This window comes from Apodemus sylvaticus, chromosome 11 (assembly GCF_947179515.1).
Source record: "Apodemus sylvaticus chromosome 11, mApoSyl1.1, whole genome shotgun sequence".
Classification (NCBI taxonomy): Eukaryota; Metazoa; Chordata; class Mammalia; order Rodentia; family Muridae; genus Apodemus; species Apodemus sylvaticus.
Genome location: NC_067482.1, coordinates 78,771,692 through 78,843,780, shown reverse-complemented (window position 1 = coordinate 78,843,780; position 72,089 = coordinate 78,771,692). Strand labels below are relative to the sequence as shown.

Sequence of the window (72,089 nt, the reverse complement as noted above, 5' to 3'; positions counted from 1 at the left end):
CCTGTTCCCAGGCAACTCAGATCACTGGCTTCTGAGCCATGGAGCAGAGAGGCTGGAGGCTGGAGGCTGGCTCTACCTCCACTGCCAAACCTCCAGGGCAGGGGGGTGGTGGTGGGTACCACAGCTACCAGAGCCAGGACTCGCCATCTGCCCTTGTAGCCCAGCACCGTGGGCTCCGACTTGACCCCACAAAACACCATCCGGCCTTTCCACCTACCTGGGTAGGTTGCCACTGTGTGGGGAGGGGGGGCAACCCTGGGATGGACCTGACTCAGAAGGGGGGGGGAGGGAAGGGGGGGACCCATATTGGACAAAGGCCTTCACATTGAAGCCAAGAGGGATCCAGAGAGTCAGGAATGGACCAGCAGAACTCTGAACAGGTAGCAGTAGCAACACCATGTTCTAGAATGTAGGCTGCCCTACACTCTGGCTCCCTGTGTGAAAGCCCCTCTCTAAGGAAGGAAAAGGCAGGGCTCATGTGATAGCTGAATGGGCGGAGTCTCAGCAGCGGGCAGATTCACTCTCCCAGTCACAACCTGAAATCTCTGAACCACATGTGATAGTAAACGCAAAACAAGGGGCCTGGGGTGACATGCAAGCCTGAGGACTGGAGCTTGCTCCAGGCAAGGGTGGCAGCCACATGCAGTCAGGAGACAGACAGGTGCAGGGGCCTGAGAAGGGCCAGCAAGCTGGCTAGCAGGACTAGCCGATGGCGTGGGTTCAGATCAAGCGGACTGTGCATAAGGGTGACTCAGCATTAGTGTGGGGCCTCTAAGGTATGCGCGTGCATTTCACATACAGCAAACACGCACCACAGGCAAGTGGGCTGGGCGAGATGACAGATTGAAGCGGCACAAGAGTCAGCACAAAGCACACACTTGTAGCACAGGGACACAGAAAGGAAGCATGTCAGAGACCCACAGGCTGACAGGGTAGGAGAGAGAGTGGTGGAGAAGTCTGTCCGCATCTGTAGAGGCACAGCAGCCCAAGGGGAGGGGAGACAGAGCAACTCAGGTGACTCAAAAGAGGGCCACCCAGGCACCCAAGTGGAAGAGTCAGGCTGCCAGTTCAAACGAACAGGCTAGATGCAGTTACACTCTCTTCCCCTCTGATCTTTCCCCCCCCCCCAAAAGGTTTATTTATTATTATAAACACACTGTAGCTGTCTTCAGACACTCCAGAAGAGGGTGTCTGATCCATTACAGATGGTTGTAAACTACCGTGTGGTTCCTCAGATTTGAACTCAGGACTTCAGAAGAGCAGTGAGTGCTCTTAACCACTGAGCCATCCAGGACCAGCAGGGCTACACAGAAATCATGTATTGGGGGTGGGGGAAGAACATGCAAGAACCAATGCAAAACCACAAGTGACAAAAACAAAAAAATAAAACCAGGCGACAACGCCCCTAAATTCCTAATCCTACCGCAGTGGCCTCCACCAAGAATGACTTGATGAAATCCAAGACAACTCAAAAAGAGACTGTGAGGGGGGTGAGGGGGGTGGGGGGATGGGAGGGAGGTGGGGTACGTGGGAGGAAGAAAGCATGTGAAACTCGTGATAAAGACGCCCCTGAACAGTGACAAGCAAGCTTCTGTCACCCGGGAGGTACACCTGTGGCAGATTGACGGTCCATCTTGGTGTACCGATGAATTTATTAGGTTGCCATACAGAGTGTGTGTGAGCAATCAGCTTCCGTAGCTAGGATACAGCCGACCTGCTAAAGCGCACATAGCCCCACCCCATCATGGATGACAACCTCAGCAGCAGCACCACAGATTGGCTTTAGTACCTTTCCACTCCCTGCTTTGGCATCTCCCAAGGTCACTTACATTGAGAAGTAATAACTGATAACCTAGGTGAGGATCTTGTGACCCAGGCAGCCACCATCTACTAGGGAGTGTCAGTAGCTCCATTACCATTTCCCATAGCCCTGGGCACTATATTGTCTTGTCTTGGCTACTGGAGGCCAAGTCTGAGATGGCAGCAGGTTAAGCCCAGAGAAGAAAATGGCCGTACAACCAACACTGGGTATAAAGGTAGACCCATGAGATTTCTTGACACACTTTACACACTTTAAAGGCAAGGCTTTGTACAGCAGTTTTCTCCAAAGTAAATCACTCCCCCCAGGAGGGAGATTAACTCCAGAGAAAAACTATACATTCCCTCTCTAGGGAAGTTGAATGTTTCTTAAAGGCCCCACCAAGCATTTTATGAGTAAACAGTGATTAGGGAGGAGACTGATTAACCAAGCAGGAGAAAGATTCCTGGGCCTATTGAGCTGTCTATAATTTATACTGAGAGCTCTGGGGTTGAGTCCATACCTATACTGCTGAGCTTTTTAGTAATGCATCAGCTATTGAATACTCTGTTCCTGTAACTAACTACTCATCTATACCCATTGGCTTACCAAGTCATTCTTTGGTGTCATCAATACTCTGGTCTGCCAATGGGCTCCCCTTTTGTAGTGAATAGATTTGTGTGTGTTGCACCTCTCCAGGAAAAGTCTCCCACACACTACCAGGAGAGCTTGGAATGAAAGACAACCATCAAACAAGACTACTATACCCAGCAAAGCTATCTGTCTTAATTGAAAGATAACTTTCCACAATAAGAACAGTATAAAGGAACTCATGACCAGCAAGTCATCTCTACAGAAGATACTGGAAGAAGTCCTTCAGACTGAACAGGAAGACAAGTATGTGAGGTCACAAAAAATTTGGCAACATTTGAATTAGCAAGAAAGAAAAGGCAAACAACAAATACTACAGAACTAACAAAAGGACAGGACTTTTGCTAATACACACCTTTCAATAAAAACAATTATTAATGATCTTAATTCCCCAATCAAAAGACACAGACTAGTGGATTAAAAATCAGGATACAACTATTTGTTGCCTTCAAAAAGCATATCTCACCATAAAAGGCAGATGCTATCTTGGTGTGAAAGGAATGGAACAAGGAAGCAAGCTTTAATGTTTTAATACCTGACAAAGTAGACGTCATGTCTAATAAGAGATGAGGTTACTCTCTACTGACCAAAGGAACAATCCACAAAGGGACATTGAAATTCTTTTGTTTTTTGTTTTTTTGTTTTTTGTTTTGTTTTTTTGGTTTTTCGAGACAGGGTTTCTCTGTGTAGCCCTGGCTGTCCTAGAACTCACTCTGTAGACCAGGCTGGCCTTGGACTCAGATATCTGCCTGCCTCTGCCTCCCAAGTGCAGGGATTAAAGTCATGTGCCACCACTGCCCAGCGGCAATTTTTTTTTATGACTAATTTACTTATTTTTTTGAGTACACTACACTGTCGCTGTCTTCAGACACCAGAAGAAAGTATCAGATCCTATTACAGATGGTTATGAGTCACCACATGGTTGCTGGGAATTGAACTCAGGACCTCTGGAAGAGCAGTCAGTGCTCTTAACCACTGAGCCATCTCTCCAGCCCTGGGACATTGCAATTCTAAGCATAAGCACCAAACACAGGAGCATCTGGCCTCATTAAACAAATATAGCTAGACAAAGTCACTGGTTAACTCCAGCACAAGAATAGTGAATTACTTCAAAAAGCACACTCTCACAACAGGTGATCCTTGCAAAAACCAAAGAACCATCTGAAGTGACAACCCAGATCAAATGGACTTAACATACATCTACAGACCATTCTATCAATACACTTCAAAATATATATTCTTAGCAGCCCATGGAACTTTCTCTAAAATCAGTTATGTGTTGGAATACAAAGCAAGTCTTACATATAGCAAAACAAACAATCCATTGTATTCTATCTGATCACAATGAAATAAAACAAGAGAAACTGCAGACAATGCACTAAATGGAGGAGTTACATACTATTGAATAGTGAATAGGTCATTGAAGAAATAAAGGAATGCAAAACATACCTAACCTCTGATGAAAATGAAAAGACAACATACTGAAGTCTCTAGGATATAATGAAAGCTGTCTTAAGAAGGGAGTGTATTGGCTCTATGTGCCTATGTTAAGAAATCAGAAAGCGGAGTCTTCATTTAAACTGAATATGAAAGTCAGCTCTGTCAACGCCTTGGGTGGCACCATTTTTGAACTGTGCTGTTTGAGCTAACTGGATGTTTTCCTGGGTGTCACTGGGATTGCAGAACTCAATGATTGTCCCCTCTGCAGAGGAGTGGGACTCTATCAAATACAATGAAAGACCTGCAGTATTTAGCCAAAAGTCTGGGCCTCTGGGCTAGCTTGGGTGAGGCACATTGTTAAGAGTCTTGAAAGTCCACCTGAGCCCAAAATCAGAAGGAAAATAAAAGCCATTCTCCTGTGATAAAACTGAGATACAGATTAACAGTGAGGAGCAAGTTGAGAGGGAACCAGCTGGTGATGTCACCAAAACTAGGAGGAAGACCAAGAGAGTTCACAGAATTCCTAACTTCCAGGATTGTTCTGAGATAAAAAGAAATGATCCTACATCATTTCAGAATCAGGAAAATCAGGAAAATCAACACCTCAGAATGACTACAAAGGTTTCTTCTCTGCCAGAGCAGAGCCAAGAAGACAGAATTGCATCTTCCTCAGGAAAAATGAAATGCAGGACACTGAAAAGATCTCTCTACACAGGCTGGTTTCCCAGACAGGGTAATAAAAGGACTGCAGCCACTAACTTAAGCGTCCTAAGACTCAATGGAGCCCTGGTGGTGGAAAGGTGGCTCAGTGGTTAAAGGCACTGGCTGCCTCTACAGGATGTAGAGGTCCTCAGTTCAATTCCCAGCAACCATATAGTGACTTATAGCTTCTATAATGTGATCTGACACACACAGGAATACATGCAGAGCATTCTACATGAAGTAAATCTTTTTTATAAAACAGGAAAAAGGAATCCAAAGAAACATTTAGCACAATTCACTCAGTGAGCTAAAGCAGCTTGACAACAGAGACTGACCGCAGTTCCATGGAGGAAGACTCTACTCTGTACCCGGCCATCTCTCTCAAGACCAGCCCCGTGGCCCTGAAAGTCATGGAATGATGGCCCTGTGCTGTCTGCAACTAAAGTGAGTGTCACATTTCCAGCTGCTTCTAAGGATAATGAACCTAAGTGTTCACTGGCCAAGCCAGCTAGAAAGTCTCCACAGGTGATCCTACCTGGGATGTCTTCAAAGGGCCAAGTTGTGTTTAGAACACACAAGTTAAAGTCCGCTGAGAGGACTATCCACTGCAGTTGTCAGCCTGCTCAAGCTGAAAACTAAACATAGACTCCAGGCACTGGTAAGAAACCAGTACTTGTCCCCTCAGCTATAAGCCACACCGCTGAACCCTTGGTGGTGATCTAAACAGAACAATTCTCTGAAGGAATGTGTAAGCAGAGTTAGAGTCCACAGGAAAACTTACAAACCCTCAGCTCTAGACCAGGGAGGGAACGTGTGCAAGAACTGAAGGAGAGGAATGGAAAGGGTCTGGGAGCTCAAAGCAGCCTGGCTATGGTCAAAGCCGGGAACACGGATTCATTTAGTCCCGTCTAACTAGTTTTCCTACTATAATTTTCCGATACTCTTCCTCTTCTTCAGTCAAAAGCTTTTTCCTACATTGTCACCTTAAAGTTCATAGCTAAAGTGGTTTTCACCTCATCTCCTGTTTAAAAGAACTTTTTAAAGGAACTGTTCTCCCTGGGATTCCTTTTTTGGTCTTTTAAGACACGGTTTCTCTGTGTAGCCTTGGAGCTTGATCTATAGACCGAGCTGGCCTTGAACTCACAGAGATCCTCCTGCTGGAGCAAGGCGTGCACCACCAAGGACACAATCTCAGCTTGTCCTTGGGATTCTTCATGTCTGAGGTCCTGCTAGTTCTAAAAAGATGACCTTCACCCTTTTCTGAACGAGAGCATTTCCCTCACTGCAGCAAGCCATAGCAGAAGCCTGGCAAGAGAAAGTGAGATAAAATTCACAGGAAGAAAGACTGGAGAGGCCACTTCTTTGTTCAGTAGTCTGGAAAATCTAATCGTCTTATTGACTTGGGTATGGATCAATATTTTATGAAGGAAGAAAGTGCTTCAGCTTATAAGAAAAAGTCTTATTCAGATCACTTCATGTCATTGCTAACTGCCATTCATAATCTTAAAATAGAATTCAGTTCTCCCTTTTTGTTAAATAAAAGGCCACAGGCAGAGGGTGCGTGTCAGTCGTACAGCACGTGTCAATCACACACCAGACCCTGAATTTGACCCGGGTACCACCAGAAACAACTTACGAGTTATCATCTTTGTCAGACTTAAATCTCACTAGTTGTAAGGGAGAGAGGAGAGCTACTGGCTTATCTTCTTGTTCTTTGCTCTGCCATGTGGGGATTCTGAGTTGTGTATAATGCCTACAATTTTCATGAGCATTTTTGCATTGTGGAGTGGGGGCAGGGACAAATTGGGAAGAGGAGACTGCCACAGTTAGAACTTTCTGCTCTTGCCGTGGACCTGAATTCCGTCCCCAGCACCCATGTCAGGCAGCTCACCACTGCCTATAACTGCAGCTTCAGGTGATCTACAAGTGGAACATAGTACCTATCAGAACTCTAATTATTTTTTAAAACTGACCAAGTGATTGCGAGATGACTGCTCTCCAAAAAGGTATAAACTTTTTTCAACAAACTGATGGAGCATGGGAAGGGAAAATAAAGAATCAACAGTGGCACACACCTTTAATCTTGGTATTCTAGAGGAGAAGGCAGATGGATCTCTGTGAATTTAAAGCCAGCCTGGTCTACAGAGTGAGTTCCAGGACAGCCAGGGCTACACAGAGAAACCCTGTCTTGAAAAACAAAAACAACAAAAAAATGATCAACAGATACACAAGCTACAAATCGTCACAGCAGTCATGATTTCCCTCACCTACCATATTTGTGGGCTGTGCTTGTCTCCTGCCTGCAGTGTGGCAGGGAGCTTCCTAAGGGCGTCTATCATATACGCTGTAGCATCCCTACTATCTTTCACAGGACGTTACCCTATATGTGGTTGCTGTTTTAATGAATACCAAGCCAGAGAGACCAGCCAGAGCGGAGAGGAAATGTGGGCAGCACCTGGGCAGCATTGCTGCTATGCCAGCTTCAGATGGGGTCCTAGAGGTGAGCTGGGGAAGAGCTGCCCGAGATGACCAGGAACTCCTGACGGATTGGGATAGGTGTCTAAAAGAACCCGTGTATGAAATTTTTGCTGCATGTGTGTCTGTGCATTACATGCATTCAGTGCCCACAGAGGCCAGAAGAGGGTGTTTGATTCTCTGGAACTGGAGTTAGTTATGAGCTGCCATGTAGGTGCTAGATACCAAACCTGGGTCTTCTACAAAACACCCAGTGATCTTAATCACTGAGACATCTCTCCAGCCCTGGAATAACTTTTTATTTTATCTGTTTATTTAGTTGTCTATGTATTTTAACTCCCTTTTATTCTTTTTATTACTAGCATGTATGTCAATGAAATCCAATAAAAAGACAAAGCTAAAATGTAACATATTCAGCCAAGTGTTTGTAACATATTCAGCCCAGTGTTACATTAAAAAGAATTCTCCAGAAAGGGGTGGGGTGGGTGGAGAGATGGCTCAAGGGTTAAGAGCACTAACTGCTTTTCCAGAGGTCTTAAGTTCAATTCCCAACAACAACATGGTGGCTCACAACCATCTGTAATAGGAATTGATGCCCTCCTCTGGTGTGTCTGAAGACAGCTACAGTGTACTCACATACATAAAGTAAATCTTAAAAAAAAAAAAAGAATTCTCAGGCATGAAAGGTAGCCCAGTAGAGCTCTTGCTAACATATGTAAGGTCCTCTGTTCCATCCTCATCACCAGAATTTTTTCTTTTTTTCTAAAGATTTGTTTATTATATGTAAATACACTGTATTATACACTGTATAATTCAGATACCCCAGAAGAGGGTGTTAGACCTCATTATGGATGGTTGTGAGCCACCATGTGGTTGCTGGGATTTGAACTCAGGACCTTTGGAAGAACAGTCAGTGCTCTTAACCGCTGAGCCATCTCTCCAGCCCCGAATTTTTTCACAAATACAAATAAAACCATATCAAATAGAATGTAGCCACTTTTAAAAGATATACAACTAAGTGGTAAATTCATGCCCAATTGGGTTTAAAAATGCATACATTCATTAAAAAGATGAAAAACTAGACATTTTAAAATATTTTCCTAAATTTATATTGATGTGTATGAATGCTTGCTTGAATGTATGTATATGCACATCTATGCCTGGTGCCCATGGAGGTCAGAGAGCACCAGATCTGCAGGAACTGGAGTTACTGACAATTGTAAGCTGCCATGTGGGTGCTGGGACTCACAGGTCTTCTGAGAGAACTGCCATATTTTTAGCCACTAAGCCATCTCTCCAGCCCCCAAATTTTAAATCTTAAACACAATCATGAGCTGGAAAGGATATAAGGAATAGAATATATTCACAGACATATTACTGAGTCAGGGAGCCTAATAAAAAAAGTTTTTAATATCTCAAAAGACCTTTCTAGCCTCGGCACAGGCTGCTATGGAATTTCCATCAACAATCTTACTCAGCTGTGGACCCTGTATGCAACACTACTGACCAGCTGAGCAAGACATGCACATGGGTGCGATAGTGGCAGGTCTACTATGGGGATACCAATATGGGGACCTCTGATCGGATATGAAGCTCATCCCACAAAAGAGAATTTATATCTGGTACTGTAAACCAGTCAAAAGTCTGTAGTCCTAAAAGTCATAGGCTCTAGTGCAGAAGCAATTGTTGTTTTGCTAAATGGACATGATGTGACTATCTAGCTGCCTTTAAGTTAACCAGCTATGATCAGAGAAGATTCTTTTCGTAGTAGTAAGCAATAATGATCCCTAAAGCAGAGACTTAACTGATCAAAGTAATAAGAATAAATGACTGCTGAACTCCCAGATATAAATGAGACATCTGATAGAATTTTAGAGCCAGGAAGGGGGCATTCATGAAAGGACATTACATGGCTGTTGCAATAGCTGTAATGACCTGCACATAATCTCCACAACACTGAGACTATCAATACCTTCTCCTGGAAACAGAAGGATAGCATATGGGGGTCCACTGCTCTCTGAAGATTTATAGGAAATTAATGGCTGGTGGGGAGAGATTTTCTTCAGTGTTATAACCACTGGTAAAGCTACCCATAGCCCCATAAACAACCCTAATGAAAGAAACACACACACACACACACACATGCACACTCCATATAGAAGTAGAAGTAGGTCTAGTTGGGAAGAAGTCCAAGCCTGTAATCCTAGATACGGCAGAGGCAGAGGGCAGAGGGCAGAGGGCAGAGGGCAGAGGCAGAGAGGCAGAGGCAGAGAGGCAGAGGCAGAGGCAGAGGCAGAGGCAAAGAGGCTCTCAAATTCAAAGCCTGCTTTGGACGAATGAATAAAAGGACAGCTTGGCAACCTAGACGGTTTCCAAACAAAAAGTGTTTGGGGAGCAGTCAGGGGAGCTGATGGCTGAGGGTAGAGTTTTGTGTTAGAGTGCTTGAGCAAGGACCTTAAAAACAAGCTTTCACAACTATCAGTTCATAAAATAGAAATATGTTACATGTATTACTGGCTTTTCTTCATAATAGCCAGTAAGTACTAGATATAGGGAAAGGTATCCCATTGGAATAGTGACAAAAGCATTAAGTAGGAAATAACTTTAGTCAGAAGCCTATTAAAGCTGTGTGAAGAAATGATAAAGGTGTATTTAGTCAGAAAGGTGTAAATCCCTTGCAAGGAAATTATAAAAATCCTACTGGATAATCTAAAACATCTTTTCACCAGATTTTTAAAAAATTATGTGCATGGCCCTTAGGCTAGAAGAGGGGGGCATCAGATCCCCTGGAGTTAGTACCAGGCAACTGTCAGCCACCTGACTTGAGTGCTGGGAACCCAGCTCTGGAAAAGAACTGCTCTTAACCAATGAGCCATCTGCAAACCCCTAAAAAAATTATGAACACATGGAAAACCATTTGTATCCTTCTGGGAGCTTACTAATGTAAAAATGTCGACAATCTCAAAACATTTAAATATAATGCAATTATATTTTCAAACATAATTATAACCTATTCCTCCTAGGAGAAAAACCTTGAGGTAACATTTACTGTTTATACTAAAATAGTTCCACGGAGGCTGACTTAAGTAAAAATAATCATTGCAATAAAATGGGTGTTTGTGGTGGAGGCAAGGTTGGGAAGAATGTGATCTTTCTCAGTAGGTTAGAAAACCCCCAAACCTAAAAATATTTAGTTTTAGTCAGATATGGTAGTACGTGCCTTTAATTCTAGTACCCTTGAAGCAGAGGCATGAGGATCTCTTGTTAGAGGCCAGCCTGGTCAGCTTAGGGAGTTCTAGAACAGCCATGGCTACAGAGAACAAAACCAACAACAAAAAGTTTACCTTCCAAAGTCACCACAAATGGAGCTAAGAGCAGACCCATATGTTGTCAACACAGAAATCTCAGATATTGGCTCTGCACACAGGCTGGTAAGCCTGCACACAGGCTGGCCCTTCAAGGCAAACTGAGTACATGCTGGCCTTTCTCATGTCCTCTACCTCACAGAAACAAGGGCTCCTGGAGAGAAGGGTGTCTGTGCAAAGGATCACCTGGAGTGACCCTAACAAGTTGAAAAAACTGGAGGCCAGAGCCGTGGCTCCACAGTTAAGAGCTCCTGCTTTTCTTGGACAGGGCTCTGGCTTCTGTTTTCAGTACCCACAGAAGGCTCACAAACATCTCAGGTTCTTCTGGCTTCTGAGGGCACCACACACTTAAGTTATGCACAAGCATTCAGGAATGTAAAACATTCATATACATAAAAATAAATCTTTGACCTTTGCTCGCTTCTAAGACAACCCCAGGTTTTGATGAGTCCTCAGGGCAACCTTTCTGCATGATGTCATCTGTGCAACTTTGAGCAAGTGCTGTCTGGGTTAGGTGCAGTGCACTCTTCATACTACTGTTGGCCAGTTGGAAGGCCAGTGCCCTACAGAACTGAATATTAGCTACCTCTAGAGACTGCCAGGCTGCTCTCCAGTGTCAACCAAAGCACCCCGTCTCACAATTGGTGAGACATCTGGGAGGGGCATTGAGAGCCTAGAGCTTAAGGAGGGCAGGAAGGACAGCAAGTCACAGTAGCAGAGTAGAGCTGGCCAAGGCTTTAAAAGAAATGGGGGCTGCAAGGGACCCTGAGAATCCTAGTAGCATTCCAGGAAGGTCCAAAGGACCTGAGTTTACAGTATTATTGCTCTCAAGGGCAGATGCCCCAACTCCTTTTCCAGGTATTGGCTGGAAACTGCTGAGGGTGAGAGCCCTAAGAAAGTCTGGCAGAAGCTGAATGGAAGCCCAGCTCTACCTTTGGGACATGGATGAAGATGGGTAAATAGCCATGATGGCAGTCCTAGGAAAAGCATACCCCTATATGGCCCACTCAGTAAACTCATCTCCAGCTACCAGCTTTTTAGAAGCACTGTCTAAATTTCATGTGGGAACCTGCCTTTGTGGCTGACTAAACTAGAAGATCTGCCAGAGTAGTGACTTGTTTGCCTTCCAAGCAAGAACCAAGTTTCTACAGTGGCCCTGGGTGGGCCTGGCACCTGGAAGATTACTGAAAATGGCAAGACTGTAAGCATGGCAACACCTTGTCTTACCATCCCTGTTTACCGTGGAGACGGTCCCTCAAGCTGTGGATGGAAACTGGCAGTCCTTTTGGAGCCCTGCCTCCTGGGTCAAGCTGGCTCTACAGCTGCTCTGAGAAGCAAGTACCATGTAGCTGCTGAACGGGAGTCCCCGTGGTTTCATCTTCAGTCCAGAACCTTGCAGAAGAATTCTTAAAATGTTTTAGGCTCACCTTACCCTGTTTGATGATTTTCTCAATAGGGTCTAGTAGTCAATGTGGGCACAAAACCTGAGTTCTGTGTAAACAGCAAATTTGTAATTTTATCAGGCTTAACATACTACTGAACCCTAAAGGTAAAAACTATCAGGCAGCCACTGTATCTGAACATCATGAAGACCTGGGAAACAAGAGCCTGTAAGATAACAAGCAGTGTCTCTCAGATGAAAAGAAGAAAGCAGAAGTTTCATCAGCCTGTAATAATCCTTGTCTGATGGTAGACAGCATTGTTCTCCCTAATGAAGTTAGAAACCCTAAATCCTACTTATTTTCCTGAGGATTTTACAAACTCATACAAAAAGATCCCTAGTTCTAGACTCAGAACTACATATACCTCTCTGCCAACAAAACCATAAACCTAGGTAAGCCAATGAAAATGCTCAGTTACATGGAAACTAAATCCCTTTTACTAATAGTAAAAAGTTAGGATTGGAGTTACCTACAGTTAATAAGTTGAAATTGGAAGCTGCTGGGAGCAGGATGAGACTGTATCTGATAGTCCTTTCTGGAACTTACCCTTTATACAAACGGACTGGATAAAGGCACACACATACCACACATGTTAGAATTGTTAAGTATATTGTTTCATGTCAACACATCCAAGATAATGAAATGCCCTGTGACGGCTCAGAACAAAGCAGACCCATACTGGCCGTTCTGAAACAATGTTGTTCTTGGCAAATAATGTGAGGAAACCGAAGAGGGCAGATGTGTAGCTGGGTGCCCAAGATGATTTCCAGGGAAAAGCAATCAGGTAGAAGAGAGCCTTATTTTTCATATTCAGCCTTTGTAGTATTTGAATTCTTACCATGTCCACAGTTACTTAGAATCTTAAACACCACCTTTCTCCCTTAGAGCCTTATCAAGAAGTTCCAGGTCAGCTATTCCATGGTGCTCCCAGGAAAGACCCAACACTCAGAGAAGTTGAAGCTGGATTTAGCACATCCAGAAAAGCTAAAGCTAAGACAGTGGAGATATAACAGAATGAAGAGAAAGGTCTTGTGTTTTACATAAGAATACTGAACGCAGGAATCTCACCAGTAGAAATTTATAGTAACACATTTTGATTACATGTGTGAGTAAAAAAAAAAAAAATCAAAATGAGTATTTCCTGCCAATAAAAATGCAGGGCCAATTTCCTTTTAAACAGTGGGTTTACAGACAAAAATGGACCACACCCTGCCTGGACAGGGTCAACAGAAAGTTGGATGGGGGGCAGTGGTAGGGGTAAGTGCACCACCTCAGAAAACCCATCTATTGGAGAATATTCCAGAGAACTACTTCAGAATGCTATTCCCCCTCAACAATCTGATGGCAGAACTCAAGCAGGCACTTCCAGCCATATGTGCACAGTTCCCTCACCACCATTTCCCCGTCGTCTGCAGAGACTACCGGACACAAGGTGGCAGCCTTGCCTTGATGGATACAAATCCCAAGGTGGTTTGGATCAAGAGTACAAAATCAGTCTTGAATAGGAGTGTGAAGAGTTGGAACTGGAACCAGAATTCTTCCAACAGCCATCAAATGAAGCTCTTGCCTTTCTGGCTCTGAGTAGTTGTCTGAAGCAAATGGTCCCTCTTCCTCACTTCCAGAGCGTGGGAGGTGCAGGGCTCTCTGGAGCCCAGAGAGTACATAGTAGAAAAGCAGCAGCAAAGGCTCTCCAGGAACTAGCACCACTGAGGAAGCCTTCTCCAGAGAGCTCCTTCATACCTGCACACCCTGAGAATCTTTGGAGTTCAACATTCAGAGTGCTATCCAGCCCAGTCAGAGCTGTCTATGCTTGAGCTTGGATAGTGTGGTTGACTCAGGAAATGGCTCCTCCAGTAACAAAGTAGGTGGTGTATTGGGAAATCTGAGCATTAAGAATTATCTCCAAGCTGTCTGGATACTGTCACATCCAGGATGACTGACAGCTGTTCAGGTAGCCAACAGACTTTCACAGCCAACAGACTTTCCTGCCTGGACACCAGGAGATCTGTTACAGGGAGAGTCTTTCTGATACTGGGCCTGTTTTGATCACCCCTTGAGGGTCTTGCCGAGCTGAGTCCCTGGGGCCATATATCTTTCATATCCCATTGTTGATGCCCTTGGCGCCTCTCCAACTTCAGGATGGTGCTTTCTTCATCCTATCTTGAGGTACCAGGAGCTGAATGGCTCAGACTCTGTGCCCTTTCAAGAGTCACACAAAAAAAGTACGGTCTCACAGCAGGCATTAACATCTTCTCTTTTAAAAAATAAATATTTATGTAAACTTAGGGAAGAAGATTCAAAGAATCTCCTTCCCAAAGCACAAATGTCTCACATGACTCAAACCAAAATTAAGTCCACCAACTCACAAATGAAATGCCCCTCCCCAGAAGCTGCTGTGTTGAGGGGCAGGTGTGCGGAGGAGTTGACCTTACTCCCAGCTCCTCAATCCCCTTTGGTGATGAGGTCCTCAATGTAGGCATCTAGCTCATCGTCTGTGTTGATGTCTATGTCCTGGAAGAGAGTAGGTAGGAGTCAGATAGGGTAGGAAAACAGGCTGGAGAATGGGGCTGAACCAGAATCCTGTGATCTCCCCACTGTCAGCTTCTGTTTCTTGCTCCTGCCCTACTTCCAAATCTGTTAAATCTGCATACCCAAAAAAGTATGGAAGCTTTCTCATCAGGTTTCCTGGTTCTAACCTGCACACCTTCAAACTAATTAGTGTCTTATATTAAAAATTGGACTATGTCACATTCAAACCACATACTTAAGAGGTCTCCAACCTCTTCTACTGTCACAAGTTCTTACAGCTTAGTGAGCTCCCAGCCTCACTGCAAGTATCTCTATCCTGAGAACCCTAGTCAAGTGGCTTCCCCCAGGATTCAGTCTCTCATTATTTATTTCACAGAACTACCCCATTAATAGCTCCAGCTCCTTCACCAGCCTGTCCCCAGAGATCAATCAGGTTCTCAGTGTCTACTGTGTAGAAAAAATATCTACCACCTCCCTAAGGGCAACGGCCCATGTCTCCTCAAGCCACATCTGGGATATCATTTAGATGAGAATTTTGCTTATGGCTTAAAGTTGGGACAAGACCCAGGCAGCTTTATCAAGTCTTCTCTGGTCAGGATCCTGAGCAGCCAGGGTTAGAAACAAAGATTTCTATGAGTAGTTGAGTTCTGTGAGAAGTCCAGTCCCCTCCCTGAGACCAGTTGGTCTAGCTCCTGAGAGGGCTCCGGGCTCACCTCCTGCACTTTTTGCAGGAGAGCTACAATGTTGGTTCTCAACTTCTGTAACTTCTCCTCTGTTTCACGAAGCTTTTTCTCTGATGTGCGTAAGCTTTCCTCTGAGGCTTTCGCCCGTGAATCAGCACGGCTTTGGTAGGAATGGCACAGATTCTGCAGCCCCACCTCATACTGTTTGAAGTATTCTTTCTGTGGAAGGAAACATAACATGGAGTAGGAGGAGCAATGACTTCACAGGATGCTTGGCTTTATTTCACCACAAGGGGAAAGCAGCCTTCTAGAACCAAGGTAGAGAGAACTTAGTGGCAGTCCTTTGGGGATACCATGAGGATGAAGACACACGTATTCAGCAAAGTGCTTAATAACGTGGAAGGAAGGAAGTCCTAACTTTTACACATGTCAAAAAAAAAAAAAAAAAAAAAAGACTGTGGGATCTTTCTTCCAGTTCAAACACACCTTTCTAACTCCAAAATAGGAAGGACTGCCATATCTAAAAGGGTTAGGACCAAAGAGCTACCGAGCACCTACCAACAGCAAATATTCCCAGATTTATATAGTAAATAGTTGTACAGCAGCAGAGCCTTTTCCTACAAAGTAGTTAAACAATTTGCATAGTAACCCTGTATGGTCTGCTCGGAAACAACCATAGGTAAAAAGGAATCATCTGCATGGACCACAAGCCCTGCTGCCTACTGAAGTCTAAACTCCAGTACTCATCTGCTTCTATGAAGGTTGCATAAAACTGCCGCACTGAGGGGCTTCTGACTGCTATGTTTGTGTCTAGACTACCACCTCACACCATGATAGCAAAAGAAACTTCATTCTACATAAAAAAAAATACCTTGGGGCTGGTGAGATGGCTCAGTGGTTAAGAGCACTGACTGCTTTTCTGAAGGTCCTGAGTTCAAATCCCAGCAACCACATGGTGGCTCACAAGCATCTGTAATGAAATCTGATGCCCTTTTCTGGAGTGTCTGAAGACAGCTACAGTGTACTTACATATAATAATAAATAAATCTTTAAAGAAAAATACCTTGGTTGCACAAAATAAATTTTAAGTCAAAATCAAATGAATATCTTGAAGTCAATCATATTAAACTTTTAATTGTGCAAATACTAGTGAACACCATTTACACACAATAAGGACAAAAAATAACATAATTGAAACATTGGTTTTAGCAATCACAACTAAAAGACAAAGTTGTGCCCTAGTACTGGTAAGCACTTTTGCAAAAACAAGCTAAATATTATTTTTAGCCTTGGACAAGTCACAAAACAGACTGTTTTGGGCTGAGTAACAGTGCCTACTCCTGAGGTTCTGCTGTGTCCTAGCTTTTGCTTTGAATTTCATGATTCAATGCCAAAAGTAACAAATCAAACTGCAAGAAAATGTCTGTTCTTTTAGAGTCTCTAAAGAGCCTGATCTAAACAAGGTAAAAGCCAAAGCCTGGGCTGGGCTTCCTGTAACAAGAATGTGGTGGGTCCCCCTAATGGCAAGGGCAGCAGACAAAATCAGCTTATTGCATGTTTCTGTAAATAAAGCTATTCCTTGATGGCAGGGCTATGTAGTTATCAGACACTATACAGACTACAAACCCATTCTCTGCTATCTGGCCCTCAGCATAGTTCAGATTAATCAACATGAGGCTAAGACTGATGCTCCAGATGTGCTGCCATTTTCTCCAAACTTTTCAGCCCATCGTGCTCACAACAGCCTCCTGCCCCACTTCAGAGTCCCCTGCACTTGAAGCCCTAGTTGAGTTTTATTTGATTGTTTGGTTAGGTTTTTAGATAAGGGTTTTCCTTCTCTATCCAAGCTGCCAAGACTCTCTGGGCACTGCGTCTCAGCAACCTTTCTCTCAGCCTCGTGGCCAGCTACCTAGAAGCAGCTACTCAGCTCAGAAAGCCCACTGAGCTACCTGGCTCTCATGCTCCCCTCTACACGCCATTAGTCTCTCTCTCCATACCCCTCTCTCTCTAAGTCTCACGGTTTAGGTGTAGTGAGTCTAATCTCATCAATGTTACCTACGACAGGTTTGAGGAAGAAGGGGGCTGGGGAGGTGGGTTCACATGTCATAAATCTGTCCAGGAGTCTCAAGGGTGAAGCTGTCGTTTGTGCACCTCAGTCCTCTTGACTCAGAGCTCCTCTCAGTGAGAAGGGAAGCTGATGAGACAGTGATAATAAGCATGGACAGGCACCTGGGTGTAAAAAGCAAAAGTTAGGCCGGACTCACCAGAGGAAAAGATATTAGTTCTTCTGAATTCATAACACTCAGCTCCTTCTTGGAGATGGGGAAACTTGGAGGCAAGAAATACCGCAAGCAGTTCCTAAGTAGGAAGAGAGGGATTGGAACTCAGAATAGCATGGAAAGAGTAAAGAATTATTGTCAGCCCTAAGGAAAAGGATAAAGAAACACAAACCGAAGAATCTGGACCAGGAGATCAATAGTCTCATGGCTGGTACTGGTGGCAGTGGTGTCAGGCTCAATGGGAAGACCATCAGAGGTGGAAGGCTCAGGCAAGGCCACAGCCTGCTGGGCCACCATAGCCTCCTCCTCCTCTCCACCTTCTTGCTGTGTGTCAGGGCTCTGATGCTCTGGGGAAGGTGGCTTCATCAGTCTTACATCTTCACTGCCTTTCTCCACCCTACAGGGGACACAGAGCTTATCGTGTCTGTCCTAGGTTTCTAACAGGCTTCTAGGAGGGAACATAGAGTTCCTCTCTTTGCCCTAGCTAACTTCTGCTATTCTGATCTCCCAGAAGAGGGCATTACCAGCGGTCTCTTGGTGTTGTGTCTGTGGGCACATAGTCAAACTTCACTTTCCATCGAACCACATTCTTGCCTATCTCCACAGCTGTGACGCGGCCTGTGTACCACTCCCGGTTCACACGGACCTCTACGTGTAGTCCTTTATCTGAGAATTCAGACACAAGTGAGAATCAGAGAACTGTATCAGTGTTTCCACCTCAGCCAGGGCTGGATTTGTAAAAGGTGGATTTGTAAAAAATCCACAGGTGGATTCCTAGGTATAAACACCTAGGGTTAGCAATGCTGATTCTTTTATCTGTCATGGAGCCAAGGCACAGGAGCCAAGGGCAAACACCAAAGAATCAGTATTAAAAAGAGCAAAAACAAACAAACAAAAAAAGCCAGGCATGGTAGCACATGCCTTTAACCCCAGCACTTGGACAATGATCCAGAGGATTATAAATTCAAGGCCAAACAACTATATAATAAAAATCTACTCAAAAATCTTTAGGACCACAAATGAAACAAACAAACAAACAAACAAACATGCAACAACAAAACCATGAAGGGACAACTGGACCAACTATAGGATAAAGTCAAGCCCAGGAAGCTGCTAACTTCAGGAGGAAGCTGCTAACAGTGAAGGATTTATTTCCATCGTCTCCACCACAACATGACAGGGATCTCCCCAAACTTGCCTTTCTGAGCCTTCTTGAGTTCAGCTGGGTCATCTTCCCCAGCACTGTCTGAGAGCTGCAAGGAGAACAGTCTATTAGATGCTTCTTCAACAGCCTCTAAAATGTAGACTTTTGTCTAACTGGCTACCCATAGTCATCAACTATAACACTCATGTCTTATGCTGTCCCAGATATCTACCCTTCTGCCATCTTTTTAAACAAAACAGCAGGCAAGTGACACATTTAAAGTGATTCTGGACACCTAGATGTACATAAGTGTATTGGCCTGTAATTAGGACCAGTCTCAGGATCCTACCTGGCCCATATTTCTAATCACCTGGGTAACAAGAGTCCTTGAGAGATTCAACTAGGCTCAAAGACTCAAGTCTTTAACACTGGGAGCTGGCACAGGCCCCAGGGAGGCAATCCCTGTGAAGGTCATGTGACTACCCACCTCATTTGCTTCCTTTTTTTCCTCCTTCACAGCAAGTCTGCCCCGCTTGCATCTCTCTTTCCTCTTCTCAGCTTCTTCTTCAGCCTCGTCCTCATCTGACACTACAATACTCCGCTTCCGACCAGTAGTTGCCTAGAGCAGAGGAGCAGAAGCATGAATTGACCATGTTCACTTCTCAAGATGCAGGAAGATTTTATGTAGCCTGAAGGAACTATTCAGGAGCTACGTCAATCCCTACTTGGAATTCCTCAGTAAATACATATGCAACCTCTTTCCAGTCACGGGAAAAGCCTCTCAGTTTACTCCCTGCTTAACTGCTTGCCAGCCAGATGAGACCTCCTTGACACATGAGAAGCAAACTCAAGTTTGCAGCAGACCAAGGGTGGGTGTGCTGAGTAAAAATGAAAAGCTCCCTGGGTAAAAAACTTGCTATGTTAGTTCTGAGCAAGTCTCTTCAGGAGCATCAGAAAAGCTAAGATTCAGTGACCTTGGATTCCCCCAGTATAACATGTTTCTCCTACAGCACTGCTAATGAGCTGGAACATGGAAGAGGGAAAGCATCTCACCATGGACTGTTTAACAGGTGGCTCTGGCTTCTTGACCACTGGAGTTTTGATGGCTTTTTGGGCAGGGACTTCCCGAAGGTTCTTGGAAGTAGGGATTAAAGATGGTGAGGGAGTCTGCATAGGAGGGGTGGGTCGGGGTACAGTCTTGATGGGAGGGTTTGCAGGCTTTCGAGGTGCCTCAGCTGGCTGGAGTAGCCTGGAAGTACTAGTTTCTCCTCGGGCTGCTGCAGTAGGTGGTTTTGGAGGGCTGATAACAGATGTCTTTCGAAGCTGGGTAGTTGGTCTGGGAGTTTGAATAGAAGGGGGTCTGCTAGGAGCATTCTTGATCACTGCAGGTAAAGGAGGTGACCGAGGTCGCTGAGGTCTCCGTACAGGTTCCTTAAAAAAAGCCCACAGACAGTGTGAACACTGACCCAAGCTTAGACACCAGAAGAGCCCTGCCTCCCTTATGTCCCTGGGCTTTACTTCAGCTGAAGGTCTTGTAGTCACTTCTAAGGGCAATTTCTTCAGATCAGCTTGTGAGCGGATGGGTGTGGTTTTCTGCAAAAACAAATATAACAATGAAATTGTATATCTTGGTATAATGAAATAATATCTTTTTGGATCCTCACTATGTTCCTGGGACAGTGATCAGTTCTATTTCTGAAAGCTTTTTATTATCACTAGAAAGGCAATACACAGACATGAAAAAAGGGTGCCGACATCATTGATTCAACTAAGAGACTGGGGAAGTCTTTAAAATTTCTAAAAAAGAAACCAAAAAGGTGAAAAAGGACTGGTAAAGAAAAGTTGTCATGAGGCCAGAAAACTGGGTGGGATCTACATGCTTAAGACATTTCCCATTTGTAAGTATAGTGCATTGTATAGACAGAGAAGAAAGAAAAATGCTTTTGTAACAAATATGAAATTGGGGCTGTAGAGATGGCTCATTGGTTAAGAGTATAGATTAGTCTTGTAGGGCACTAGAATTCAGGTCCCATCACTCACAACAAGGATCTGATGCCCTCTTCTGCACTCAAATTCCTCATGCATATGCCTATGAGCACAAGGATCTGATACCCTCTTCTTGAATACACAAGCACCTGCCCTCAAATTCCTTATGCATGTGCACATGAGCACAAAAACATGATTTTAAAATAATAAAAAACATGAAATCAGCCGGGCGATGATGGTGCATGCCTTTAATCCCAGCACTTGGGAGGCAGAGGCAGGCAGATTTCTGAGTTCGAGGCCAGCCTGGTCTACAGAGTGAGTTCCAGGACAACCAGGGCTACATAGAGAAACCCTGTCTCGAAACAAACAAACAAAAACAAACAAAAAACCAAACATGAAATCATGAAACACTGGAAACAGTAAGTACACATTAAAATTTGATCAACATTAAAAATTAGCCGGATACCAGCATTTAGAAAGCAGAGACAGGTAGATCTCTGTGAGTTAAAGGCCAGCCTAGTATACAAAGTTCCTACACAGCCAAGGCTATTACACAAAAACCCTGTCTTGAAAAACCAAAACTAAACAAATAAATATTAAAATTAATCTGCTTACTTTTCTAAACACTGGTGAAAAGTACAAAATAATACATCTTCTGCAAGGGGATAAGATTTTTGTTTGTTTGGGGATTTTTGGTTTTTTTAAGACAGGGTTTTTCTTTGTAGCCCTGGCTGTCCTCAAACTCAAACATTTGCCTGCCTCCCAAGTACTGGGATTAAATGAGTGTGCCACCACACCTTACTTGAGAAAGATCTTTTTTAAAAAGCTTTAATAGTTTACCAATTCTTTCCCAATTTTACCAATTATCAAGAAATTATTATGTACAAAAAATAGCATATGCATATATTAAATACAAATGCTTCCCTATGACTACTAAAAGTTAAGAGATTTTTATGTGTAGGCATGTATGCAAAATCGGAAAGAGCTACTTCTGGTGATCCTAGCTACTCCAGAGAAACTTAAGTTCTCTGGACTTCAGTTGATCTCAGTGAGACACTGTACCAAGAAAAAAATACAGTAAAAGGCAAGAAGAGGGTTAGGTATTAACTCAGTGGTAGAGCCTGCCTAATACATATAAAGCTCTAGGTTAATTCCTGTTCTTGGGGAGTGGGAATGGAGGGGGGTGGGTGAGGAGGGAGGAAAAGTTATAAAACTATTGAGTCAATGGTGATTTCTTTTACAATAGGGTATTTTCTGGAATGCTTATACATCCTAAATACATTGAATATATAAATATTGAATATATAAACAAAATGGTTTGTTATCTAAATAACTAACAAGGTGTACTGGAAGTGTTTCGACTAAGAATTCAGGGTTGAAAAACCTTGGTGGAAACACATGGGGAATAGAAGGGACAGGAAAGCCACCAAAGGCTCCTGTCCTGCACAGACTGCTGACACAGGCTGGCTGTGCTCACTTGCCCATGACCACATACCTGAAGAGCTTCTAGCTTTTCCTGCTGCTGGCGAATTTTCTCTGTCAGCTGCTTCTGCTTTTCTTCCTGTGTCTTTGGGTCCTTTTTTAATGTCCCCAAGGGAACCTTTTGCTTCTGTTCAGAAGCTTCACAGCTGTGAAGATAGAGACTGGTAGCAAAACAAGGCTCCAACAGGGCAGAGACTTGCTGTCCTGCACCAACCACAGAGCTCGCAATATATAAAAATGGTATGTGTCACAGGACATGTTTTCTCTTCCTTCTTTGAAATACATCATGTGCAGCAGGCAGAGATGTGAGGCTATGGAAACAATGACCTCAAAGAATACCCCAAGAGTGGAAGGCATGGTGACTGTCCGAGTTAGCTTTATAGACTTGATGAAAGCCTGGATTGAGGAATTGCCTAGATCAGATTGACCTGTTGGGGGGATTGCCTTGTTAAATTGATGAAAGAGGGTCCAGTCCACTATAGATAGATAGTAATATTCCTAGACAGGTGGTCAGGATGTGTAAGAAAGCTGGCTATGCATGAGCCTGAGCTACTGGCCTAGTACCTACTTCATGGTTCTACTTCAAGGTCCTGCTTGAACTCCTGCCTGACTTATTTAAATAATTGACTATACCTGGATGTGTAGCTAAATTGCTTTTGTTCCTGATGTCTATCACAGCAAGAGAAAGAAAACTGCCACAGGAAGGAAGAGTACCCACAAGCCTTTTTAAAGAAAGGCTCACCGGTCCTGCTCAGGATCAGGGTTCATGGAGCAAACCCAAGTATCAGGGTAATCTTTTTCTACTGAACTCAGCTGGAAAGGGAGAGTCCTCCATTTCAGACACAAATCTGCAAGAGAAAAATACTCATCTCAACAGGTCAGCCATACTATCAACAATTACTAGAATCCTGGCTTCTCACAGCTAGGCTTACAAGCAAAGATGTCCTTGACTTTCAACCTCTATCTATTATTATAAAACAGTGATTCACCTTATGGACAGTGATTGCAGCAAGGATTAAAAATATCACGGGATCTTGATGCTATCAGTCCTGCCTCTAGGCTCAAACAGTCATCCACTCTAAACCCTATATGAGCCTGGACCAGCTGTGATATCAAGTGTCTCAAAGGTGTGGCAAGTGAGGTTTCTCTTCTCACTAAGAGAAACAGTAGGAACTAGTAGGCCTCAAGATTGTGTGCTCACACTGACACTGCCAAACAGATCCTGTTCCTCATGGAACCCAAGTTCATGAATGTTAGTCAAGTCAGAAGGCCAGCTTGAGAATAAAGACAAGACTATCATGACAGGAGTCTGGAGAGAGTTCCTGCCACAAAACTTACCACACTGGATAGTGGTTGGAATTTCCATAGCCCTCCGGCGTTTGAAACGCAGCTCACTGGATGGGGGTTGGTTCCAGTTGGCAGAAAGGTAGCCAAACTCATCCCAAAACTTGATGATCCCACGCTGGGCTAGAAGACAAATGCCTACATATTACAATGGAAGCAACTGTAACACGTAACAATGTAAAATCCTCTTCCCAACTATAACCCTCGCAAGCCACATAAGCACCTTAAGCTCATAAAAGAGAGGCTAAGGCCTGGGCCTGGTCACATTACCAATGGCGATGTCCTTCCAGTACTGTGCCAAGTGCTCCCCCATTGCTCGCAGCAGATGCCGGTACTCCTTAGCATCAGCAAAGTCCTGCTTGTTATGAGTAGGCTCCAGAACCAAGTAGGGCACATCAACAACCCCAACAACCCCGCCGCATGCCCTGCAAAGACAAAGAGTCACAGCTCTGTCGCCAAAACTCTTCTGCCATTCACCAGGGCTTGAAAACTCTCCTGAGCACTCACATGCCCCCTTCCAGCTGTGGGCCCACTTTCTCATACATCTTGATCAGGCGGCTACAGTTGTAGATAAACATGCCATCTAAGTCCCGGTGTTCAATATTGACCCCAAAAACAAAATTCAGTTCCTTGGGTTCTTTGAGAGCTCTGATAAAGGAGAGAGAGAGAAAAAAAAAATCAAGCATATTAACTCATTAGCAGAAAAGCATCATGGTGATAATGGTATGTTAATTTTAGTTAGAGACATATTAAAGTTTTATATCTCCATTCAGTATGTGATGTTAGACTTGATAAGGATCTACACTGAGCTGGGCGTGGTGGCGCATACCTGTAATACCAGCACTCTGGGAGGCAGAGGCAGGCGGATTTCTGAGTTTGAGGCCAGCCTGGTCTACAGAGTGAGTTCCAAAACAGCCAGGGCTACACAGAGAAACCCTGTCTCAAAAAAAAAAAAAAAAAAAAAAACCAGAATCCCCCCCCCCAAAAAAAAACCAAAAAAATAAATTTAAAAAAAAAAAGGATCTACACTATTCTATGACCCTCTGTATATGCACAGAATTTAATGGCGCAAAATAAGGGAGGATTTAAGTATGAATGAGTTACTGTGAAACTGCAAATCTCTGCAGAGAGAGTTACATGGTAGAATAAATATAACATTATAGTCTTACAGTCCTCAAAATCCCAATTACATAACAATAATAGTTCTGTCTGGCTTGCTTTTCAAGATAGAGTCCTAGAACTCACTGTGTAGCCTACGACAGTCTCCAACAGAGATCTACCTGTCTCTGACTCTCAAGTACTGGGATTAAAGGCATACAGCACTGTACCTGGCTTATATAATAGTTTTAAAGGCAAAAAAATTAACAAAAATACAGAAGATACTCATGTCAAGAAAATCTTAAAGTGAAGTGAGCTGAAACTTCCATCTGTGGTGAGGAAACCACCTGGAGCCTAGCTAGGAAGTCATGCCCCAGAGCCTGAGTAGCTCGATACACAGCTAGTAGGATGATGATTTACACTCGAACAGTACATTCTAAATAAAACACCACAAAACCCAATCAATAGTATCATTCTACATCTGTAACTTGTAGGGAGAATGAATTATGAGCATAGAAAAAAATTAAAATGCATATTTTCAGAAGAATAAGGGAGTTTCACATCCATTTACTTAAATGTTTTATTTTTTTCAAGTTTTATACAATGGGCATTCTTTGCAACCTTAACAGAAAAGAGTAAGAAGAAAAGTACTGCAGTTTGAAGGAAGCAAGCTTAGTATTTCAAGTGTATCCTGCCTGCCTTCCGCAGGTCACCAGAAGCACTCACCACATCTGTGAACACAGCAGAGATTGCTTTCTCTAAGTAAACTTGGTGCCAAATGGCAGCTTGTCTGTGCAAATAATTTTAAAAGACCAAAGGGCTGTCCAAGTACTCACCGCTGCTTGGCATCCTTGATCCTTTTCTTGACGTCAGCTTCTCTACGGAGGGTGATAGCTGTATTCTGGACCTGCCGCAACATCACCTGCAAATGTACCACCATCAGATGAATGGAGGAGGTGCTCTCTGCTACATGAAGTAATACATTTTTATACTGATATTAATTACCTGGATGCTAAAACACACCTGAAGATTATTTCTACAGAAAAGTGACCCTATGGAGGACACTTCATCTTACTAAGCCCAAGATACTGGATCCCAATGCTAATATGCTATAAAAGAGTTTAAGGACTTACCCTGGAGTCCCGTGTCAGGTCTCCACCCATACGTACTTCTAAAGTCCGAGCTTTGCTCTCTGCCTCCCGGGCCTTCTCTTCAGCTAAGACAGAAAAGAAATCAAAGGTTCAGAACTCTGTCATCCTTTCTTGATCCATAGAGCAGTCCCTACTGTACAAGGAGTACATGCTAACAAGGAAAAGGCTACCTAGAGGAGCAATGGCCACATGGGTATCCTAAAGAACTGCTTTGGAAAAAAACAAAAACCAAACAACAACAACAAAACCTGACATTCAAAACTGTCATAGTCAAGATGGTACATCCCTATAATTCCAGTACTTGGCAGGCTAAGGCAGGAGGGTCACCCAGTTTGAGGCAACATGGGATAAAGAATAAGTCTATCTCAAATAAAAATTATAATCCCAAGGAACACTATTTATACTCTGACATGCTTTTCAAGCTTTACAAATGAATTATGAGTCGGTGGGAATTCAACCATCAGCATGAGTTGGAGCCTGAAGAATGCTTTTGACAATCACGCTCATCAAAATGCTCATCAAACAGCCAAAAAGAACTGTGGTTATTCTAGGAGAGAAACCTTGTAATTTCTGCTTCAGGACAAGCAGTATGAAGTATATTTCAACTGGTCAAGCCAAAGAGTTGATGTTTGTTAAGATGAATGACTAGATGTGTTTAATGCCACTCTAGCCCCTCAAAGTCCTAGAAATAGTGGCAGAAGAGAGTCAAGTCTGGAGAAAAGTACTGTGAAAGTTACATGTGGGGAGACTTGGAGAGGAAGTGGATTAAGGTAGGAGAACAGCCTTGTCTCCAGGCTTTGGGTCTAAGCAGTGCCCCCAATTCCATCCCTCCTCCTAACACAGGGAGTAGCATTACCAATCCGTGCTACATGCTCTGCTTTCTTCACTTCCTGTTCTGCCCGAGTCTTGAAACGACTTGATGTATACTTGTACATCCTGAAGAGTGGAAAAAGCAACCTGAAGGCCAAGCAGCAGTGGGGCAGGTAGCCAACTTGAGCAGCTCAGGAAGCACCCTGCCTCCTCCCATGTTGTGTTACCCTGGCTCCTTGCGATGTAACAAATCCAAGCTCAATTCTGTACTCAATTTGTCTTTGGTGTTCAGCAGGTTAAAGAGATTAAAGATGATCACCAGTGTTCCTGGGAACAAAAATCCTTTCTCTCTGCCAGCCAACCCTGGTTCACCCTCCACATTACCAGAGGCTCTAGAGCTGCAGGGCCGAAGCCTAATCACCACTGTTCCCAGGAATCGTCATCTAATCTCAAAGCAGGAACAAGTTTCAGTAATAGGCCATAGCTTGCCTTTCCTGTGAAGGGTCTATAAGCTCCTGAACATGGACAAGCCAGCTCGCTGTGCCACTCTCCAAATCTCAGAAGGCACTTCTCTTAACTAGCCTGGTCAACCAACCCAATAGCCTGTCAGTCACTTCTGTCTTTTCCAGAGAAATGTCTCTCTGGTAAGCAGGTACAGTCAGCAGTCTTAGAGGCTTCACATTGCACCACCTGAACAATACCCAGAGAAATGTGGCCAGGCACCATTTCCCAGTCCAGATCACGGTAGCTAGGCCCTTACCTGGGCTTATACAGGCAGCAGGAGAGTCTCTTGGTCTGCACCTTGTGTCCATGGATGAAGATCCTCATCCGGGGATCAATATAGAGTACAGCAGCATAGGCTCGGAAAGAGCGTCGCTCTGGCTTCCTGGAGAAAGGAGGAACTGAGACATCCTGCAGCCCACATCACAGTAAGCCCAAAGCTACATACAGACTTCCTCACCTTTCATTTCACATTCTGGCTTCTCATGCCACTTTGACCAGAACAGTCCCTCATCACAGGTACTCCCTCCTCCTGCCCTAACATGTCCCTAGCACAGGTACCCCAGACACCTCACCTGGATGTTAGAGGAACCCCAGTGAAATTTCACCACCCCTAGACCCAGGCTAAAGGTTTTTTTTTTTTTTTTTTTTTTTGTGTGTGTGTGTGTGTCAATTAAAGAGTTAGAACAGGAAATCACTAATCTTTGCTTTAGCTTGGCTGAGGAATCACTGTCCTGCTATTAAGCAGGCAGGAAATCTCAGACTTTCAGTTCTATCAATACTACTCCCAAGAGAAAGCCAGGAAAGGGGTTTTTCCATCTTTCCATGAAGTCATCAAAGGAAATAAAGACAGTTCCAGGTCCTGCCACACTTCCCAGCCATACTCACGTGCCCTCTGGAGAGGTTTCTGCCATCTGGATATCTTTCGGGTTTGAGATTATGTCTAGTTCCGGCTCTCCATTATCCATGAGCTTGAGATTAAAGATGATCACCAGTGTTCCTGGGGAACAGAAATCCTTTCTCTCTGCCAGCCAACCCTGGCTCTCCCTCCACATTACTAAAGGCTCTAGAGCTCCCAGATTCTCTGGGCTGCAGGGCCAAAGCCTACTCACCACTGTTCCCAGGAATCTTCATGAACTGGTTCATCACTTGCTCCTCAGTGTGGAAGGGAGAGTACTTGTAGACAAGCTCTGTCTCAATGGCAAACTTCTCCACATTATCTGTGATAGGTTCCCGTGTTCGAGCATTCCAGGTAGGCAATGGGACAATCACCTGTGTTTGGGGTTAGTACAGATACGCACTGTGATTGGGGCTCCAGAGTCACCTTCCCCCAAACATGCAGCTTTTGTGTCCCTCCAGTTGTATAGTCTGACATCAGGTTTGCAGCTTCTGGTCCTTCCCCAAACTCCTGTCACTATGCTAGTTTGTGCATCCAAAGTCTGGATGCCTGTCTGGGATGTCTTTGGCCATTTCATTAATTTGTTAAAAATTCTGTTTTACCACTAGGGAAAAATAATTGCTAGGTATCTAGTGAATCTAGAGATACAAAGGATAATCTACAACTCAACAATTCTACTTCTGAGTAAATACCAATGAACTTCTGAGTAAAGTTCCAAAGGAACTTTTGCATGTATGTACCAGCATACACATATAGGAATAACCCAAATAATCCTACAGAGTGACTAAACTGAAATAGTCTATGGTAATAAAAGTGAGTAAAGGCACAGCCACAAATATGAATGGATCTCACACACACAGTATTATCTGAAAGATACAAGTGGATGTCTATATTGTCAATCCATGTGTACAGATACTAAGTCAAGCTAATACACAAACACCAATGACAGACAATGCCTCCAGCCCACAAAAAGGAAGTGATCATCCTAAAAGTTAGCAGGTGGTGATTTCTCCCAGGGGCACACTGAGAATGACATTGGTCGTTCATAAGGGACTTCTAACTTTAGTTTATAATTGTGGTGACATGGGTGTGTACTTTATTGTAACAATTCCTCAACATATATGCAATCTGGTTTTATGTCTAATTAGTAAAGAATCCCTTTTCTTCAAAAATTTTGGGGTTTCATAATGTCATCTCTTGCTCAAAGCCAGTAGTAGTCAGGGGGTTTCTGTGCTGAAAATCAAATGAAGTACCTCATGGGCTCAAGCCAAATGGCCCACACATAAGACAAAGGAGAAATTCAGTATCTTAACACAGGCCTGGGTGATAACTCCTTAGGAGTTCTAACACTGCTACTTTCTGAAAAGCTTCATGCTGAAATCATTCAACCACAAGGCTGGTTTGGACACATTCCTCCTGGACTGCAAATGATCTTATTTTGAAATCTTGGCAGAGTTTGCACTAGAGTACAATCCAAAACAGTGACCTTCTAGCACCAAGTAAGGGAAAAATCTCAATCCAGCCTTTCCACCAAGGGAATCAAGTTATATTTGCATTCTGTAAACTTGTCTCTGTACCTTCCCAGGTGAAGACAATACCACTCTGAACTGTAGGCACTAACTTTCACTACTGCTCCCACTTGGCATTTCTCCTTCAGCTTTTATGTCACCCATCTCCCAGTTTTCTTCCTAGATTTTCTCCTGACACCTTTTAATGTTGACCTACTTAGATCTCAAGTCCTTTTCTTGCTCCATTTTCTTTTTTAAGTGATGTTATCTGCCACTAGTAATTCCAGAGGCTAGGACCGGGGATGTAGGGGTGGGGGTGGGGGGCTGCGGGGGTGGAGGAAGAAAGGGAGGGACAGAGGAATGGAGGGAGGGAGGGAGGCAGGCAGCCTAGAGCTAATATTGCCCCCAAACTCCAGACATACTTCACTTTGCATGTTCCAAAAGAACTTACACTGCCCTCCCTCCATAGTCCCCTCTTCCATTCATCCCCAGTCCCAGATGGCCCATTAGCTCCAACCACCACAACAGAGCCTACAAGTCTCTCTAATCCCTTTCTTTTCCCCCTTCAAAGATTATCAATACTGTATCAGAGTCTCACACTCTAAAAAGGTAACTTGATTTCTCTTATCTCCCAGCTTGTTACCATGCACAGAGCCTCTTAGCTGGTCCACTCCAAATCTTTCTACTCCAATCACTGCAAAGTAACTACATGGACTTTCTAAAGAGAATATTATACTAGAAACTGTTTTATTAAATCCCATTCACTGACACAAGGCCCAGAGCATTGGCCCAACCTGGTCTTGTTCTATAAAGACTATCTCTCTCCCCAGCACCAACATCAGAGGTTTAAGGATATTTTTACTGACTTACTCCAAGACTCCTTTGACCAGGTGACATTTCTGAGTACCACAGCCCAGGCTGACTATCTTCTCTAACAGGTTTGCCCTTTACAGTCTCACTGCATTTCTTTCCAAATATGCAGAATAAGATGACAAACCTCATCTAGTAAGTGAAAAAAACAAAAAAAACCCAAACAAACAAACAAAAAACAAAAAACCAACTGATTGGATAACTACAAATGGTAGGAAAAGATTCCCATTTTAGCAAAGTAGTTTGCCACAAATTTATTTTCAGATCTCAATAGGACTAGTACAAATTCAATCACTGCTAACCAACAGAGAGGAACAGACTGAAATTCTCAACTGGACCATCTACTTATGTGACAACTATGAAGCCTCTATTACTCAGACCTGAAAGGATGCTGGAGAGACTTTCCCTACTCCCACTCTTGATAAACACAGTGGCATATGCCTTTAATTGCTACATTCAGAAGGCAGAGGCAAGTGGATCTCTGTGAGTTCAAGGCCACCATGGTATATATAACAAGTTCTAGCCAACCAGAACTATAGTTAAACCCTGTCTCAAAAGAGAAAAGTTCATCTTTAGTCTGAGCCACCAGACCACAGAGAGAATCAGGTAGGTTTTTGTTCAGCACACAACTTTTTTTTTTTTTTAATTGTATAAGAATGTTTGGCTTACTTGGGTGTATATGCACCACATACATGCCTGGTACCCACAGAGGCCAGAAGGGGGTATTAGATCTTCTAAAACTGAAGCTACAGACAGTAGTAATGCTATATGGGTGCTAGGATTTGAACCCTGGTTCTCTGGAAGAGCAGCCAGTGCTCTTAACTACCAAACCATCTTACCAGCCCCTATTACCAATTCTACAAGTTAAGATTTATTAACTTTATTAAGACTAAGCCTGTCTTCCAGGACAGTAATAATTACGGGAGCAAGGAAGCATCTGTTAATGACACCAGGTGGAAAGCACTATTAACAAAGCTCATACTGATGTCTTCCATGTACTTACCTACTTTACCACCTGGTTAGGGTCTGACTCATAGCTTCTGATATTAGTTAGATCAACACACTTCCTCAAAAAGAAAATGTATTCACAACATACTCCATAAGATAATCATCATAGGAGAAAGACACTGATATTCTATTATTACTACTGGCTATAATTTCCAATCAGTTAGGGACGTTCAAAATATCTGCTCTGGTAACAGTTCTCTATGGAGACACTCTCCACAGAAATAGAGTACCCAGCAGATACGGAAAAGCTTCAAATCTAACTCTTACCACTTCACAGACTCATTCTCAGAAACAGAAGAGCCATTGTCTGACGTACCTTGAGATTTTACTTCCTTTCACAAAAAGGTATGTATTATCTGCCTCACCACCTTCCAATCAGTGCATCCACCCACTCATCCTGTAATAGCAGGCACTTGCTCCATAGCTACAGCTCCATGGAGCCAGAACCACAGATAAGCCCAGTAAATGTCAAGTAGCAACTCAGGCCACAAGGATAAAACCTACTTCATCAATGCCTTCTTCCTCATGAAAGGTACGAGACAGGAAGAGGCAGGTCATGGTATCTTCCTTCTTAGTGAAGAGGATAAAATCCTTCCCAATCCGCATTGAGCCCCTGAAATGGAAACAGAAAACAGATTACAGACTCAAAGCTCATCTGAAAAGGAAGCACACCTTCTGGGCATAACTGAAACTGATCAGAGAGCTCCCTCAAGATTTCCAACAGGCCTTGTTCCTTCCCACTCAGCCAGCACTGCTTGCTGTGCCTTCTTAAGGATCTCTAATTCCTTAGTCTATAACCTATAACCTCCTTGAACAAACTTCCTTTCCATACAAGGGTTTCAGGTGACTCACAATCCCTCTAAAATATGTCCACCAAGACTATAAGCCCTGCTTTAGCTTCCCTCAGCTTATTGCCACAACCCTAACAAATAAACATGCTTGAGCTCTAGGTTCATGGGGTCTTCTGTGATATTATCAGATTTCACTCCTGCAGCTGACACCTTAAACTCATCAACATCTTTTGTGGTCACACCCTCTTCCTACCCTGCCCTTCCTTCACTAACACAAAGTCCCTTTCTGTCCACTCATCAAATGTCCACTGTCAAGAAGTGTCAAAAGATTAGTCTCACAAGTCTTTCAAAAACCAGTATGACTGCAACACTTACCAAATACAAATGCTAATTTAATCTTTGAAGATCAAGGCCTACTTCCATGTCTAGTAACTCTAGCCATTCTCTGTCTCAGACTTGTTTTGCTATTTGAGCTTAATCTACAGCCCTGAGGTTGTCTTCAACAAGGCAAAAGTTTGAAGCTTGGAATAGAGCAGAGTGGTGGAACCTTTGCCTAGCATGGGCAAGAGTCTGGATCCAATCCTCAGAATCAATGGAAAACAAACCTCATCTGGCAAAAGTCTAAATGGAAGCCATGGCTTCCTTCCTGTTAGGCTATGTTAACCCTTCTACAGAACAGGTAGAGACAGGCTTTTCCAGGCAGCACAGTGCAGGGCAGAAATATGAAGCAGCAGTAGAAGGACTATCTACTCAACAATGAGGCTATTTAGTTCCTTTTTTTCTGAGCAGCTTCTGAATTTTATGGCTATTATCTCATTAGTCCTTACAACACCCCCAGGGGAAAGACAATGGTAGGGAGCCTCATTAATCTCTATATATACAATCTAGTCTGGCATGCCAGGCAAACAAATGAATGTCACATTCTATTTCCCAAGCACTCTCGAAAACTCCCAAGACACTCCATAGATACCCTCAGGGCTGTCAATTCTCTTTCCTGATGACAGGGATCATTTTCCTTAAATCTCAGTATACTCCTTCCTTCCCTACAACTTGTGGACAGCACTGCCCTCACTCAAATTTGGCAAAACTTTCTTCACACCTTTTTTTTGTTTCTGATCCTGATTATAGGGTCTGATTAGCAGAAATCCCAAAACATCACCTTCCTTGCTCAATCCTATGCTCACTATAAATCGCCTCATCTAACTTCTGAACTTTGAACACTAGATGGCTCTAATTGAACAAGACCTTTACAAAAACCTCCTAAACATGTTGATAGCTACGTCCTAAATTTCTTCTCAGTCTTCTAAGCATTTTCTGAGCCATGTTTTACTGGTTCCTGAGGGAGACTATCAGAAGTTAAAACCTCATTTTCTAGGTTAGGAAACATCAGAAAGTTAAAGTTAAGTCTGCAAGTGATAGGACTATTGAGACCTCAGTTTCATAGGTCTTAGATTACCTTTTCAAAATCCTCTGGGGAAAGTTCCCACTGTGATCACAGACTAGGGACTCTCAAAGCAGAAATAGCACTCGATCCTTAACTATTTGATAAGTATGATCATTTATAAGAGGTCACAACTTTAGTGACTAAATAGCTGGATTAAGATCTGACCCTCTGTCTGACCAAAGTGAAGCGTACAATCACTTCTGTTTTCTAGCCAGAAAGAACTGGTTCATATCTTCACTCTCACAGAAACATCTGTACACTCTGAGGCAAATCAATTCACTTCTACACTTCTAAATTTTTTTCATTTGAGAATGTTAATAAAACCCATCTATCATAGGCTAAAATGATATCATCCATATGAAGTTTAGCACAGTACCTCCTGGTACAAGGTTAAGTACTTATTATAAACATTTGGTTCCTGTCTTGTTTCCTTGTCCTGAAAAGAAATCAAAGCCCAGGAACTAAGCCCCTGGACTCTTTGGAAGCACTCTCTTCTCCACACCCAAAGCACAATGCACTTGAGGCCCAATCAAAGCTGTTGACAGATCAAACCACAACCTTTTCTCAAATAAAACAACACATTTCCACAGCAAAATTGGAACGTGACTCATAATTCCATTTGCACAAACTCCAATTCCACTAAATCTTATTCCACCGAAAGGTATGTGTAGCTGGAAGTTAAGTATTTCAGAAATAGAAATCCCTTTCCTTGGGGCTTTACTCCGAACCAGAACAACACATTCCAAGCACTAAACAATTGGAAACCAAGGTCTGAGGGATCAATAGATTAAAGGTATTACATGGATCTCCTGCTATATGGCATTGCAAGATGTCCACATAAGACAGTTTGCTCCAGGAGAGAAAGCTTGTGTTTCTTGTATTCACTCTGGATCTCTAGTGCCTGGAACAAGCATACTGATTGACAAGCATAGTCAAGTGATTCCCTTGCCATGTCAGATATGCCTCAGGCCCAGAAGAGAACCACCCACACCCTCAACCACGGGATATAAATATTCAATAAGAGGAAAGAGATAGTGCTAGAGAATAATGTTTAGATATTCATACTAATCAATATACTGAACAAATTCAGCTAGACAGTTGCTTAAGTACCAATCACCACTCCTTTCTTTTTTAATTTTTCCTTTATTGATATATTTTTTTATTTACATTTCAAATGAACTCCCCCTTTCTGGGTCCCCACTCCCCGCAAGTCCCTTAAGCCCTCTTCCCTCCCCCTGTTCCTCCATCTACCCCTTCCCACTTCCCTGTTCTGGTATTCCCCTACACTGTTGCACTGAGTCTTTCCACCACTCCTTTCTGACTCTCCTATTGCTTCAAATTTATAGCCCTAGAGAGAGAAAAAGAAGGACAGCAAGAATGTACCATGTGATTTTTGTACCCAGCCTTATGCCAGGCTTCCAACATACGTACGATTTTAATCCATTGCCGTACTGCCCAATTTGAGTGGACTCAGGAGTTCTTTTGGCTGACTTCCCAAACTGGATCACACTAGCAGCATCACCTCACATGGTAGACAAGAGAAAATAAAAAATTAGCACCAGACCTCTCAAAGTTAGCAATATGAGTCAGGTTAAATATAAGCATGGCTATATGCCAGCAAAACCTCTCTCCACATAAGAAAGTAATCCTTGCTTGGCCCAACAATACCATCACAGTGTCCTATATTGCTTTGAGAACATGGGAAACAGTCTCAGGGGAAGAAGCCTCAGTAGTTAAGGCTCTGGGATGTTGCATAAGCTGATAAATACATTGTCAAGAGAAAAGTAATCTAACTGATTTCAGGATGACATTCATGTTATCCAAACACCTCCCATGTTAGGACAAGACCCAGCAAAAACACAGTGTAATTAAGCCTGAGATGTTGCAACAGGCTTTTCATTCCCCAGGTGAATCTTCTAGCCACAAGAGTGAGGTCACAAAAAAGCAACTTTAATAGTAAATTGTTACGTTCCACAAAAGAAACAATCATCATATAACCACTTACTCGGATCCATTCCTGCTCCATCATCCAAAAAGCAAAGCATAAATCCTCCTCGAAGGTCCTCCCGCCTCTCTATAAAAGAAGCGGCTGCCATTACTCAGCTGTTACCACTAACAGGGCAACAGCCTGGGTATGAACAGAAGGTGAACCAAAGTGAAGCCTGGTAAAGAGTTAGGTCAAATCCAGTTTCTTCTAAAAGTACTAAGCTAGTATGAGTTAAACTTTAGGGCCCTTGAGGATGTAAAGCTTCTCTGGTGCTTTCAAACTCACAACAAAGCTTCCAAGAATTTATTGGAAGGGACCAGTATTGAACCACATTCAAGACCATTGAATATGCCTATCTTCTCTCTACATCTCTTTACATCTGCCCAATGACATGGATCTCAATTTAAGTAGTTTATTATGTATTATACCTCACCAACTAGCTGTTTAAACTCAACAGGGTATCTTCTTTTGTGATTTAAGTCTGAGATAACATTCAAAATGATGCCAGATGGAGTTTGAGAATGATGGTGGCATCTGCCATCTAAAAGACTACATAAAATTACTACGTTTACATATGATCACTGACTAATGCAGATTGTGTCACATCCTTTCCTAGACACAGGCCCTTGAAAAGCAAGATGATATAAGACACAGCAAGAGGTTCTTGGTTCTGGTCTTAGAACTACAGCCCTCTAGCAATAAGATACACAGTAGCTGTGACAAGGCTTCCTGGCTAACAGGAAGAAGATACAACAGACCATGGCCACCAGTAAGTAGATGATTTTTTAGTAGCCATCTTATGCAGTGCCAAGTGGCAACTCATTGAAGGTCATAACAATGGAGAAAGACTCTCAAATAAGGAAAAAGCCCATACCAAGTTTCAAGGTGCCCTTTAACTCAATGAAGTCTGCATAAACAATGGGAATCACATCATCACATCGTAGATATAAAACAGAGAAGGGAGTGAAGCAGAAGTGAAAGCAGGGAAGCCAAACAAACCATGGGAAGAACCACTAACATCAGCCTCTCCAGTAGAGATCTTGTTCATGGTCTACTGCTCAGCACAAGAATAAAAGTTAATAAGAACAAAAGTCTACTAAAAAGGAGGAAGTCTGTGTAAAATAATCTAAGGTTAAGCCCAAAGCTACTTTGGAGCCTACTCCCTAAAGAATCCAAGCTTCAGTTCATGTACAATTATCTGTCCTGACAATCTGTTTTAAATGTTTTTTGTACCCCCCTAAGGGTGTAACTAAATGAGTCGTGACTATGCTCTGCTAAATAGACAAACTAATGTAAATTAAAATACTATTTTAGATGGACCATAAACCACAGAGATTTTCAAGTATCACTCAATGTCCAGGAGACTGAACCCTCACTAAAATATCTCTTGAAAGGTCAAGGAGGAGGCTGCTCCTAGAAGATCCTAGTATACGAGACATTTCTTCCTAAGGTAGTACCTTTTATCAAAATCTAGGCAATCCAAGTGAAATGAGGCAAGTAGGAACAAGGGTTTTTATTGTTCCTATCTTTAAAGTATTAAAAGTCTTCTGATTCTCCATCTATAGAAAGCAGTGTCACATGAAGCCTTGAACCGGTTGAGGTACAGAGCATGACGGCAGCACTGTCTTAGCACCTGCTCAGAGATGTATACTACGCATACTAATGTTTACTATGCTATAAAATTATGTGAAAACTGATTTGGGATTTAAAAACTAGAACCAAATGTATTTGAAAAGTCCCAAGACTCCTTGAATAATACCCAAGATGTTACTTTCTAGGCCCTTGTGTTAAGGTAAGACTGCCATACTATTTCAGCAGAGTTATCACTTCAACTGTGGGTTCAAGTTCTCCTAATTCAAAGATTTATCTCGAAGTTCTTTTTCTATAGGGAGAAAGAATTTTTTTTATAAGTTTCTCCATGCAGTTTACAAGTACGGTATGACCATAAAGCCCAGGTTGGCCTTGAACTTCCCATGTAGCAGGGATGACTGAGGTGATCTTCCTGCCTCTACCCGCAGAGGGCTGGGATTAATGGCACGTGCCACAATGCCCAGCTTCTTAGTGTCATGACTGTTCCCTCAAGGTCTAGTTACCTGTCTGTAAACATTTGTAGTGTGCTGTTTCTTCAATTGAATATTAGGTTCTTAGAGCAAGGGCTTCATCTTACCCTCTGGACTTTTCCCAAAGCAAATAGAAAGCACACTGAGCACTCCATTTATCATCTAATTTTCCTGGGTTTCCTTCTAAAATTTACCCAATGACGATGGTAGAAGGGAACAAAGATGATCTTTTCTTTATAAGAACTCAAGCTATAAGTATGTGTTCCTTCAATATCACTTGAAGTAGAGGCTCCTTTTTCTTAATCCTCTGGATAATAGTTTGAATATTTACTGTTTCTCTGAAAAGTAACTGTCAGTTCTCCTACAAGCAAACTCAGCTATAGCTTGGGAAAAATGGCACCATATAGGAGATTTAGCAATCATCATCTTGAAGTCTCTTACTATATTACTTTTTTCTTTTACTTTCATCTAAAACTAAAAAGCTAACTAGCATGTTCCTGTCTAAAACCAAAAACAAGTAATAATAACAAATCCAAAGTATTTCAACCACTTTGGCAGCCTTTTTAACAGAAGGCTATCAGAATCTTGGCAGGATAGCTAATATGTAGGTATTCTGAATACTTTCTTTTCTCCAAATAATTTAGTCTAAATACTTCATCTTATCTAGAGAGTCTTCCTAATAATATAACACTAATGGTTCTATGCTCTATTCCCATGTATCAAGTGGTTCCATGAAGAGGGTTATCTGATAACTGTACGTTCCATAGAAATGCAGACTTCCAAAACCTACATGTTGTTCAAAATATGACCAAAACCTTTCATATTTCAGAAAAGAATGTCAATAAAATATATTACATTAACCAAATTGGATTTAAGAATGGATTTCAATTCCATTTTTCAAGATTTTAGTATCAAAATGACCAAAAAGGGTGTTACTATAAATATTGAATAAGCAGCAAACAAACCATTTAAAAAGTAAATAAAAGTTCAATGATAATGACTATAAACTCTTTCATTGTTACCATAACTCTGGGAGAAAGATGACCTTAAAATATAACAGCAGAGCCAATTAAGCAAAACAGCAGAGGCTGCCACAGTATCCAGTTTTAGGCCTAATATTTCAAAGAGATGGTCTATGATTTCCATTCCAGTTAATATCAAATGTAATCAACTTGAATCCAGAAATGGATTTTCTGCTTGGTTTAAAGTAGGTGCATCCACTTTGAGGTAGAAAGGCACCTAACTTTGATCTGGATCTTGAGGCAGGAACATATACACCTTCAACTTGGGCCACGCCTTCTGCCTGGAAGCCTATATAAAAGACATGGAAGACAGAGCTTTTGCTGTTTTTTGCCCTGATTAATACAAATGTGGGTACTAGAAGTGGTTCTAGAACAACAGAAGTATAAGCATGAATCTTTTAAGTATCTGTAACTGGCTTTTCAATTAGCAAACACCTACAATTACTAAAGCCTCTTCAGCTACCCTGTCTCCCACAAGGTGGAAGACACCTACAATGCCCATGGTATTAACTATATTACAAACTTATGGGGATAAATGCATTTGACTATACTGATTTACCAAGTGTAATAGATTTGGTGACCCTGTACATAAACCTATGACAGTTTGGAGGGAAAGTAAGGAAAATGATAACATTGGTTGGTTATTCAATTTATTTATGGTTTAACTGACAAAGAATAGGGATGAGCTCTATGATAAAATCAGCCAACTTCTACCATCTTAGAATATGGTGAAGGACATAAAAAACTTAGTGATAAAAATGACCAGTTCCAACGGGAGGTGGTGGCGCACGCCTGTAATCCCAGCACTCTGGGAGGCAGAGGCAGGCGGATTTCTTAGTTCAAGGCCAGCCTGGTCTACAGAGTGAGTTCCAGGACAGTCAGGACTACACAGAGAAACCCTGTCTCGACAAAAACCAAATCCAAAAAACAAAAACAAAAACAAACAAACAACAACAACAAAAAAAAGACCAGTTCTAGTCGCATCAATAGCCTAAAAGTTTCTAAGTCCCTAGAAGAAAATCTGCTTTCTAGAAGCAACAGAGCTCAAGTTATGGAAAATCTAACTCATTATAAAGTTGGTAAAACAACAGCTAAAATTCAAGTCCTAGACTCAGAGGGTGTCTACAGTTAAGTAAGTGCATTAATTGGTAGAGAATGGGATCCTACAACTTCAAATTGGGATCTGTGGGAGGACCCTATTGAAGCTGAGAACTTTGAACCTTCTAATTCTCAAAGGTTTTTTTTTTTTTTTCACTTGAGATAGTACTCTCAGCCTCACTCCTTAAAAGACTGCCTGTCACCCTTGACTGAGAAAATTAATCCCCACTGTCTGCTAAGCCAGCAGTAACTTTCTCTGAAGGAGAAATGGCCAAATGTATAGTTGCTCATTGATTCATGAGCTGGAGCAAATAGACTGGCTGGATGAGCAGGGACTTGAAAAGAGCATATGACCATTGGTGAAGTTGGTGAAAAAGACATCAGGGGAAGAAGTATATGAGTAGATCTCTCCAAATGACAAATTATGTGAAGATACTTCTGTCCCATGTAAATGCTTATCAAAAGGTAAGTTTGGCTGAGAAAATCAATAATCAAGTAGATAGAATGCCCTGTTCTGTGGATAGTCAGTTTCTTTCTCCAGCCATTCCTGTCATTGAGGAATGGGCCCATGAACAAAGTGACCTTGGTAACAGATGGGGTTACGCAGGGATTTGACAATATGAATTACCATTCAACAAGTGACCTGGCTACAGCCACTGCTGAGTGCCAACCACAGAGATCATTTCTGGGGTGACTAAGACAGTGACCTGGTACCAGGTTGACTACATTGGACCACTTCCTCTGTGGAAAGGACAACTTTGTCCTTACTAAAGTAGATACTTATTTTGGTTATGGATTTGCCTTTTCCGCACATAATGGTTCTATCAAAACCACCATCCACGGACTTAGAGAAAGGCCTTATCCACCATCATGGTATTCCACACAGTATTGCTTCTGATCAAGGAACTCACTTCACAGCCAGAGAAAGGCAACAGTGGGTCCACAACCATGGAATTCACTGGTCTTACCATGTTCCCTACAATACTGATGGAATGGCCTTTGGAAGACAGAGTTGCACTGCCAATTAAGTGGCAATAGCCTGGAGAGCTGTGGCAAGGTTTCCAGAAGGTGGTATATGCTTTGAATCAGTGTCCAAAATATGGTTTGGTTTCTCCTACTGCCAGAATCCACGGGTCCAGGAATCAAGGGGTGAAAATAATAGCTCCACTCACTATCACCATTAGTGACCCCATTATGAAAATTTTTGTCTCCAGTTCTTGCAACCCTAAGTCCTGCTGACCTAGAAGTTTTGTTTTCAGAATGGGGAATGTTTCTACCAGGAGAACATACATGGCATTGAAGCTCACACTTACTCCTGGCCACTTTGGGCTTCTAATGCCTTTAAACCATGAGGCTAAAAAAAGAATAACATTGTTAGGAGGGGTGATTGATCCAGATTACCATGGGGGAAATTGGATTGCTTCTGCACAATGAAGGTAAGAAGAATTGTGTCTAGAGTGCAGAAGATCCTTTAGGGTGTCTCTTGGTGCTACCAGGTCCTGTGATTAAGTCAATAGGAAATAACAACAGCTTAGTCCAGGCATATATTCTCAGGAATGAAGATATGGGTCACTCCTCCAAGGGGGGAAAAAAACAAAAAACAAAATAAGACCCAATGAAGTGCTTGACAGGGGTAGAATAGAATGGGCAGTAGAAAAAGGTAGTTATAAATACCAGCTAAGGCCACATGGCCAATTATGGAAACAAGGATTATAATTGACAAAAGGATTTTATATTTTGTTAAGAATGTGTTTGTACAGATATTTGTGTTTCCTTTCAATTTCCTTATCATGCAATATAACATCAATTAAGAAATATCAATGGTTATCATATTTAAGTTTGAGATACTAACAATGTCCCCCAAGGGACATCTCCACCTATTCTAAATTTATGAGTTTGAGGTTTTAGAAAGGGTAGTTATTATCATTTTAGGTGTAATTATGGCCTTGTTAAGTATATAATATGCTTGCAACTGTATGTGAGATAGTTACAATTTAGGCATTATTATGACCTGGTTGTTTTCATTTGTAAATTAATCACGACATAAAGAGAGATGACTGTGTGACAAGTTGACAAGAGTAGACTTGTGATGGCTGTTCTTGGTTGTCAACTTGACTATATCTGGAAATTAACTGGAATCCAGAAATAGAGGTCACACCCGTGAGGGATTTTCTGCTTGGTTTGAAGTGGGTGGATCCACTTCTAGTCTGGACCTTTGAGGTAGAAAGGCACCTGACTTTGATCTGAATCTTGAGGCAGGGACATACTCCTTTAATCTGGGCCAAGCCTATATAAGGACATGGAAAACAGAAGCTTTTGCTCTTTGCCTGCTTGCCCTCATCTTGCTTGCACATCCATTCCTTCACTGTCATTTTAACCTACCTCTTTGGGATTCCAGTGTATAATGAAGACTAGCTAAGACATTCAGCCTTGTGTACTAAGACACTACTAGATTCTTGGACTTTCCTTCCATTCACAGCCAGCCATTGTTGGATTGTAATTGTTGGATTGGGGGAATCCAATTAGAGTTGCAGCCTCTAAGTCATTCTAATGAATCTGTGTGTGTGTGTGTGTGTGTGTGTACATACATGTATAAATTATATATATTTTTTCATTCTATTAACTTCTATGACTCTAGAGAAGCCTGACTAATACACCATGGTCTCAACAACTCTATAAACCAATTACAAGCTATTTCTACTACATCAGCAACTTTTCAGGGAGGAACCTCTGCTGCCAAGAGTTATGAGGGATTAATTTCAACAATATCTTGCCTTCCAAAAAGATGAGAAATACTGGGTCATTTTACTTCCCACTATTCTGTTTCATAAATCTCCTAGGTTCTAAGGCATGTATGATCAGAACTGCCCCATTTCCACCTATAACATGAAGAAATTCTGCCATCTCCGGGCTGCAGAAAGCACTTACTTAAGCATATTATATTTTTAAAAAAAGTGTATACACACACACACATACATACATATATATATATATACATACATACATACGTTAAGAAAAAGAAAGTTTAGCATTATAAGGTCTAAAGTCTGGCTTACCAGCATAAATGTCTATTCTGGTAGCATCAGCATCTCTGCAAAATTAAAGGGAGAAAAAAAAACCCTTGAGATACAAATGAGAATATGAAGCATCAATCAGCAAAATGCATACTATTTTGAATTATTTAAGCTATAGAAAAGACTATTTGGCTTTTTTTTTCCCACTTGATCACACAATTTCCCTGACATATGCATGAACTATTTCAAGCACTCCAAATTATTTAGAATTCATGACACACAGGACCTGGATACATTATTAAGAGTTTCATACATCCTAGTATCTCCATGTTCAATATGTAGCCAAGAATGACCTTGAATTTCAGATCTTCCTGCTTCAACCTCCTAAACACTAAGAATACAAGTGTGCACTACCATACTCAGTTTACAGCTAGAGATAAAACATAGGATTTGTGTATGTTAGTACACATTCTATAACTTGCACTATATGCTCAATATCCCTGGATATATTCTTCAAATGTTGATTTCACTGTAAAAATTGTTCATTAAGAATATTATATACATACATGTCCAAGTGTATGTACATGTTCATATATGTGTGAATGTACTTGGGCAAGTGTGCATGTGAAGACCAAGGTTGATCCTGAGTGTCCTCTTGTCATTGCTCTCCACTTGCTCTTCTTTTTACATTTATTTACTTTGTTGTATGCTAGTGTGCATGGTCATAGAGCACATGAGGTCAGAGAACAATTTAGAAGAGTTGGTTCTCTCCTTCTTTCTCGTGTACTCAAAATGGTCATCAGCTTAGCAGCAGACAGCCATTTTACTGAACCTTCCACCTTATTTTTACAGAACATGGATCTTGAAGACTCAACAAAACTGCCTAGCCAGAAAGTACCAAAGAGTTCCTTTCCTCATCCTCAAGCACTGTAGTTACAAGCATGTGCTCTTAGGCCAGGCTTTTATGAGTGCTGGGACTCAGGTCTCATTCTTGAACTGTAGCCACCCCGGCAGCACTCGTGCGCATGCGCACACACACCAAGATCAATACTTGTTTCCTACACTCACTTTACTGCAATCATAAAAAGATGTTCCAACATGTATTTTTCCTTCTTTCCAACATTTGAAAAGGTGTAATCCACCACAGATCTATGAAAAATTAGGTCTCATGACAAACACTGTAATAAACAAATCAGTTCCTGAACCCACAATCTTATCTTCCCTAATCTTGAAAGGAATCTCATTAGATTCCAGCAAACAGTTGAAGTCAGACAAATTTGTCATAAATAGTAACCTCTTTAAAGGCCTGGAATTACATTAGTACAGTTCTATTACGTACAGACAAGGAAACAGGCATACTTTCACTGGTTTCAAATGAAAAAAAAATCCACTAAAAATTCACACAGTTCTGGAGATGTAGATCAGAGATAGAGTATAAGCTTAGCACATGTAAAGTTTGGGTTCAATCCTAGCACCAAAACCATAAAACAAAAAAGATATGCATACCTGCATATGTACCTATTCTCAAAGGTATAAACATGTTTTAACATACGTGGCTGAGGAACCGAGAATATACTTCAGTTGGTACAGTGCTTGCTTAGCATGAACAAAATACTGGGCTCAATCCCTAGCCTGAAATTTAACATAGCGATGCAGGCCTCAGAACTGAGTAATCCCAGTACTCAGAAGGTATAAACAGGAGAATTCAAAGGTTAAAGCCATCCTTAACAATATACAAAATTTGAAGCCAGTCTGGGCTACATGAGATCCTATCTCAAAAAATTATCTGCTACAGCAGAACACCATAGTTCAACTAAATTAATAAGCAGCAATTTCAATCATAATTCCATTAAGTTACATTTTTTAAGTGAATGGGAAAATTATAAACTAATCAGAATTAAAACAAAATGGGAATTTTGTAGTTAAACAATGTGTCATCTAGTACATTTCCATAAGCAGTGTATTTTTATAAGCAGTACATTCTTTTCTTTTCTTTTTTTTTTTGTTTTTTGTTTTTTTGGTTTTTCAAGACAGGGTTTCTCTGTGTGGTCCTGGCTGTCCTGGAACTCACTCTATAGACCAGGTTGGCCTTGCACTCAGAAATCCGCCTACCTCTTCCTCCCAAGTGCTGGGATTACAGGCGTGCCCCACCACGCCCGGCTCAGCAGTACATTTTCATAAGCAGATAACAAGTAACAAAAGCAAAATAAAAAGTATGATAACACATATCTATAATGTCAATAGTCAAGAAACTGAGGCAGAAGAATCTTATGCTATACAGCAAGACCTGTCTTAAAAAAAAAAAAAGTACTAACAGTATATGCCAGCTGAACAGACATTAGGAATTTTAAGGTCACTAACTGAGGACGGTTCTTTTTTTTTTTTTTTTAATTTTTTTAAATTTATTTTCTATATTCTTTGTTTAACTGAGGACGTTTCAAATTATACTATCAACCTTTACCCTCTTCTTCCTTCACTAGTTATCAACACTAGTCAATAAATATCTGAGTTTTAGTTTATATTCAATAAAACTAAGATGATATTTTCATAATTATAAATAGAATCTTTGAACTAGTCTTTGTCTGTGAACAAACCCCAACTTTTATTTGGTCTTATACAGTAATATGTATATTCTTTTAACACTAAGAACACTATATATGAATGCTGAAACATGATTCCTTCCAAACATTGATGCTAATAATGGAAGATACTAGACCAGGCATAGTAGCACACAACACACAGCATACAGCCCATGAGAGGGAGAGGTCAGAGCTCTGTAAATTCAAAGTCACCCTGGTCTATCTACACAGTGAGTACCAATCCAGGCAGAGTTACACAGTGAGGTCCTGTCTCAAAATAACAAAAAATTCACAATGGAAGACAATGATTAAGAACATCCACTTGCCATAAAAACATGTATTTGGGAGAGGATGTAAAACTCTGGCCTAGTTTTAGAGGCATTCAGTGGTATAGCATCTTAGCAGCACAAATTAATATTATAACCTACATGTCCCATCAGTTTGAATATCCTATCTAATTCCCTACTTTTCACAATTACCATGCTCTAATACACAAGAGAGGGTGATTTAGAAGTGGTTAGTTTCCTATTTTTAGGTTAGATCACAAAGAGCAATGAATGAATTTAATGTAATCAAAAAAAGTGTGAACTCCTATGCTAATAAAAATACTTCTTGCTAACAAATCTCTTAGGAGTTATAACAAATACAGAAAAAACTGTCTTTCTCTCAAGTCATCTGAGAGCAAAGGCACTGATGATCCAGAAAGTTTCCACTTGAAGCAGTTATAGGCTGGAAGGCTACATACCTTGCATTATCAACCAGTTCAGCAAGAGCACCAAATAAGAATTCATGAGTGGTTCTGAAATAATAAATTTTAAGAGTCAACAAAAGTATTATGAACTGAACATGAGTCTTAAAGTTATAAAACATTTAAGAGGTTTTAGAAAAAAATCCCAAATCCCCATGTACACTACTAAATTTAAACTTCTCTATAACACAAGCCTTTCTAGAGCTAATTCTTCTCAAATCAACTCCTGCCATTTGCTAGAAATATTTTTTACTATTTTTAGTTGAAAAACCCACCTTAAAGAATCTTTAAATGTCTACATGCACTGTTAAAAGTAATGATAGTCTTCCTAGGGGGAAAATGCTTCTATTTTATCTTTCATTGCTTTAAGCACCTGTCAGTTTCTTCACAGAAAGAATTATAAATATATAATCCTAGCAAGTAAATAAATATCTTGAATTCTGAAAAGATATGATTACTAAACCCAAACTTTCAGAAGCTTCCAGGAGATAACCACTGAAGTCTCTATTTAAAAAGCTTAATTTCCTCCTAGATACCCAGAAGACCACATCAAATTTCAGAAGAATTTGACTCAAAAAACAAAAAGGATGGTTTTATCCAACATCTGAGAAAGTCAAAAATAAGTATTTTTGTTTATAAGCTGCACAAGAGGATGAGTTTTCTCTTTTCACTGGTGCAGATCACACTCAGATATTTATAGCACAAACTGCTAATGCTCAATTTACCCTGTCTTAATTCATGTATTTTCCTGTATCAGTCTCCACCAAACAAAGTAGAACAGGTCCACAAAGAACCATCCAGAAAAACAGCTTGACTTTTAAAGGAAATAGAAAGTAACAGACACAAACCATTATCAATTTTTATAAATTATTCTTGCTTTTTCAGTTTCAGTCAATAGTCAAGATGACAATTTCTAAAAATTTAGATTGAAATATAACACTAATACCTGGCATTTAAGATCTTGGGCCACTTATTATATTGGTCTAAACAAACCATAAACATTAATTTATAAAATCTCCTAACAACTATCCAGGAAAACTGATTTTTGTCAGTCACTCATTTTTTTACTGTGAATTTTTAATAAGTAAAATTATCACTTCCTAGAATTTTAGTGAGAAATTTTATCCCATGAGATCAGTGAATATATCTGTTGTTAATCCAAAGGTAGTAGGACTAAGAGATATGTTGTAGCAAGACATGGACATTTTTTTATCACCAATTCACCATTCTTCTGGCTAAAATCCAAATGTTAGGTATTTGACCTGGAAAAATCAAATTTCTAAAAGAAACCTTGCCTTTAAAAGTCATCTCTTTATTATAAATAAGTGTCTACAAGTTATGGTAGCAGTGTCCCTATTTCTATGAGCCTGTAAACTCCTTATATCTTTCAAAAGATAGTAAGATGATGAAGAACTCAAGGCCTGCCTAGACTATGTAGCAAGATTCTGTTTAAAAAAAAAAAAAAAAAAAAAGAGGTAAAAAAATTAAGGAAATTTCAAATTTCAAACCAATGGGTTGAAAATCCCCAAATATTTGGAAAACATAAATATTTATATTATGATTCAGAACAGTAGCAAAATAACAGTTATGAAGTAGCAATAAGAATAATTTTATGGTTGGGAGTCATCACTATATTAAAGGGTCAAAGCATTAGGAAGGCCGAGAAGCACTTGTCTAAGAGAGCTGAGGATATTGGTATGTGGCTCAGTATTTGTCTAGCATGCCTAGGCCTTATACTTAGTCCTCACCAAAAAGAGAGGCAGGCAGACAGGCAGACAGGTTGGAAAATTAAAGTGAATTATTAAATATAATGTAAATTAAAGGTCAACCTAGAAACAGAGGCTGTAGTTCGGTGTCTGAGCACTTGCCTGAGTTAGATCCCTATACGGTAAAAAGACAAAAAAGTCAATCTATACCCAGGCATTATGGCATACAACTGTAATTCCATAGGGCCAAGGGAGGACAATGACAAGTCTTAGGCAAGCCCAGGCTGTATAGCTAGATCCTACACTTAAAACAAAATTATTAAGAGGGGAATCCAGCTTTGAGCACTGGCTATATTATGTCTTATCTGGGGTGTAATTATTGCTAATTGAATTAGTCCAATATCTCACCACAATGACTTGAAATAGTCAGCATTGGCAATTCCTGATAGTCTCTATAGAGACTCAATTTTTTTTTTTTTAAAAAAGAAGACTCAAATATTTATTCTCAAGTTTTCAGTCATTTATCTTCCTGTTTGATATAAGCCCAAAAATTATATCAAATTAGTTTTCTATACAATCCAGAATGGAAATGTAGAAATATAAAATAGCCAATTCTATTTTTAATAATTTTAGTTTATTTAAATATAAACATGTTTTTAATATATATCAATGAATCTCAAAAAACTTAGCCTCTGGAGTACAATAATAAGACTTATATCAAAATATACTACCAATTCACTTGTAAAATAGAGTTCAAATTCTTCTCTCTTAAAATATTATTGGACTGGGGAATGTAGCTCAGTTGGTAGGTAGATATACAACATAAAACCAGGTATGGTGGCATATACCCATAACTCAGATATAAGGGCAAGAAGACTGGACGGTAAAAGTCATTCTTGGCTACTTTCCAAGTTCAAGGTCAACCTGGACTATGTGAAATCTTGTCTCCAAAAAAAAAAAAAAAAAACTAAAAGGAAAAGAAAAGGAAATGTATCTGACCTTTAATTGTAAAACCGTAAATAAGATTTATGGGGAAAGTTATAACACTCTTTGCCTTAAGAACAAAAGAATACCATAAGCACTACATCCAATTGTTTCATATAAATATGAGATATTTAGAATCCAGTAGATGGCTATTAAAAAGGCAAACATGAAGCACATCTAGCTAAAATTTCACTGTACTCTGCAAAGTTTAGAAATGTGCTTTGTATATAATCTTTAAGAAAAAAAACCCAAATTTTGTTGCTACCAGTAACAGCAGTATTTTATACATGTGTATTTCAGATAAGCTAATCGATATTTAAATGTAGATAAGGAGTGTTTTTGTATAGTAGTACTTACCATTAAAGGGTCTTAGTGTTCTTGGGAAAGTCAGAAACAATACTCAGAATCTCAAATGATAGAAGGAGCCTATAAATGCTGAAGCCATTGTTCTAAATATTTCTTAAAAATCATAAAAACACACAAAATGCAAGTTTCCTTTTTTGACAAATATTTCAAAGGGTATACTGTAGCTAGCATTTTCAAAAGACATTCATAAATATTTTAAAAAATATTTGTCAAGTCAAGCATAGCTGTAGACATTTTTAATTCCCCAGCACTCAGGAGGCAGAGGCAGGTATATCTCTGAGTTTGATGCTATCCTAGTTTAAGTAATGAGTTCTAGGACAGCTGGAGATAAACAGAGAGACTCTGTCTCAAAAATAAATAAATAAATGAACAAATAAACAAATAAATAAATAAATAAAAGCAAAACAAACAAAAACCCACAAAAAAAAAAAAGAAAGAAAGAAAAAGAAAAAGAAAACCTTTCGTTACAGATAAGTTTCATTTACACATTACCCAAAGTCAACTAACTGGTAAAACACAAAGGCTTTTTATAAACTGATACTTTCAATCATGATTTTACACTTGTGACCCAGAAGAAATAGTTTTCCAGCTCAGCATTTCTAGCAACAAACTCATTTTGCTTGTTATGTAAAGAAAATGGTTTCTCTAGTCAACCTGAATTTAAACCAAAAAGTTGTTCACAAGCTCAAAGCCATGAAAATTTTTACTGAGTTTATTATTCGTTGACGATAGTTAATTGCCTCGACTGCTAGAAAATAAAGCTAGTGGTACATGCCTTTAATCCCAGCACTAGGGAGACAAAGAAAAACACAAATCTCTGTGACTTCCATCTAAGACAGCCAGAACTATACACAATGAGACCTTGTTTTGAGAGGTGGGGGGGGGGGGAGGAGGAAGAGGAGGCAGCGGTGATGGAGGCTAAGAAATTCTGGAATCATTTTATATTCAAATAGTGTGCACGCATATATATGTATATATACATATATATATATATACATATATGGATACACACACACACACATACACACACAAATATATGGTCAACCTTTATTTCAGCAGGCTTGCAAGTCATATGAAATACAGAAGTCTCCGACTTGATTAGGTCCCTGTACATTCATGTCTCACATTGATAAAACCACCCAAAAATACCATATGCCAAAGGTAAATCACAGAATGTTCCAAGAGTAATAAGACATAAAAAACTGTCACCTTGGCTCAGTGGTTAAGAGCACTGACTGCTCTTCCAGAGGTCCTGAGTTCAATTCCCAGCAACCACATGGTGGCTCACAACCATCTGTAATGGGATCTGATGCCCTCTTCTGGGTGTGGTCTGAAGATAGTTACAGTGTACTCATATAAAATAAATCTTTTTTTTAAAAAACTGTCATCTTAAATTAAACATTATGCTCACCTGACTACATAAAGTATATCAAATCAATTAACTTAAGATATTTATCTTATGTCAAAGGAACATTACTACTACTACTATACCAAGAATGGCAGGCATAAATGAGGAAAATTCCTTTAATTTGAAAACCCTAACCTGTATAATCTCAAAAAAGGAAGTGTATATCAAAAGAAACTAGATTTTTCAGGCTGACATGAGAATTTGCAGCCTGTTTCTAGCCTTGATATATATATAACTAAGAATAACCATCAATATTAAGTATCATAGGATTTAATTTTCATGAAAACTGAAACCTGTTTACTCTCTCCCACATATACTTCTGAATGTGTCTGCTTAGGTACTGGAGATGGCTCAGTGCTTTAGAATACATACTGGTCTTAAGGACGACTCAGGTTCAGTTTCAGGCTCCCACATGGTGGCTCACAAACATCCCTAACTACAGTTCCAAGGGACCTGATGCCCTCTTCTGAACTCTGTTGGTATCAGGCATGAATGTGGTACATATTCATACATACAAATAAACATCCATATAAAATACTATTTTTAAAACTTATCTAATGTCTAACACCAATGACAAGCTACATTACTCTACATAAACAATATAAAGAAAATAATAAACACATTTGACTGTTATATGGCATAATCTTCAAACACTAACATATTAGCTCCATCTTACAAATGAATAAACTGAGGCTCAAAAAAGTTGCCTTGTGCATAGGTATGGAAAAGCAGCATTCAAATATAGGATTTTGCCTGGGCTGTGGTGGTGCACACCTGTAATCCCAGCACTCTGGGAGGCAGAGGCAGGCAGATTTCTGAATTCAAGGCCAGCCTGGTTTACAGAGTGAGTTCCAGGACACCCAGAGCTATACAGAGAAACCCTGTCTCCAAAAAAACCAAATCCAAAAAAACCAAAAAAAAAAAAAAAAAAAAAAAAAATATATATATATATATATATATCATATAGGGTTTTCAGGTTTCTAAGCACAGGCTTTTCACAAAACCACAAAGATTTCTACCTTCTAGCCTGGGCTCTTCCTACAAGTCTACATAAAAAGAAAAATAAAATACTGTTAATTTCACAATTCGAAATATGATTAATATTGTAACATATGAAATTGGCATTTTTTTAAGATTTTTAATAGAACAAAGAAGGTACTGTAGGACCAATCTTTCCTTCTCTGGAGTTGATTTATGAAACCATTCTACTATTCTACTAGTACAATATATAAACATTTTTAAAGTTTTACTTTTCTCTTAAGAATGAACTTCCTGTCAAGTCATAATGACAAAAACAAAACAACCACCCCCCCATCCCCCCAAAAAACAAAACCTTAACCATGACCCACACCAGAAATCAGAAATCCCAGCACTTAAGAGGCTGAAAGTCAGCCTGGGCTACACAGTTAAGCCTTGACTGAAAAAAACAAAACACCCTCATTGTGGTGTTGTAGTGTTAATGTTTTCTTCAAGTAAAACAAGACACATTCAAATCATTTCAAAAATCAAATTTGTGGTCCAGGTAAGAAATTTCAGGGTTTCCAAAAAAGATAAGCTAATCCTTTTATGCTGAAGGAAGCACTAATTTCAATCCAACATGGATAAAATTCACAGAAAACTTTCCAACATCACCTCATTCAAGTAACTCAGTTTACTTCCTTGCTTTGGCAGTGTTCACATACTGTTAATCATGTGTACAATAACAAAGGGAGAAATACTACGCAGAAATTTTAAATTCTCTGCCTTACAAATAGAAAAACAAAACCTTCAAAGTAATGGTCAATATTAGGTTAAAAATATTAAGCACTAGAGCCAAATGCTTCATACTGTCTTAAATCTGGGTACCTTTATTTTGCCTCTCCAGCTGCCTCTCTGTAAACCTTTAATTTCTTTGAGCCTCAATGTTCTCAAATGCAAAACAAGAATAATTCTAAACCTCTAGATTTGTCTTAGAAATTACTTTATATTTAAAACAGTAAGTACTGGAAGCAATGAATTGCTGATACTACTGTTACTGCAGAAAGTCTATAGTGATGCTGGAACAAGACAGATTTTGAAGGCCCGTTCAGGGTCTTCCAAGTTTCAGAATATTTATAATTCCAAATTTACTCTGCCAGTTCAAAATTCAAATCTGACCCCTTTATAGAACACACTCAGCCATAAATATTTAAGTCCCTTCACCTGCTTATTCTTAATATGTGGCGCAAATAAAAAGAACACTGAAAGTGCAGCCAAAGGCTGTGCTAACATCTTAGATTAATGACCTAGGTTCCAGATTTATAATCTGTATCCAAGGTAATCTCTGTGGTACCATTTCTTAAACTGATCTACCTCAAAACAAACAAAAACCATTCCTAAATAATGCAAACCTCTTGGTAATGAACAAATCACTACTCAGAAAAACTTACTATTCAGAAGTTTTCTTAGAAAGTATCATGGAATCACAAAAGACGAATGAGATACCTGAAGTCTACAATCTCTACCCTGCAGATGGTTCTTCTAATTGGACCATTTATTCACCAAATTTTCATTATCTCCTCATCCAAATACTCTCTTACCTTGAGCCCAAAAGTAACAGGTGAACAGAAAGATTAGACTCTGGCAAGATAACTTAATGAAGGGCTTGGTGGCACACATCTATAATCCCAGCATTTAGGAGGCAGAGGCAGGCAGATCTCTTGAGTTCCAGACCACCCCGTCTGGTTCAGGCCAGGCTAGGCTAGGTGGAAAGACCGTTTCCAAACTAAACAAATAAACAAACCCTAAAATATTCCACACCGAATGATAATGGTGTTAATCTCTTCACTTACTCAAGAACCATGAACACAGCATGCTTCTGTGATTTCACATATTTTGGGAAAAGAATACCTAAATCAAGGACTTTAAAGAAATTAACACTCTTCTTTAGCATATATAAACTACATAGGATGTACTGCCAATTTGCCAAAAAGAAAAAAACAATTGTTTGCTGAAAATTAACAAACACTTTCTTCTTCCAAGTTGGTCATTTATGTCATTATCTTGTGGTTGTTGCTGTCGTTAAAAACACTTGTTTAAACCCAATTGTCTAGGCTGTTACTAAAGATGTGCAACAGTTGATACTAGATGGTCCAAATTCTGATGATCCAAAGAGCAGTTTTGTTGGATTCCTATTAAGCACTTGGATGAAACAACTCAGTATGATATTAAGTTTGTATTTTGAAAATTTTGATCCAGTAAGTGAAAATCATTTCTTCTAGATTACCAACAAATATTTCACTGATCTCAGTTCTTCAATACAGAGCTCAAGACATCCAGTGATATATATTACTCCAGTGACACATGCCAAAGAATAAAAAAGCAAAATTTTCTGGAGAAAGGATTTCCATATTAACATCAAGGAGGAGATACTGGTTACCTCAGTGGCACCTACAAGATACTTACGAATTTGTGTGGAGATATTCAAAGGTTAGTTGAGCTCGGTTGAGACTGCTGTAATTGGTGAAGGCCATGACTGTGTTGAGTCCAGTCTTTGCCCGTTAACAGAAAAGTACATACAGTGAAATAGATTTCCTCAGGATTCTGTCCAGTAAAGGGTAAATTTGTGCTTCTTAGTGACACATAAAACAAAAATTTCCTAGTATCTATCCAAAATATAGGCAGATATTTGAAACTGCGAGGGATTTAAGTATTTCAATGACTCTGATGTTATACTTTGGAAAGAACTATATTCTAAACCTACAGTCCTTAAATGCTCTGGGAGGGGGGGTCAAGCTTCCTTCACACAATTACGGCGTACATCAAATGTGAATGGTTCGCAATGGTCTTCAAACTTGGCGGTTTACAGCTTCAATTTCACGTTCTTCAAGTCCTTTTCTGTTCTCCTAAGTTCAGGAAATTGACCTACTTCTGACGGTTACCTACATCATTACCACCGACGAGTTTTGTCACCACCGAAGACACCAGGCTCCTCAAAAAAAGTGCTCTACTGGACAGTGCAGTGGAGTGGATGCTATTTCTGGCTTCACCGCTTCCCAACAGAAAGGTCCTTGATACTGACTGACGGATTTCTTTTCCCAAACCCCGCCCCAACACAGCTTGCTATTATGCCACAATCACCACAGGTTGTGGGTGAAATTACTCACAGTGGCTCACAGAAACACCTCACAATACACCCTCCGGAATCACCTCAGGTGCGCCCTTCCCCCACACGCATCAGAAGATGGCCTCGGGCCCTCAGGCCTTCCCAGGCCTGGGTCCTGTGGCCACCTCCTCGCTACTGACAGAGAGGAGTTAGTCCCAGATCCTGGGAGAACAGAGGACAGTGGCGAGTGCACCACCAGATCCGATCGGGCGTTGCCTGCAGCTCGCAGATGCCTTTGTCCCTCCCCGCGGAATTGGAACTCAACCACCGCAGCGCGCTCTTGGAACCATGTGCTGTCGCTGCCTCCGCTGTCGCCGCCGCCCGCACCGCGACACGCCGCGCCTGAACAGACGATGACAGGACGAGCGTCACGAGATTCAGCGTTCAGGACGGCTCTGCGGCCGCCGCCACAGCTACCTCAGCCACCGCTTTGTCTCCGTAAGCGCACGCAGCGCGAACCACCTCGCTCACTCCCGACGGACGGCCCTGCCGCCGAGGCCTCCACCGCATCTTTGACCAATCACAGAGCTCGAAGTCTTCCCGCCCCCGCCCTGAGACTCCACCTTCTGATTGGCGGGCAACCTTGGTCCACGTGACCGGATCTTGGTTGGCTGGTCCGCCCCCATCACGTGAGGGCGCGCGCCTCTCTTCCTGCTTTCCTGACCCTCTCCGCCATTTAAAGGAACAGTACCGGGGGCGGGCCGAGCGACGCAGCCGGGACGGTAGCTGCAGCGCAGAGCGGAGGAGCCATCTTGTCTTGTCGCCGGGGAGTCAGGCCCCTAACTCGAAGAAGCCCTGGCGCGCCCTCCCCCCCTCCCCGGTCTGGTAGGGCGAAGGAGCGGGCGTGCGGTCGATCGAGCGATCGGTTGGCGGCTCTTTCTCCTGCTCTGGCATCCAGCTCTTGGGGCGCAGGCCCGGCCGCCGCGGCGCGCGCCCGGTGGCCGTTGGCGCTCGCGCCGCGTCTTTCTTCTCGTACGCAGAACTCGGGCGGCGGCCTATGCTTTTGCGATCCGACGAGGGGTCGTCCGGGTGGTTGGCGGCGGCGGGCAACTGCTCCGCCCCGCTCCCGGGGAGGCGGCGGGGGAGGCTGGGGTGGCCGGGGCCGGCCTGGAGGCCTGGCGCCACCCTTCAGGGCCTGCTAGGACCCAGTTGGAGGGTCAGGAGGGAGCTGGAGGATGGTTGGTGGTGGGCTTTCTCCTTTGCCTTTTCCTGCTTATGCCACCTTAGTGGGGAGCGAGAGCTCTGGCGGCAGCTCCGGGGTGGGGATTCGAGCTCCGGAGTCGGAAGATCTGGGTTTGCTTCCGGGCCTAGCCACTCGCTGGCCGAGTGACCTTAGGCAAGTCACTCTGTAATTTGTCTGCGCCTCAGTTTCCTCCTCTGCCTATCAGTGTGTGTATGGAATTGGAAGCTCTCTTCAAAAGTGTCGGTTTACATAAAGATGATTATTGTTTTTATTTTTCTTTGAGTTGCAAGAAGACATAGCAATTGCTCATTCCCTGAAATTAAATTCGGGAACCTTTTATTGGAGTTGGAGATCGGGAGGTTCTCAGAACTTCTTCTGTACAGAAACACGTGAGAAAGTGTTTCCTAGGGGAATGAGTAGATCCTTCAGTAGCAAGTTTTCAAAGGGGGCTGTGATTCAGAAGAGTTTAGAACATTTTTTGCCACCGGGAGGAAACTGAGGCCTACATGTCATTTGGGACCCTTCACAACCAATATGAAGCCCCCATTTGAGTCCCTGGTATATGTGAGCTGCTTCTTAATGCATAATGGCTGTTTCAGGTAACATCACTTCACTGCTTGGCTTTCATTCTAAGCCCTTTCCTCTGACCATAGGGTGCCTGAAGAGTAGCTGATGCATATGGTACAATGGCACCCAATACAAAGCAGCTACGATTAGGAGTGAATGTGTTCTCTAGTAACAAGAAGTGTAATCTTTGGCCCAGGATTGTTTTCTGCTGCTCGTACTGGTGCCTGACTACTTTTCTTTCATTAACTATTTTTTACAACCATGATGGGCATCCATTATTTGCTCCTATTTTGTATCCCTGGTTTGCGTGGTTGATAGTGAACAGGCTTATTTTTAAATGGTGCTGCCAAAACCAGTTAATGGTGCACATGGATTTTTAGAAAGCGGGCTCCTTGGAACAGACTGAACCAGGCGTTGGATTCCTGAAGATGTTTGGGATTATTTTTTTTTGTTGTTTTTTTTGTTTTGTTTTGTTTTTTAAATTGAAGGTTAAAAGTTTTTGAAAAAGCTTTGTTGGACTCTGGCTGAAACACAAAATCAATATATTTGGAATCATTTTGAAGCTTAACTTTTTCCTAGCCAGCCTTGTATTCTAATTGCTTGCAAATGTGAGACTGAATGGCCAAAATACCGTTTGTTTGTTTGTTTGTCAGCTGCTTTTTATCAAATTCCAGGCCATTATCCAGCAAACACTATTAAAATGTTTGAACAGTTGGGTTTCAAACATTTTTGTTTTGTGGAGTGGTGCTTATCAAGTGGTACAGCTCTCTAAGCAAGTGAACACAAACATATTTAAGTGTATTTTGTATGATTAGATGTTACCAATTCTGATATTTTATTCAAATGTCTAAAAAAGTAAGTTGACTATTCCCTTTACCAAAGGGCCAGAGACAAATGGTTTCCTTTCAAGAGAAATGACAGTTTTGAAGAAAAACTGTGTTGGTCTTAGCTCTTTTGTAATTAAGTCTGGATGTACCTCAAAAGACTCTTTAAGACTGTGGTGTTAAAAGGCTTTCCTCTGGAGAAGGAGAAAAAAAAATCAACTGGAACTTAAAAGCTTGAAATTCCATAACAAAACACAGATGTCCAGGATTGGAGGTTCATGAAGTATTTGCAGGAGTTGGGAGTGGATACACTTTCCAGTGTAGCTGCCATCATAGACTCCAGGCTCCCAGAGTTTCAAGAACTGGACCTGTGATCTAGAAGAACTTGTCAAGATATGACAGGAACTCTGGAGGTGGACGTTTTGTATTCGATTTTGGAACTGTTGATTTTGCTGTGAGTAAAGAGGCAACGACTCACCAAGCACTGCCACCAGCACTGTTACTGGGAACTTGAAGACCCAAGTTTCTGTCCAGACCATCAGTGCAAACTGACAACACTCCATCCAAAGTGAACTACGGTACTTGCCACTTTCCAAAATGCCTTACTTTTCATTTCTGCACCTCTGCTGTTGATACTCTCTACCCTGGAAATGCACTTCTGTGGTTCTTCACCTGGCCAATCTCTGCCATTTCATAAAACTAAGATGCTCTCTAACCCTGTAACTCTCTTAATATTAAAAAGAACATCTTTAGGATAACTTTAATCTCTTATATGCAAAGTCTGGTTCCTTGCATGCATTTTTTTCTTTTTCCATATAGGAAACACTAAAAGTAAGAGTCTTGGTTTTATGTATCTTTACCCAAACATTCTGCCATTTCTAATGAGGCCTTTTTAAAAGCAGGGACCCTTAATCCTCAGTGTGAATAATTGCTACATTATAATTAACGTTACTCTAGATAAAAAGAATTGATTAGATTTCATGCTTTATTTCATAATCCTAGATTTAGGGAATCATATGACCTAAAAAGAAACTGAGAATCAAATTGTTAAAGACAAGAATGGGACCAACCAAGGCCTTACACTTACTCAAAATATAACTTGTTAATATAAAGGTTAGGGCAGTGTGTAAAGGACAAGAGCATAAGACAGCATTAGGACGGCACCAGGAAAGTTAAGAGTAAAGTTAGTATGTTACCTAAAAATCTTTTTGTGTGTGTGTGTGTATGCCAATTATGAAAACTTTTCTTCCTACCAACTAATGGCCAACCTGATAGTTGTAGGGATAGAAACCCCATTAAAATTATTTATACAATGCCTGAGCACATTACTGCCCCACGTGTAGGACTTTTAAGGCATTTTCTATTTGTCACATCCCTGAGACAGTTAACTTTGCCAGGGAACATTTTGCATTTGTTCATCCAGCTTTTACTTTTTTGCTGACCCGCTCTTCTAGCAATTTCTATCACCATCTAAGCCAGGTTTGTGAATATCCATCAGACAGTAGATATGCTGACAGTAGACCCTCACCCCAGTGTTAGACTCCTCTTTATAATTCCATGTCTTTGTTACCTTTTTTTTTTTCCCTGCCCCTTCTAGTCCCGTGCCTCCTGATTGCTGAATGTTCACCTGGACCCTCCAATGACCTTCCTTCTGCTACTCCATCAGCCTACAGACCTGGTACTTGGATTTTTGTCCGTGGTGATTCCTACCACCTTACTACTGAAGAAGACACCATTCCAGTGGACCACTGTGACCCAAGAAGCATTCAGCCATCATGATGTGGCCTTTACCTCCACTCCTGTCCTATTCTGTCCAGATTCAGCACAGCCCTTTATAGTGCAGTCAAGAGTCTTCAAGCCAAATAACTGAAGCTATTTTATCACAACAAAGGCCAAGTTTATTCCATAAATGTACAGTTCATTTCTGCAGTTTATTCTTCAGAGACACACAGTAAACTTGGACCAGGGGATTTTGTTTTGTTTATATTGTCAACACTGAAGAAAGGCATCATCTCTGAGAATAACATTGGACCCTACTCCACAATCTCAAATGATTGAAGTTTCATGAACTGCCTGGGATCCTGTCAAGGCCACTGGACTCTTCCTACTTCAAATCTGTAGCTGTCTACTGAATGAGAAAGCAGATATTCTGACCCATTGGGATCAAAACCAAGGCATATTGAATTCCTCATAGTATCATCTTCGGGTTGCTCAGGAACCAAAGCTTTTCACACCAATTTAAGAAATTCTACTGAGGAATCCCTTTACCTAACCATCTTACAAGGCTTCAACCAGATTCCTGAAAAGGCCTCTTGATATATCAAGATAGAGCCTACATGGTAATCTCCTCTGTTTATATAGCACTTTACAGGTTCAAAGCACTTTCATTTAAGCCAATTAACATAGTTACACCACTTTTTGAAATGAGAGAGCAGAAGTTTAAGTACTTCAGCAATGCCTAGGTGACACAGTGATAGAAGTTAGTCCTGACTCCCAGTCCAGTATTATCTTAGCCTTTGCTTTATCCACAGTATTAAAACTACTGGAGACTGAAAAATGCATTTGCTTCCAATTGATATGGTGCCCTTATTAGAGCACAATGTTTGAAGTGCAGTTGTGATAACTACAGCTAGAACATCCCTTGATGACATTCCTAAAGTGTAGAAATAAGCAGTCTCCATAGTGGTGGTTGGTTTGAGAAAAAAATAGGAAAGAACATACAATATGAAACAAAAGATTTTAGATTTTCATGGTTTCCCCAAGAACTCAATTATCTACAGATCTGCTATGTTTGTTAATTGCTTTAAGTTTTGTTAATGTTCCTGAACACAGAAAGCTTACCTGTAATCTTCTGTTCCCAAATAGGTAGAATGAGTCACTTGCTTTTATATATGTATATAGTTTATCGTTTTTTGTTGCCCAATGACATGATAAAATATGTAGTATATGTTTCCACACAAACAGTGCAGTGTAGTGTATTAAGGTCTCAAGATGTGCAGCAAAGCTTCATTTAGCCCAATGATTGGACACATGGATTGCTGCGGGTTTTTTTTTTTTTTCCTACATTCTTTTTAACAGAACGGAAACTCAGTGATATAACCAGTAATTATTAGTAGATTGGCCTGGAGACCCCATAATAAATTCATTGTCTTTGAAATACCCTTTTTCTCATACTTTGTTGTTAAATGATCGAATTAGTGTGTTACATCTGAGGATTACACATTTTGATTACCTTTTTGTCAAAAGAACCACTAAAATATTTATGGGATAATCGGGAAGAATCTGAGGGGGGGATGATTTTTTTTCTTAGTTGAGTTAGCAATAACTTCTCACTGGAGTTCTGTAACTTTTAAGGGGATTGCTTCTCAGGTGTGTAAGGAGAAAAAAAAAAGATTTTTCATAGAATTAGAGTTGTGGCCCACTGAGATCTTACTGCTTAAGTGAAGTCATCCAACCATGGACTTCTCAAGTAATATTTGCAAAGAAATGGATACATTTCCCAGTGTTATTGCAACTTAAAACCAATAATCTCGTTCCCTGGTAATCATCTTTAATATTTATTTTTTATCATTTTTGGGGGGAATTTCATGCAATATATTTTGATCATACTCCCTTAACTTCCCCCAAACTATTTTCATATCTTTTTGTTAATCTCCCAATTTGTGCTGTTCAGATATTTAATGACAACCAATAGAGCATGGTTGACGCTTTTAGTCATTATTAAGCCCAACTTTAAAACTTACAATAAAATTTAAATTTTATTAATCTGTAACATGGTTCACATAGAGAAAGAATAGAAAAACTTTGTCTACTTTGTCTTTGCATTGAGCTTGCTTACCCACATTTTGGTTTCCATGACCTATTTTTTGTATTTCAGCATTTTGTGAACAACTTATCACTGATTTTCCAAAGGCTTTGTGCTCATGAAGTTCTTTGAAGGAAAACTATGTGGAAGTCCAGAGTAAAGTGAAGCTGCTCTGGATGAAGTAGTGAAGTGGGAGTTGAGGTCTACAACCTGCCACAACCATCTTCCTTTACCACCATGGTGATGCCTAAAGGGACTTCCTTATGAAAAATTCTTCAGAAAATTCTGCTTGAAATCACTGCCCTAGACAACATGTTTGGCATTCCTTTTATGTACTTCTAACTCAAAACAGTTCTTCAGTTGATGCACAACATGTTTGGAGATGCTTTATCCAGAGAATGATGATAATACAGCATTGTCTAATGAAGTTTTATTAATAGCATTCCATCCAAGTGGACTTCCTGGAGTTGGATAGAGCCAGAGAGCAATTCATGTGTATCCTACACTGAAGAACCCTATTGACTTTCAGAAACATAGCTATAACTAGTGGTACTGGAAGTACACGACTTGGAAGTGTATGTAAATTGCCTGAGAGCTGGTATTGAAGCTGATGCCTCCTTGAGGCCATCTTGGACCAAGTTGTTCATTTGACCTCTCCTCGTTAACTATGGTATTCCATGTAAAAAGGATGACCATTAACTATGAAGCAGAATTGAAATACAATTTTTCCTAAAGGGACTTGCAACCTGGTTATCATTCATTGTCTCAAGTTTCAAGTCACGTTGATGCAATAGTAATTAAACTGCTCCATTGTTTTTTGTTATTTAATAAATACTCTTTCCAGGGCTTAAAAAAACCAAACTAAATTTCTCCAACATGTGTATACTTGTCTATTCAAAATTAACTACTCACCACTATATGGAACAGATGATCCTGAAGACACAATCTTTGAGCATCCTTTATCATATGTGTGACTTAAAATGTGGCTGGAAAGTGTCCCTCTACCCAGTGAAATATTAAAAGATTAGTCTTCATACCATCGACTCTTATGTGTGTGATAGGCAAAGTTTGACATAGGCATTTGACTCTAGGCTATGATAGCTTGCTAGTCTCCTCAAGTAGCATATTGTCAACCTGTTTGCTGGAAAGATAGACTAACTTGGAAAAAAATCTATAAATGGCAGCTAAAGATTTTTTCAGTATTACTGAGTTTCTGTCCTTGGGATATTTCAATGGAATTTCACCAGTCTCTTAGCAGAGTGGCTGACATTATTCCTTACTATGAAGTATTCTTAAGACATTAAGATTACTTTTTTAGAAAGGATAAAATTCCTGACTATCCAAATCATCATAGTGAACAAGACTTCAATTTGTGACCTGAGAAAAGCTTATTTCTCTACTTCATAATCAATTTAAGGGCCAAATGCTATCAGCTACTCTGAGTGCACTGGGTAAATGTTGGAACTGCCTTCTTTATATCCTTGTTTCTTATCCTCTAAACTAATCATGGTTACATGATTCTCACCACAAATCAAATCAGACTCAGATCTTGTTATTCTAGACTGCTCACAATTAACAAATCAAACTCTGGATGACTTCTGCTTGTATATGCAACTACTATTTGTAAAGAAATTACAGATTCACTTTTCTATTACCTCTACATTGCTAGCTCTTTCTTTGGTGTTTGTATTAAAAACAAAACTAAGCTACACTGCCAGCTATTCCCTCCTGCCATACTCAGTTAAAACAAAGAATCAGGAATCTAATCAGTGATTGGATAAGTAGAAAAAAACAAAACTTAAGGCAAAAGCCTTAATCTAGGGCCTTTTCTACTATCTTCTTGTCTTGGATTTCATCTAAATCAATGCCACCCAACCAGTCTGAGGTCTTGACTTGTTTTTAAGATGATTCTTAGAGACGGGCTGTATTACAGAAGGTGAAGACTTGATTACCAAAGAAAGTAGAGCCAACTATGACAAACCTGACTCTACGATCCTATTGTTCCCAGATGTAGCATAAACTCATAACTAGAACCTCAAGTCTGCAATGAGGATATAGCCTTCTAAGCTGACAGTTCTTGCACAGATGAGCAAGAAAATGAAAGCTGCTATACCCAACTGGCCCTTTAAGATCCAAAAATGTCTGGACTAAACCCTGTGGAGTACCCAGGACAAAAACTAATTTACAAAGCATCATTATTAATCTCCCTGTTCTTCTAGATTATAGTTTAATTATTGGTATGGCTGGCCCTGCTGAAGTTTACCTATCTTCAGCTCTTAACCTGCCTTTTTTGACATGCTACTGCAATCGGATTAACTGGCTATGAGAAGACTACAGTCAGTTTCAGCCTCTCTCGTGCCCAATTCCACCAAGGAATTTTGACTAGAAGGAACCCGTACCTCACCCCACCAGAACAGGAAGGACCATGCTGCATATTCCTTGACCAGCAATGTTGAGAAGTAGAGAACAACCCTGCTTATTTTCAACACCTGAAACATCTGTTTGATCTAATAGGAGTATAGAATGTTGACAGCAGAGTACATTGCTTATTTCTTTGGTAACTCAGAAATGAATATGATTGGCCCGGAAATTGTGAGGTTCACCTTGACAAGAAACAGCAACACCAGAAGTTTACTGCTGAACTTAATTTGCCACTAACTCAAATTGCCTCACAGACCTGCTTGCCAAGTAGGAGGCTAGTTTTCCTGCTTCATATCACCATTGTAGTGGGGCTCTGATAATGACTTAAATGGGGACCTTACGGTGAATCCTAGACTATGATGTTAATGGAAATTGTCTATTCAAGTGAATTGTAGGTTTCCTGAGGACAGAACAGACATCACTCCTGGTGATATTTAGAATTTGATTACCAAGGAAGAAATACCAGCTGCTGAAAGTCAACTTTATGGGCAAAGATTACTCTCTATATCTGGTCTTATCCTGGATGTTAGTTTCTTATTGCCCAGCCACCATTTCCATCTCTTAACTTCCTGATGTTTTTTGGAACCATCTCCAATTTTCAGTCCTTGTGGTTTAGACAGTCTTTTTGTGCTGGACATTTTGTTGCAACCTCATCAATCACAGCAAAGTCCATCTTGACTCTAGTAATTAGTTCAGGAATGGATGCATGATTCAAGTTTGTCCAATGATAATCAACCCTAGGTGTTTTCTCGGTTGTGGAGAAGTTCTCTTAGATGCTTTAGCTTTGTAGGAGAAAACTCAAACCAACAGGGCCTACTATGTTGAATGAGCCAGGCAGAAAATGAAGCCAGTACAGAGGGAAATGGAGCCAAAAGAGGAAGAGACTTGAGTTCTGATGACCACATTTATGCCCCTGTATCCAACTGTGCCTGAAGCTAATAGTACATCACCTGGACTTTTCAGTTATGTGAACCAATAAATTCCCTTTTTTGTTTAAGTTACTTTGAGTTGGGTTTCTGTGACTTGAAATTGAGTCCTGACTAATAACAGTAGTTAGAAGCAATGAAACTTGGCATGTTCAAGTTACTAGAGGCCAAGGCCACATTGAAATTATTTTCTAAAGGCATAACAGAAATTGAGAATAATACACTACAGAAACATAAAACTTACTGGTACAAAACTTCAAGTGAAATTTGTTGCATACAGTATGGTTCACCAATAAAAGAAAACCTACATAGTTAACATAAATAAGGTACATTTATTGTGACCAGACATAGAAAAATGGCCACAATGGGTTAAGTGAAACAGTTGATAGAAGTGTATGGTGTGGACCCATTTATTTAAAGGTGTGTGCTTATCTTTGTAAATGCTTAGGTTACTGGTTTGAGCAGTGTAGAGTACATGAGATTCAAATTCTATATGACTATTTTAGACTATATTACTTTTAAACTTTATTTAAAAATAAATAATTTTAGAAATAAATGCCCGCTGTTTGACATTGGCAAGTTACTTAACCCAGAGCTTATCAAAAGATTAAAAAATAACTCTGATCTGGGTGTGGTGGTGCACGCTTGTAATCCCAGCACTTGGGAGGCAGAGGCAGGCGGATTTCTGAGTTCGAGGCCAGCCTGGTCTACAAAGTTCCAGGACAGCCAAGCTACATAGAGAAACCCTGACTCAAAAACAAAAAAAAAAAAAAAAAAAAAAAAAAAACTGTTTAGTGAATCTAATACATATATTCTTACATTATGTGACCTGGCAGACTGCTACACATTAGGAAGCTTAAAACTTAGGAATTGTTGCTTAGTTTTTAAAGCATCCTTAAAACATCTTGAATCAATATCAGCGCTTGATAGCTTCATCTTACATGAACAATTACCCCAGATTTTAAAGTGATGGCTAACCTACTATGCTGATTTCATTGTCCACATTAGGCAAAGAGAGGGAAATGAGTCCCTTTTTAAAATCTGTCACAGAAATAAAGGTTAGCAAGGCCTTTGGATTGTTAAATCTGTTACACATGTACCTTGAGTTTTCAGCTTAGAAAAAGTTTCGTATCTTAAAGCACTCTTGATTTCTGTAACAGTATACATTTACATCTTGGCTACTGGTCCACTAAAGAGTCTCTTCTCCATTTAAACATTGGTTTAATGGACATCTATTGCTTTGGTCTGCCTGAAATCACTTTTGTCACTAACAGAGCTCCACTTTCTTTGGAAAGCTACTCCTTCACTTTCCATATGATGTAGCTTTAGTGGAACAGTTTGTGGAATACACTGACTTCATACTCCTGGTATTTATTTATTTTTGATGGGACAGGGCTTCTCTGTGTATCCCTGGCTTTCCTGAAACTTGCTTGTAGACCAGGCTGGTCACGATCTCACAGATCTACCTACTCCTGGTTTCAAGTGCTGTATTAAAGGTGTGCACCACCACTGTGGCTAGGACTTCTGATTTTAAAGAGAAACTACAGAGGCAAAAATGAGAGGAATTGAATGGTTTTGATGAAAATGTCCAAAGAAATGATAACAGGCAGTGATACACAATCCCCTGGAGAGCCCATTTTCAAGGAGTTACTCAGATTTTCCTTTAGTTGTAGACTCTCACACATCTTTATAAATTTAACCTTTGTAAGGAAAAAAAATTTCTAAGATTGGCAAGATGGCTCAGCAGATAAATGTACTTGTTGCCAAACCTGAAAACCTGGGTTGGGTACCCAGTATCTACATACTAGGAGGGATCCAACTCCAGCAAATTATCCTCTGACCCTCATATTTGTGCCAAACATACATACAAATAAATGTAATTTTTAAGTGAGTTTCTATTGGTGGTAACTAAATGACTTGAAGGAACCAGAGAATAAAATAGTAAACTTTAGACTATCATGAAAGCAATTGATTTTTGCCCTGAAACTGAATTAAAGGTATGGTAACTCTTGTAGAATTCCTGGAGGGAAAGCTTTCTTCTTTTGTGTTTTCCTTCAGAGGAATAGTGTATCAAAAGCAAATGTGAATAGGGGATCTGAAACCAAAATCATTAGTTTGGGAAACAGTTAATTGTTCATTGGATAACTGAAGAGAGCAGCTTCAGTCCAGAGACATGGTTTTAGGCAAAAAATAAAACCCTGGTCCTTTCTGCAAACTGGCATTTGAAGATGAGATCCCAAATTCCTAAAAGACTGAGCTAAATTTATTGTATTACTTCTAAAAGTAACATGGTTAACTGAAAGAAAACCAGTAGGCATTCATAAAAAAGGGTTCCTAGAAACATAAAGAGAATGATCTATATAAAGCAACTCTAAAAGATTTGTTAGACTAAGATACACCTCCAACAGAAGTAAAAGATTCATGATTATTATCCCTATACACAGGATTCCTATAAACTACACCAACAGTTTTGTGACATTTAACAACAGGCATATATCCTGAGAAATGCTTTGTTAAGACAGTTTTGTTATGTGACCATAAGAGTAGAAAACACGAACACCCGGTGCCACTAGGCTGAATATCAAGGGATTACTGTAGTATTGGGTGGCTCATCAGAACATGGCACATTCATGGAATTGTTGGTCATTTTGGGCTTTTTTATGGTAGGTATTGTTTCAGGCCTTCATAGTCTGCTTTAAGAGGAAATAATCCTGCAAGAGACAGCCTTTAAAGAAATAAAGTAACTTGCCCATGTTACACAGTGAGTGAAAGAGCTGTGACTCCCTCCAGTGGCCATTCAATCTGTGCATGAGCCAGTGTGCTCTTCTGTAAACATGAAAAGATCCAAAGCAATCACTGAAACACAAATCTACCATCAAAAGGTACACAACAATCAGATGGCAAACATCAGCAACTACCTACAGTGCTAACAAAAATTAGGACAGTTATTTTATTAACATTTTTGTTGGAAGTGTAGATTGTACCAGTCTTTTTAAAAGGTAATTTGAAAGAAATTAAAGTTTGAAATGTGTGTTTTTTCAGCCAGTAGCCCTTCTTTGAAGATTCTCTAAACATATGCTAAAAATAATAATACAGACAGATATAGTATAAGAAGTTAATTGAACATGGAAGTCAGATCTCTTATTCAACTGTGGTCTGTTCATAATGTATTTCTTAAGCAAAAAAGTATTAAGGGAAGTTATGATGGCAACCCACTTTTATAAACACAAAAAAAAATACAGTGTCTAAATGAAAATGAAAGAAAGGGGGTTAAAGAGTTGTCGTAGACATTAAGAGTTCCAGCTGCTCTTGTAGACCCTCAATTCAGTTCCTAGCACCCATATGGCAGCTTACAACCATCCCAAGCTCCATGTGATGCCTTATACTGACCTTGCATACCATGTGTGTGCATACCACGTGCATACATACACACATACATGGAGGCAAACACTCATACACATAGATATTTTTAAAAGATACAAAATCTAAAGTAGCAATTATCTACAGTAGTAGCAAAAATTAGAAATAAATGAGAACTTTTAATACATAATTGGTGGGAATGTACATTGTTCCAGTCTTTCTAGAAGGTGATTTGATATCAGTTAAAATTAGGAAACACTTGAATGAAAAGCTCAATAGATTTGTTAACATGGCTTTGTGGTTATATAAAGCAAGTGCCCTTTATAAGAAAATGCTGTTTCTAAATTTAATAATTTGAATATAACTTTAAAGACTGTTACATTGAACCTGGACTTTTTCCTGATCAAAATATAATGTTCAAATGGGCAGCACAGCACTAAAAGTTCAGAGGAGGACAATTGCTGCATGTTAAAAGTCTGTCTGGTACATGGCTAGTTTCAAGAGTTTAAAATATAAAAAAAATTAAAAAATTAAAAAATCATGGTAGAGCATCTGCCTCATACATTCAAGGCTTAACTTGAATCTCCAGTTCTAAAAGAAAGAGGAACAGAATAAAGATGAATTTCACAACTCCCTTTTGAAAAATGCTTGCATTCCAGATGACCAAAGCTCAACCTTTGAAAAGGCCTCTTCCTACAGCAGAGAAAGGGCTGACCATTAGCCACATTCTGAAAGAAGACTGGTCATCTCCTTTTATTCAGTGGTTTTCAACCCAGGAGTCTCAATCCCACAGGGTCACATATCAGTTATTTACATTACAAGTCATAGTAGTAGAAAAATTAAGTAGCAACAAATAATTTTGTGGTTGAGGGTCACCACAACTGGTTGTGAGTTACCACAACATGGGGAACTGTATTAAAGAATCACAGCATTAGGAAAGTTGAGAACCATTGCATCTGTTCTTCGAATAAACACACTTCTCGTCCTGTTAGGCAAGTATAATCCCACTAAATTCAGGTTCTCAAAGAGGAAGAACCAACAGGATATTGGGAGAATGGTTCAATCCAGATCCAAAGGTCAGAATCTTTGTTCTTTCTGTTTACCGGCATTGGAAGTAGATCTTCCTGTACTTAGTCCTCACACACTAGTCTTGAAACTAAAAATATTGCTTTGCTTGGTTTCTCTGTTCTCCCTAACCCAGTACAAATGACACAAGATTAGCAATCATACCTACTAGATTTTTTTATAGCCAAAGACATAAGCAACTGTTGAGACTTGCCTTAAAAATGTACCCATCATCTCTTCTTCCACTTGCCAGTTAGAAGCTAAACCTAATGCTTGAATCCTGAGGTGTGTTGCTGTTGGACCTTAAGGAAGACCTCTGAATGGATGCTGGTAGAGCCAGAGAGCAGAAGATTCCTGATGAACATTGATCTAAATTATTTACCTTTGGACTTCATTTCTAGAAGACATGTTTGTCTTCTTCACATCGCATTTGAGATTTTTCTCTCCTTCAGACCTAAATAGTTTGATGGAAACATTTTTAGGAATAGCTTATTCCATTTGTACTACTGAATCAACTTGCTATTAGCCAGGCTTATAGACAAGACAGCACTGCACTCTTAAGTAGATGAACAAGTGAGTCATGAATCAAGCATTTATCTCCTATTGAAAAGTAACAAATCGTTTTCTTTGTTTATCAGCTAGGTGGCCCTCTTCTATTCCAATGAGATCTCTGCATTGGATATCGATTGTTTTTATCTGCCCACTATCTATCCTTCCTCCTTTTCATGAGGATATTTGCGTTGTCTTTGTCTTTTCCAATTCTCTTTCACTATCTGGACATATGCTAACCATCATCTCTGAGTCTATTTATTCCGTTTAAAAACAAACAAACAAAAAAAAAACAATCTATCCCTTGTACTGCCAGTTAGAAAACAGGCTGGTAAACACACATGCCATGACTGATACACAATAAGCCCTCAGCAGATATCAACTGTTGGTGATATCTTTAAGGTGACATCCTGTGAGGTTCAGCATAGCCAGTAGCTATTCCCTTGTCTTTTGTTTAAGATTGGTGTGTAAGAGAGACCTGCATATATGTATGTGTACCATATTCATGCCTGGTACTCTCAGATGCTAGGAAAGAGCATAATTCAGGTTTTCTGGAAACTAGAATTAAAGATGTGAATCATGTGGGTACTAGAACTAAACCTGGGTGCTCTGCAAGAGCAGCAAGTACTCTTAACCACTGAGTCATCTCTTTAGTCTTCCTTGCCTTCTTTTTATTTTTAACCTTAACCTCAATCATTAAGATCTGTGACATGCACACACTATCATATTCAATATATTTTTTAAAGGAAAATCAGTCCTAAGAAATGCTGTTATTTTTGGCCTTTAAGCAAATAGGGTAAGAGGCATCGATAAAGGGGGCTCTGATTTCTGTATCAGAACAGCCTAGGACAGTCCACTTAAACAATGGATCCCCATTTCTCTGACTTCATCTAACAAACAAAAAAGGCACAGGTAGAACCTACTACCTTGGCACACACCTCTTATAATCCCAGCTTCTTAAGAGAGTGAAGCAAGAGTGTTGTGAAGAGCTAGAGATAGGGCTCAGAAATTAAGAGCACTGCTTATTCCTGCAGAGGACCAGAGTTTGGTTCTGATCACCCGCTTAGACCTTCTTTTGACCTCCATGGCACCAGACACAGGTGCTCATACACAACATGCAGGGAAAACATTCATATACATATTTATTTAATTAAAGATGATTAAGGTCAAAACAAACCTAAGCAACATATTAAGAACCTGTCTCCAAGAAAAAATCCTGTACTTGTACAGCCACAAGAATCAAAGTTAGGTTATAATTATAAACTATTAGGATAGTTTTACCTCTATCTACAGCTTTATCTCTAGTTGTCATCCTGACCATCAGGCCTTAAATTTTAGGCACAATAGATGAAATTAGATCTAATCATTGATTCAGGAAATGAAGTGAAGACAGACCATTGATCTCATCAAGTGTTGAACATAGAGAGTTTAGGAACCCATAGGCTCATTCTCTCCATCCTGAGACCACAAGAAATTGACTTCAGTCACAAGTACTTGCTGACATGCATAAAAGAAGATGATGGTCTTTAGAACCACATCTGAAGTAAACTGAATTAGCATTTCAAATCAGATTACCTTGTGCTACCATAATTACACTGTAGCACATTCTATATACACCCTACATTATTCATTTTCCAATGTGATCCTTTAAAGTATACTATATAAACATGCTCACATGTACATGCACATGTCACACAAGACTAATCTAAGCCACAGGGTCAGCATGGAGTATTAAAGTAGGCAGCCTGTGGTAAGAGGAAGAGACCATACCCACCCTCCAGAGAAAACGAGTCCCAAGTCATATGGCCTCTCAGTTTTTCCTGGCTCAGAGTGTTCACTCCCATTCCTATCGCCCAACCACTTTGGGATTCTCCAGTGCATCTAACTACAGGAAACTTAACAATGATACAAACTGAATGTGAAAAGGACTCACAAAACCTCAAGGCTGCAATAGCAGACATCTTTGGCTTCTGCTGAAAAGTAAATTGATACCAAGTTGTTCTTAGCTCTTTGCCAAGTGCATTGCAGTGTGCTCATGCCTGGGGCACCCAAGAAGGAAACAAGGACTCAGGCTGTGTTTGTGTATTTGCCTGGAAACTAGAAACCTCTTTTAAGTTTCATCTTTTAAGGTAAAGAGCCCCAATCAGACAGCATTCTGTCCCAACAGCTTCCCTCCCAGAGTCTCATCTGTGTGCACTTATTTCATGATAACTGGATAGTCTTGCTTCATTTTCAGAAGCAGAGTGTGATGGCCCAGCCTATAATCCCAGTGACTGAGGAAGCTGAGGCTGAAGGATGAGTTTGAGGCCAGCTTGGGCAGGGAACATAAAGAGACCCTATTGCAAAATAAAAGTTATAAGAGGGCGAGGATGCAAGTCAGGAGAACACTTGCCTAACATATGTAAGGTCTAGTGTATATGAGAGCCTATGTCTGATGCACAATTTACTTCAAGAGAGAGAAGAGTCACAATGCACCCGTGCTTCTGCATTGGCTTTCTGCCCTTATGACAGAATATATGGGAAAAGCAATCTAAAAGAAAAAATGCTTTAGTTCATAGTCCCTTGACCCTGTCACAGAGCCTGAAGCAAGAAGACACGGCCGGTGTCTTTGTGCTAAACTCCAATCTCCCAATAGCCCATTTAGCTATGAATTCATCAGTGGTATTGCAATCTTCATGAGTAAATCACCTCTCAAAAACACTAGATGGCTATCAGGCTTTCAACATATGAGGCCCACTTATATCTAAACCACAGTGCATGCTTACTTCTCTCATTCCCTCGTATTTCTTCCACTGAGAAAATGAGCCAAGTGTTCATGAGCCTCCAACATAGAACAAGAAACCATTTCTATATTTCCATGTGCTAGGTCTACACAGAGGGGACATTCCTGTGTTG

The 72,089-nt window shown here is 40.6% G+C and overlaps 2 protein-coding genes and 1 pseudogene across 4 annotated transcripts; 2 read left to right on the top strand and 1 right to left on the bottom strand.

Moving 5' to 3' along the window:
- Window positions 1-12,465: 12,465 nt before the first annotated feature.
- On the bottom strand, window positions 12,466-55,298 carry Morc2 (MORC family CW-type zinc finger 2). 3 transcript variants are annotated; one of them, XR_007980283.1, is made up of 27 exons: window positions 53,795-55,298; window positions 45,905-45,958; window positions 42,623-42,657; window positions 35,405-35,473; window positions 34,831-34,921; window positions 31,669-31,777; window positions 27,993-28,152; window positions 27,769-27,880; window positions 27,140-27,265; window positions 26,426-26,505; window positions 25,552-25,634; window positions 25,255-25,340; window positions 23,828-23,968; window positions 23,591-23,745; window positions 23,315-23,443; window positions 22,719-22,824; window positions 21,990-22,122; window positions 20,027-20,101; window positions 19,562-19,939; window positions 18,996-19,127; window positions 18,563-18,617; window positions 17,889-18,030; window positions 17,537-17,761; window positions 17,350-17,443; window positions 15,116-15,304; window positions 14,240-14,384; window positions 12,466-14,072 (listed from the first exon to the last, which is right to left on the bottom strand). XR_007980283.1 is itself a non-coding variant. In XM_052199452.1 (26 exons), exons 1-26 carry the CDS (start codon window positions 53,860-53,862, stop codon window positions 14,316-14,318), a joined length of 3,096 nt encoding a protein of 1,031 aa, XP_052055412.1. In that variant the 5' UTR covers window positions 53,863-55,298; the 3' UTR covers window positions 12,466-14,315. The 3 variants fall into 3 exon arrangements, 2 of the variants coding, with proteins under 2 accessions (XP_052055412.1, XP_052055413.1); XM_052199452.1 differs by having other exon boundaries at window positions 12,466-14,384; XM_052199453.1 differs by having other exon boundaries at window positions 12,466-14,384; window positions 23,864-23,968.
- Window positions 47,948-48,074, top strand: LOC127696958 (uncharacterized; annotated as a pseudogene).
- Window positions 54,848-64,295, top strand: Tug1 (taurine up-regulated 1). The gene is made up of 4 exons (XM_052199708.1): window positions 54,848-54,932; window positions 55,285-57,646; window positions 58,666-59,407; window positions 60,946-64,295. Exons 1-2 carry the CDS (start codon window positions 54,848-54,850, stop codon window positions 55,719-55,721), a joined length of 522 nt encoding a protein of 173 aa, XP_052055668.1. The 3' UTR covers window positions 55,722-57,646; window positions 58,666-59,407; window positions 60,946-64,295.
- The last annotated feature ends 7,794 nt before the right edge of the window (window positions 64,296-72,089 follow it).

Bases quoted from the DNA above. Each gene is read 5' to 3' on its own strand.
- Morc2 (XM_052199452.1), bottom strand. From the start codon at position 53,862: ATGGCCTTCACCAATTACAGCAGTCTCAACCGAGCTCAACTAACCTTT. The intron at 19,940-20,026 runs GTAAAGCCCAGG...GCTTTTTTTAAG, and splicing joins CTACAAGACCTTCAGCTGAA to GAACCTGTACGGAGACCTCA. The intron at 19,128-19,561 runs GTGAGATGCTTT...CCTCTGCTCTAG, and splicing joins CACCTGTTAAACAGTCCATG to GCAACTACTGGTCGGAAGCG.
- Tug1 (XM_052199708.1), top strand. From the start codon at position 54,848: ATGACAGGACGAGCGTCACGAGATTCAGCGTTCAGGACGGCTCTGCGG. The intron at 54,933-55,284 runs GTAAGCGCACGC...CCTAACTCGAAG, and splicing joins TCAGCCACCGCTTTGTCTCC to AAGCCCTGGCGCGCCCTCCC.